The 71,168-nt window shown below is 48.4% G+C and overlaps 2 protein-coding genes across 2 annotated transcripts; one reads left to right on the top strand and one right to left on the bottom strand.

Annotated features, from left to right (window-relative positions):
* Positions 1-5,025: 5,025 nt before the first annotated feature.
* On the bottom strand, positions 5,026-7,216 carry NOG (noggin). The gene has a single exon (XM_048490593.1). The coding sequence runs from the start codon at positions 6,779-6,781 to the stop codon at positions 6,122-6,124; it is 660 nt and encodes a 219-aa protein (XP_048346550.1). The 5' UTR covers positions 6,782-7,216; the 3' UTR covers positions 5,026-6,121.
* Positions 7,217-30,774: 23,558 nt separating this feature from the next.
* Positions 30,775-49,708, top strand: LOC125427995 (zinc finger protein 239-like). The gene is made up of 9 exons (XM_048487569.1): positions 30,775-30,807; positions 37,268-37,350; positions 39,005-39,159; positions 41,217-41,309; positions 43,290-43,321; positions 43,671-43,893; positions 43,978-44,025; positions 44,086-44,463; positions 49,584-49,708. The coding sequence occupies exons 1-9, from the start codon at positions 30,775-30,777 to the stop codon at positions 49,706-49,708; spliced, it is 1,170 nt and encodes a 389-aa protein (XP_048343526.1).
* The last annotated feature ends 21,460 nt before the right edge of the window (positions 49,709-71,168 follow it).

Here is a 71,168-nt window from a genome sequence, read left to right as displayed (position 1 = left end):
AGCTGATAATGGCAAGTAGTGGCAAATATGCACACCTTGACCCAAGGCATCTATGTGGGATTCCCCACCCATCACCATCCAGCTCAGAGGCATTAGTGTCTTCCAGAGGTTGTTAAATCCTGTATCAATTTCTCAATGGATGCAACGTTAACAGCTCCACAGACAACAACGTGCTGCATCAACCGCTTATTTTATCAATTGCGCGAAGCCCACATTTAAAGTGCAATACATAAAGTGCAACCAGTGAAAAGTGCAAAAACATCAGAGCCTGGACTCTTACAATACTACACATATCACATCACCATACAACATAGTCAAGGTCGTTAAACGATGTCGTCTTCCCTCGGTCCTATATCTTCATCCGTATTGGTGACTGATTGTCTTCAAAGAAGAGGTCCCGTCCAAGTACCAATACGGACGAAGATATAGGACCGAGGGAAGACGACATCGTTTAGCCACCTTGACTATGTTGTATGGTGATGTGATATGTGTAGTATTGTAGAGTCCAGGCTCTGATGTTTTTGCACTTTTCACTGGTTGCACTTTATGTATTGCACTTTAAATGTGGGCTTCGCGCAATTGATAAAATAAACGGTTGATGCAGCGCGTTGTTGTCTGTAGAGTTGTTTAAATCCTGCCCTTCTTTATAAGGAGAGAACTTGGTGAATGACAGGGCTTGGGGGGGGCCTTCAGACCAAGCTAATGGCCAGACTGTAATCACGGTTGAGTGTCTGGGGTCAGGGGTGATGCCAGCTTAAAAGCCTTTTCACTGAACTCTTCTGGGTCCTCTTCCTTTGAAGTCCATCCCTTCCTAATCAGGTTGATACTCCCTTCTAGTCAAAGTGCTTTTAGGACCCTGGACGACAGACTGCAGTCCTAAGTAAACTTGATTTGCTCAGGGCCTGGAGATAGGCTTTGACTCCAGGCTTATCAGTTTACACCCACCACCTTTGCCAGCCAGGGCCGAGACACTCTGACTCTCTGAAGGGCCCGACTGGAGGGTTCAGAGGGCTGCGATCCCAAGGTCGTTGGGCGCGCCCTGTTCACATGGGAGTAAGTCCTCAGTGTTCAGTAGTACTTACTTCGAAGTAATTGAATACAGCAGCGATTCCCCAACGGGGATACTGTACCCTGCGGAGAATTCGGGGCATGCAAAAAAAAAAAGTGTAATGAGTTTGCTAATATGGCGGTACAATTTTAAAGAAATGGGTTGCCAAGGGGTACGGGAGTGAAGAAAAGTTGGCAACCACTGGAAATAGAGGATCTGCTTAATAAATGGAGGGGAGAGGCAATGCGCACATCTGCAGATAAGTGGGGTATTTGTGGCGCTTGTTCATGAACGCTTCTTTGCAGAGCTGCCCCAGAAAGAAAGCCCTGCCCACGATCTGGTGGTTTCCCCAGACTGTGTGGCCGTGGTCTGGTCGTTTTTGCTCCGAACGTTTCATCCGCTTTTGTCACCGTGAGATGCATTTCTCTCCCGGGCACCAAAACATCTGCTCCTCCCATGTCGCCCGCCTCTATGCCTGGCATCTCCAGAGGCACGTCACAGCAGGATGGGTTTCTCTCCCTGGCACCGACACAATCTCTTTACTTTGTAACTTGCTGATTCACTGAATGTTGAAGCTGTATGCTGCTTGACTTAGCTAAACACACAAGAAGAGAATTCAATCTCTATTTCTACTATATTTACCTGAACGCACTGAAGAAATTTCTGTCAAAAACGTGGACTAGCGCGCAACGCGTTCTGCGAACGTGGCTGCTGTCGCCGTGGTGTCTTCATCCACATGCTGGAGCTGCTGCTGTCTAGTACCACAATCCGTCTTAATATTTTTTACTCATTGAATATTGGTGATACTGACTCTTTCAATTTATTGGAACGCAATAGGAGTGTTGCAGGTTTCTTGCCTTTTGTACAATGTTTATTGTACAATAAACGCAGTGGCGTAGGAGGTTAAGAGCTCGTGTATCTCATCTGGAGAAACCGGGTTTGATTCCCAGCTCTGCTGCCTGAGCTGTGGAGGCTTATCTGGGGAATTCAGATTAGCCTGCACACTCCCACACACGCCAGCTGGGTGACCTTGGGCTAGTCACAGCTTCTCGGAGCTCTCTCAGCCCCACCTACCTCACAGGGTGTTTGTTGTGAGGGGGGAAGGGCAAGGAGATTGTCAGCCCCTTTGAGTCTCCTGCAGGAGAGAAAGGGGGGATATAAATCCAAACTCTTCTTATTATTATTATTATACAATGCTTTTGAGAATTTGTTACTAAGTACAGTCCCATTACGTTTCTTAGGTTGCCTAAGAGCCCTCATTGTATGTTTTGTTATTACCTTCATATCCAGTTGAATATTACTTAGAACATAATCACAATATATCTTTATGAGTAATCTTTATGAACGGTGTATGAATTATCTATTGACTTTATGCTCAAGCTAATTGCATATACCAATTAGTTCGTTGCCTTGTGTCACTATATATACAGTCCATGTTTCCTAGGCTGGGCTGGCCTCAGATTTTTTTAGTATTGGTTTGACTGTATATATTTGCTGATCTGTTTAATACCGACACAATCTCACCAGGGCAGGCCTCTGAACATACCAGCCATAGGGGCGGGTGAAAATGGGAGGAGCAGAAACTACCAGACCACAGCCACACAACCCAGAAAACCCACAACAGCCGGTTGACTCTGGCCTTGGACAAGACACCCCATGTTCCCTTCGTATGTCAGCATGTCCCATCTTTTTCTGTCCGGGCTCCAGTACCTCCAAAACTCCTGGCAAACCTTCAACATCCAAGGCTCCCAGAGACTGAGACAGGAAGTCCCTAGATCTCATGTGACCTCCAGACGGCTTCAGCCTCATGTCCCAGCAATTGGAGTATGATAGCACTGTCCTACTCTGCAAGGTTGTAGAAAGGAAGGGGGGAAATGGAGCACTTCCCTCCCAATCATTCAAAGTCACACGGGGCATTTCTGTTTTCATGGATGGGGTGCACCAATGCAAAGCGTGGAACAGATGCAAACCCCAAGTTACTCAACACTGGGGAGAGAAAGGCATGGGGTTTTTCCTCACAATCTGGCATGATTCCTCTTGCAAAGTGCGGCTGGGGGGGGGGGTGCCTTTTGCAACTTACTTGCAACAACCCCTCCCCCCCCCCCCACACACACAGCCAAGCCAAGGCAATTTATTCAGAGGAAGACCTTCCGGGCCTGCCTCTGTGGTTACAACCTGGGAAGGCCAGTCACAAAAAACTGTGGGGCAACTAATCCAGATTGTCGGGCAGCAACTCCAGATCGAAGGGCACTTCCGCCCATGTGGAACACTTTCAATCCACTTTCAATGCACTTTGCAGCTAGATTTTACTGTGCGGCACAGCAAAATCCACTTGCGAACAATTGTGACAGTGGATTGGAAAATGCATTATTCTGCCCGTGCGGAAGGGCCCTCAAAGAGCCTTTCTTTGTTGCAGGGTCCCGGTGGCAGGATTCCCCTGCAAGGCAGCTTGGAGGAGCCAGACAGAAGGGCTTCTCACGAGGGGGTAGGGGTGGGGGGGAGACCTCCCTTCCCCGTCGCTTGGCATGCCCAGAGGTCTAGTGACCAGTGGTTCTCAACTTGGGGGTCGGGACCCCTTTGGGGGGTCGAACGACCCTTTCACAGGGGTCACCTAAGACTCTCTGCATCGGTGTCCTCCATCTGTAAAATGGATAAATGTTCGGGTTGGGGGTCACCACAACATGAGGAACTGTATTAAAGGGTGGCGGCATTAGGAAGGTTGAGAACCACTAGTCCAGTGGTGGCGAACCGCACTCAGAGCCCTCTCTGTGGGCACACGTGCACAGAGTTTGTCATGTGATAATAGTGTAATTATTTCAGGGAGATTATTAGCATTAAACCTAAGACCTAGTTTTGGGGAAGCAGTGTAGGCAACCCTGTTAAGCGCTGTTAAACCCCACTGATTTTCATGTGTAGAACAAAAGCATGATCCTTTACCTAGGAGTAAGCTCGGTTGCTGGCAATAGGGTTTGCTTCTGAGTAAACCCTCCTAGGGTGGTGATTCACCCGTTGGAAGAGTTGCACGGTTGCTTCAAAGCAAAGCCACCGACTACCACCAAGCTTACTCCCGAGTAACGCACGCCTTGAGCCAACCGTTTTTTCTGTACTAAAACCTCAGTATTCAGGTTAAATTGCCGTGTTGGCACTTTGTGATAAATAAGTGGGTTTTGGGTTGCAGTTTGGGCACTCGGTCTCGAAAAGGTTCGCCATCACTGCACTAGTCTCATGCCACTGGCTTCTGCAGCATGCCAAGGGTTAAACCCCAAAGAAGGCGGACTGGCGGAGGGGGAGCGGACTGGCTCCTGGCCCGGATAGGTGGCCGTCTGGAGCTGCCGAGTGGCCGGCTCCGGTTTCAGCTCGGCTGGCCCTGCAGGGGAGGTGTCGCCGACACGTGGCTCCTCGTAAAGGAGATGTCAAAGCGGCCGCTGCTTCGCACCTTCCCCAACGGGTGACTGACAGCCAAATGCTGGGGGGGGGGGGAGGAGGAGGAGGAGGAGGGGGCAGACAGGGGAGGGGTTGCAAGAAAGGCCAGAGGAATGATTTTCAGTCTCTTGGGAGGTAGCCCCGTGGGAGTCAGTGGGGGGGGGGAATCAAGACCTGGTTTCATATGGGTTGGCCTTGCCATATCTCCAGGGGAGGGCGGGATGTCGTGGCCCCCTCAGGTGAGATCTGGCAAGGCCAACCGATGTTCTACGTTCAGATGCCGCCCCCTCCCGCCCTCCCCTGGATTTCTGGCAAGGCCAAGCAATGTTTCCCATGCAGGTGCCAACACCTCCCGCCCTCCCCTGGAGACATGGCAACTCCGATCATTATGAAACCAGGTCTTTGTAAGGCGGTGAGTTTGCCTCCCCAGATCAGTCCAAGAAACGGGGAGAAAAGCGATCGACTGAGACAAATGTTCCTTGGACGCCCCCTTCAACGAGCTGAAGCCCACCCACCCCCCAAAAAAAACTCCAAAGAGAAGAAGCCACCGGGGGTTGGCGTTTTAGTGGTTGATTTTAATTCTCGGGCTCGACTTTTTTTCCCGACTACAAAGGAAACAGATATAAAGAATAAATAGCGGACTCTTCCATTTACAGAGGGTCGAAGGCAATTTTTTTCCCCTTTAAAAAAACAACAGCTTTGTTCACTATATACAATAACACGCCGTCCTAAGCTTTTATTAGAATATCTTGGAAGTCCATTTAAAAAAACAACACCCCACACGGGACGCAGAGACACGTTTTCCGAAGAATGGAAAAAAAATCTTGTCCGTCGAGAAAACGTTTTCTTTCCCCTCCCCCCTCTTGCCAAAAGTTCGCGTTTTCGTTTGAACGAGAAAAATTCCGACTTCGCCCCCCAAAAATAAAAAAGGCAAAGAGAAGCGAAGCGACCCCCAGGCCCCCAGAACGCTTTTCTCCGCATTATAAATTAAAAGGGTGGGGGTGGGGGTGGGGGGCAAGGAAGGTTCCAGGCGAAGCCCCCTCGCCAATACAGTAGACCAGAAAGGAGTTCACCGTTGCGACACTGACCTTCGGACCCTGAGAGCCCAGATTGTCTCCTACACGTGACAGCGCAGCGCAACGTCTGAATAGGACGACCCGGGTCGTCGGGAATGGATCACAGTCTAGCCGAGGCAGGGTGGGCGGACCCAATTTGGGTTCCCGGACCCAATTTGGGTCAGATTAAACGGGAAGGGGGGAGTTTTCTTCGGGGAGGGGGGGGGCGGGCGATCAAGTGCACGCGTCTCCCTTTGCGGCGGAAACATGTGAATGGGTTACGTCGGGGTTTTGGATCTCCAGACGGGTCAAAGTCTCTTGGGCGCTGGTCAGCTGGGAAGGGTCCGGAGAAATCTGGGGGAAATTTCTCTGGGGTGTGTATTTAGAGGGGGCAGGGGGCTAGCCCTCCAGCGCAGGCGCCCTGCTCCGATTCCCCGCCGCCCTTTCCTAGCAGGAGCGTTGACACTCGGCGATGCTGGGCTCCTGGATCTCCGGACGCCTCGACGTGTCTTGGGTGCTGGCTGGCCTCTGGGAAGGGTCTGGGAACATGTCTCTGGGGGTGGGGGAGCCGCCCCCCCTTCCCCGCCGCCTTGCCCTAGCAGGAGCACTTGCACTCGGCGATGATGGGGTACTGGATGGGGATCCAGGCGCAGCGCTGCCCGCCCCGTCGCTGGCACCTCCAGCGCAGGATGGTCAGGTGGACGGAGCGGGCCGGCTTGCAGAGCATGCCCTCGGGCACGGAGCACGAGCGCTTGCCCGAGCAGCTGCCCACCTTGACGTAGCGGGGCCAGAAGCGACTGCCCAGGTCGTTCCAGGCGTACAGCACCGGGCAGAACGTCTGCGCCCACAGCCACAGCTGCAGCCGCCGGCGCAGCTTCCGGCTGAGCCGCGCCTTTTTGCCGTCGGGGAAGTCCAGCGCGCGGATCTCGCCGGGCATGGGCCCCGACGGCCTCTGGCGCAGCAGCGCCTCCAGCTCGGCCGACTCCTCGGGGTGCTCCGGGGGGGCGCTGACGGCCATGAAGCCGGCGTCGAAGTGGGCGCCCAGCAGGCCGCGCAGGAGGGTGTCGTTCAGGTCCTTCTCCTTGGGGTCGAAGAGCGGGTCCGGCGGCTCGATGAGGTCCACCAGCGGCAGGGTGTCGCTGGGCGCCGGGCGGATGTGCAGGTAGTGCTGGCCGGCCCCGGGGGCCAGGCGGAGGCCCAGCAGCAGCAGCAGCACCCACGGGTAGAGGGTGCCCACCCCCGGGGAGGGCTCCATCCCGGCCGGGCAGGCGCCGGCTTCACCGAGGCATCCGCGACGACTTGCACGGGCGGCTGCGCACCCTGGCGCGCCTTCAAACTCCCATCGCCGCGCCGGACCGGCCGCTCGCGGGTTGCTGCGCCGACGGGGCGGGAGGGAGCAGGCGATCGCGCCCCCTCCCCGGGCAAAATCCGGCTGCCCCGCTGGCCCAGGGGGTCGATCGGAGGTCTCACCGGGTCTTAGAGGGCTGCCCGGCGGCTCAGCATGGCCACCCCCTCCGCTTCCGACAGCTCCCGGCGTACAGGCTGGGCGGGAGGCGGCTCTTTAGGGCTCGGAGCGCGCCGGCGGGTCTGGGGCACCTCGCGAGCAAGCGACCGGCTCCATGTGCGCCCGGGCTGGCCTTCCCTTCGCCTGGACCCCCGCCTCCTCGCCCTGCCAACGCGCTCCCCTCCGGCTGGCTCCCCCCGGATTGCGCCGCGACCTGGCGGCGGCCGCATTTATTCGCGCGGCTCCGCGCGGCGGCAACCCCCGTGATGCAGCTGCCAGCCGGAGCCGAGTTCGCGGCCAGGCGCCTCCTCTCCCCGCGGCGCGGAATTGACGGCGGGGCTCGCCGGCCAGCTGCCCCACAGCGCCCTCTGCTGGAGGCAGCGCGACCACCCGCACCCTGCCCTCCTCAGGTGACTGGGGAATAGGAGAAGGGGCATCGGGCGCACAGGTCTAAACGCAGGCCTCCAGGGCTGCTGCTGAGTGCCGAGGCTCTCTTCCCTTCCCTTCCCTTTTCACTTTCTACCTTCACCAATACTGGTTCAGTAGCCTGGCAGGATGCCTGCTGTGCTGCTGCTGCAGCCTAGTGCAGCCTTCCAGGGAAGCGACAGCCACCAGCTTCTCCCCAGGTGGCCCATCTCCAGGTGGTGAGCCTCCAAAGGCCCGTGCTGGGAAGCAGCATCAGGCTAAGAAGAGGAGAGAAGAGTGTGGATTTTTTAATCTATCTATCTATCTATCTATCTATCTATCTATCTATCTATCTATCTATCTATCTATCTATCTATCTATCTATCTATCTATCTATCTATCTATCTATCTATCTATCTATCTATCTATCTATCTATCTATCTATCTATCTGCCTGCCTGCCTGCCTGCCTGCCTGCCTGCCTGCCTGCCTGCCTGCCTGCCTGCCTGCCTGCCTGCCTGCCTGCCTGCCTGCCTGTCCGTCACCACCTACCTACCTAGCTGCCTGCCTGCCTGCCTGCCTGCCTGTCCGTCACCACCTACCTACCTAGCTGCCTGCCTGCCTGCCTGCCTGCCTGTTCGTCACCACCTACCTGCCTGCCTGCCTGCCTGTCTGTCTGTCTGTCACCACCTACCTGCCTGCCTGCCTGCCTGCCTGTCCGTCACCACCTACCTACCTACCTACCTACCTACCTACCTACCTACCTACCTACCTACCTACCTACCTACCTACCTACCTACCTATCTACCTATCTATCTATCTATCTATCTATCTATCTATCTATCTATCTATCTATCTATCTATCTATCTATCTATCTATCTATCTATCTATCTATCTATCTATCTATCTATCTATCTATCTATCTATCTATCTAAATTGATTTTGTATACCGCCCCTCCCCCGAAGGGCTCTGGGTGGTGAACAACACAATAAAACAACAATCACATTAGAACCCCATTAAAACAGCAGATTAACAAAATTACATTGGCGTCCAGCATAAAACTTCATAAACCCACCCTGGGAAGAAACAAAATAAGGGAGCAGAGGGCCCCCATAAGTATTAAGTGGCCCAGAGTGTAAGGGGAGGGGAAAGGGGAAAGGGGCGCACATCAGCTGCCGGCCCCCCCAAAAGCCCGGTGTAACAATTCAGTCTTACAGGCCCTGCAGAACTCTCCAAGATCCTGCAGGGCCCGGATAGTTGGTGGTAAGGTGTTCCACCAGGCAGGGGCCAGGGCTGTAAAGGCTCTGGACCCTCCTTTTCTCAACGTAAGGGGTCTCAAAGGCTGCTTACAAAGTCCTTTCCCCTTCCTCTCCTCCCCACAGCACCCACCTGGCGAGGTAGGTGGGGCTGACAGATTTTGGAGAGAACTGGGACTGGCCCAGGGTCACCCACCAAGTGGAATGGGGAAACAAATCTGGTTTGCCAGATAAGAGTCTGCCAGCTGTAATAGGAGAAGAGTCTGGATTTGTACTCTGCTTTTCCCAAACGTAAATGTCTCAAAGCAATTTATGAGCCCCATTTCTCTCCACAACAAACACCTGGCGAGGTAGGTGGGGCTGAGAGAGTTCTGAGAGAACTGTGACGGCCCAAAGTCGCCCAGAAGGCTTCATGTGGAGGAAGAAAAGTTAGTTTTAGTTCCACCTTAAGGAGTCTCAAAGCGGCTAAAAAACTCCTTCCCTTCCTCTCTCCACAACATGACACCTGGTGAGACAGTGGAGCTGTGAGAATTCGGAGATAATAACTTGTAACAATTGGACCGGAAAAAACGTGACGCACGTATGCTGCTCAGTGGCTTCTGTATATTACACAATCCAATTAATTATACAAACATCTATAACCTACAATACTAAAAGACATTTTTTCTCATTTGCATTACAGGTACCCCCGCCGGGAGAGTGACAACGATATCCGTTCATTCCGTTTGATGCATTCCATTCATAAACATAAGGATACAGTCTCCGTTGTTATCTTCTGTTCTTTCCATATACTTCCTCCTCTTTTTTATTCCACAAATGTAGATATGTCTCTGGAATATTGTTTTCACTACTTGAACTGATTCATCACTTCTGTGACTCCCGAACATTTGTAATCTCCCTTCGGAGTTCCCTTATAACTGCCGATAAAGGAGCCTTGTCCTCACTTGGAGTATTCGTCAAAGCACGAAGCCTTGTTCTACTTGGGAGTATTCTTTAAAGCAGAAGCTATACGCGCTAGTTTCGCTTTTCGAATGCCTTCCTCAGTGCTCCATCCTCTAAAACATTCCAACATCATTAAGAATTAGTATTTGTAATATAAATTATTGATACATAATAAATACATAAATATATATATATGTGTTTCATCCATTTATAACTTATTTTCTTAAGAACATTCATCATACATTAGAATTCGGAGATGACTCAGTGGCAGAGCCGTAGCGAGGGGGAACTGTGCCCGGGTCATGTGTGTACCCTGCGCCCCTGCCATGCTCCTGGCTGCCCCCGCCCCACCTCATAACACCCCGCCCCTGCACCAGTGTGCACCTGGTGCAAGACCCCCTCCATCCCCCTGGGCGCTACGCCACTGGTGACTGGCCCAAGGTCACCCAGCAGGCTTCATGGAAAGGGGGGGGGGGGAAGCAAATCCATGAACATTTGTGTGTGTGTGTGTGGGGGGGGGTTTAATCCTCTCCTTCCCTAGCCAACACACCCAGTCTATGTTTGGGCTTGAATTGTCTCAGGCAAATCACCAGATGAAAGTCCACTGCTCATGTGGAGGAAGTAGGGAATCAATCCTGGTTCTCCAGATTAGAGTCTACTGTTCTTAATTGCTATAGGAGCAGCAGTGGCATAGGAGGTTAAGAGCTCGTGTATCTAATCTGGAGGAACCGGGTTTGATTCCCAGCTCTGCCGCCTGAGCTGTGGAGGCTTATCTGGGGAATTCAGATTAGCCTGGGCACTCCCACACATGCCAGCTGGGTGACCTTGGGCTAGTCACAGCTTCTCAGAGCTCTCTCAGCCCCACCTACCTCACAGGGTGTTTGTTGTGAGGGGGGAAGAGCAAGGAGATTGTCAGCCCCTTTGAGTCTCCTGCAGGGGATATAAATCCAAACTCCTCCTCCTCCTCCTCCTCCTCCTCCTCCTCCTCCTCCTCCTCTTCTTCTTCTTCTCTTCTCTTCTTCTTCTTCTTCTTCTTCTTCTTCTTCTTCTTCTTCTTCTTCTTCTTCTTCTTCTTCTTCTTCTTCTTCTTCTTCTTCTTCTTCTTCTTCTTCTTCTTCTTCTTCTTCTTCTATCCACCATGCCCAAGATCTCCACCAGTTCAGAGCCAGTCAGTATATAAGTAAAGGTAAAATGTTTTGCTCCAGGGTGTATCATTTCATTCTTTCTTACACTGGATCACATTTCCCATATTGATTCCCACTTGCCCAATGTGGTGAAATCTTTTTGGGATGCTTCACAATCCCCTTTTGTTTTCACTATCCTGAATAGTTTGGTGTGTCAAATGCAAATGTGATCCCTTCAGCTACCATCTTGAAAAATATGCATTAATTTTTTCAAACATCTCAAAACATGACGCAACATGTTGCAATGGCTAAGAATGGTGGACTCTAATCTGGAAAACCAGTTTGATTTCCTACTCCGCATAAGTGGCAGACTAATCTGGTGAACTGGGTTGGCTTCCCCACTCTTCTACGTGAGCAGCAGACTCTTATCTGGTGAACTGGATTTGTTTCCTCACTCCTGTACATGAAGCCTTCTGGGTGACCTTGGGCCAGTCTCAGTTCTATCAGAACTCTCTCAGTTCCATCCACAATGTGCCTGTGGAGGGGGAGGGGAAGTGATTGTAAGCTGCTTTGAGCTTCCTTAAAGGTAGAAAAAAGCAGCATATAAAACCCAACTCATCTTCCTCAGGTCATAGAATACATTCCCAACTACCTGGTGTCCTTTTACCGCTGTGCTATAGAGAGTGTCTTAACCTACTGCATCTGTGTATGGTTCTCCAGTTGCACAGTGGCAGATAGGAAGGCGCTCCAAAGGGTGATCACTACTGCGCAGAGGATTATCGACTGCCCTCTCCCCTCCTTGGAAGAACTCTATAATTCCCGAAGCCTAAAAAAAGCCCAAAATATTCTGAGAGACCCGTCTCATCCAGCACACTCTCTTTTTGAACTGTTACCATCCGGCAGACGATACAGGTCTATCAAAACTAGGACAAAGAGGCTTAGAGACAGCTTCTACTCTAGAGCTGTGGCTATGCTGAACCCCGCGGCTTCGTGTTGATGTGTTTGGGGCTGTGTAGGGATGGGTGGAGGAAGGGGAAAGTGAGGATGGGGTATGAGTCTGAAATTGTGTGCATCGAGGAATGCTGCTGTAAATTTCGTTGTGCGTGCACAATGACAATAAAATGCTTATGCTTATGCTTAAAGAAGAAGAGTTGGTTTTTATACCCCATTTTTCCCTCCCTTTAAGGAGTCTCACAGTGGCATCTTTCTAAACCTTCAGTGGACTTAGAAGAATGTCACTCTTTTTAGGATTGCCCCATAGGTTTCCTGGTTGACCCACTCTGATTTTGTTTAAAAATACACCCCACCTCCCCCGATTGTCCTTTCTATCTACCAGGCTTAAAATTAGTGGGGAGAAGATATGCAGCCGATTTTACATGAATGTAACGATGGGACAAGATCTCACAGATCCGCCCCATGTCTCATGTAGAAAGAGCATTCATGTTTCCTTATCCCATAACTCTGCATCTCATCAGATGGGGCGAACAAGCAAAAAGGTCCCACTGCTATAGTAGAGTTGAAAAGCCTTCCCTGGACGATTGAGACAGAGCAGTGATTGGTGGAAACTGGAAAGACTGAAGTCGTAGAAATGCCAATCAGGATTATCCTGTTTGGCAGCAACGTTGGCTACCTCTTTCGGTTGGAATTCACCCTTGCTATTTTAATTGTCTGAGTTTCTCTTTTCCCTCATATACCTTTTCCAGGATTAAGGTGACATCAGATTTGAGGATTCATCTGCTATTTCCTGGACTGTCTTTGTTCTAGAATGTTCCATTTGGGTCTGAGTGCTTTGGGTACAGAACTAGGTAGCACCAGGAACCAAACAGAGCATTTTAGAACAAAGACCGTTCAGGAAATGGCAGATGAATTCTCAAATCTGGTGTCATCTTTATCCTGAAAAAGGTATAGTCCCTTCCACTCCTCTTACCGCACGCAAGTGTGAAAAACAGGCAGTAAGGTAGCAGAAGAACAATGCTTTCTGACAATTTCTGCAGATTATTGATTATCATTAATTTCAGCAATCAGATTCATCACAAGCAATATATTAAAGAAATAAGATTTACTTCAGATTTTCATTCGTTAACCTCCATATGCACACTCCTATTGTTCATGCCCTTTTCAAAATCCCAAATAACATCTTGGCTTAGAGAAAGGAAGAGAGAGCTTGGGTGCTGTGTGGTTTCCGGGCTGTATGGCCGTGTTCTAGCAGCATTCTCTCCTGACGTTTCGCCTGCATCTGTGGCTGGCATCTTCAGAGGATCTGATGTTGGGAAAGCAAGTGGAGTATATATCTGTTGGAGTGTCCAGGGTGGGTGGGGAAACCTTGTCTGTGAGTAACAAAGGCGGCAACCAGGTCAATAGTTGAGGGCATCTGAATAGAAGTATGAGTAACAATGAAGACTATAGCCTGGGAGTAACCCTGTAGATAGCAAGGTCACTGGTGGGAGCATCTGAATAGAAGTATCCTGGCCTTTGTTTCTTTTGTCTATGGTCATCCTGTGTTTGTGTGGAGCTGGTTTGACACAGTCTTGACCCTAGTATTTTTCAACACTGGCAGCCAAGTTCTGTTCATTTTCATAGTTTCTTCCTTCCTGTTAAAATTGAAGAGAGAGCTTGCTGACAACTTGGTGGATAAGCTAGGCATGTCACCCTGGAAGTCATAGAATATTTTTCATATAAGAATTGTATCTTAACATGTAGACACAGATGGCTCGAACTGGCAGGAAATCTGCTGCAGCAGTGAGAAATGGGCTAATAAATAACATCTTTTGCTCTCCAACTCCAAGACGAATGCTTTGGAGCTGTGTAAATCCTGAGAGGACCAATGTACTGATGTAATGAAAAGGAACGGCAGATGGAAGTTGCTTCCAAGGGCAATTTGCAGTGAAGTTTTGGAAGCAGACCCTAGCAGTCAGACTGCAGAGTGACACATGTTGCAATAGATCTAGCAATTCAGTTATTGGTGCCAGAGCAAGGGATGGAAAATGGCTAGACCAAGAAGTTCGATTCAGAACTCTGCCCCTTGTGCTCTGGAGCCAACAATTCAATCATGGCGTCAAACAGGAGGCACAATACGGAATTTAGCTTCTAGAATTTTCCACCACTGCCAACTGTAAATATTTATGCACCAGAAGCAAAAAGAAAGAAAGAAAAAGAACGAAAAAAAGAAGCAATGAAAAAGAAAAGAAAAACAAGAAAGCAAGAAAAAGAAAAACAAGAACAAGAAAACAGAAAAGCTTTTTTTACCAAACCAGCTCTCACTCCCATCAGTCCTTTGACTGTAGCTTTTTAAAACATGGTACAGAGAGACAGAAGTTGGAGTCAAGAAAACAGCCCTCTCTCTGGAGTTGGCTTTCTTGTGCTGTATGTTATGTTCATAGTATGGCCCAAATACTTTCATGGCTTTGGAGATGCATTGAAGACGCTTGTCACATTATGGCTGCTACCGTGCTGTAGGCCTGGGGCTCAGTGTCGTTTCTCTTGACCTCTCCTTAAAATAGACTCAGGTTTGAACAAAGAATTTTTTGTTTTGTCAAAGAATCGGAAGAGATGCACCCTGGGAAAGCTTCATTATCCTGCAGTGGTTCTTCTCAGGCGCAGCTATGCATAGCTGTGCACCTTCACAGCTGTGCAAGCTATGCTCAGCTGCACAGCTATGCACCTCCCACAAGTCCAGATCATGCTCTCAGAAGTTCTCATTTCTTAACAAGCACACTGAGCCAAAGCAGCACCGGTAAGAAACTGAAAGTCAGCAGACTAAGTACAGACAGATCAGCCTCGGATGCCACTCCCACCTGGACACTCGTGCCAAGACTGGCCATGTCAGAGTATAGCAATACCTCACTGAGCATACTGTGTGCTGGAGCAGATCAGTGTGATCTAACTGACAGCTCACCTAGCTGATGTAAGAGGCAGGGAGCTGGACCAAACCAGATCAAACCGGATTCTACAGGACGATGTGACCTTTACACTGATTGGTCTATGCTTGTATATATATACTGAACAGATGTGACTGTGTGCTGCTGGTTAGGGTATTCTATGTCTGGCGTAGCATGCTGTCTGTTTGTTCCGTAGCAGTGGCGTAGGAGGTTAAGAGCTCGTGTATCTAATCTGGAGGAACAGGGTTTGATTCCCCGCTCTGCCGCCTGAGCTGTGGAGGCTTATCTGGGGAATTCAGATTAGCCTGTACACTCACACACACGCCAGCTGGGTGACCTTGGGCTAGTCACAGTTCTTCGGAGCTCTCTCAGCTCCACCTACCTCACAGGGTGTTTGTTGTGAGGGGGGAAGGGCGAGGAGATTGTCAGCCCCTTTGAGTCTCCTACAGGAGAGAAAGGGGGGATATAAATCCAAACTCCTCCTCCTCCTCCTCCTCCTCCTCCTCCTCCTCCTCCTCCTCCTCTTCTTCTTCTTCTTCTTCTTCTTCTTCTTCTTCTTCTTCTTCTTCTTCTTCTTCTTCTTCTTCTTCTTCTTCTATATAGCTCCACTATACATAAACTGCACTTCACTGAAGAATAACTGCTTCTTGTGGTGTTTTGCTATCATGGTGTTGCAGCTGAGCGCCAAGGCTGCTTACTCCTGCTCTCAGTAACAGGCCTTCCGCTGTGCCATGGGTCTACTCGCTAACAGGCCAATTGGGTCTTGACATTCAGTCACAGTGGACCTGTGACCTATCCTGCCCATTGGTCCCACCAGTTTTTATTAATAATCACCCACATCTCTCAACATGGTGACTGTTAGAGGCAGCTGCAGTGTGTGATGCATGAACATGCGCACTTTCGAGGCCTGTCACCCTCAGAAATAGTACATGCCTCTTTCCCTACATTTCCAGTTTCCATTTGCATGTGTAGGAGTCATGCATAAATTAGAGTCTGCATAAATTCCTTTTGCAAATGGCAATACAGTGGAACCTCGGTTTTCATTGCCTTCGGTTTTCATCGGTTTCGGTTTTCATCAATTTTTTCAGTGAAAAATGTGTCTCAGTTTTCATCGATTTGCCTCGGTTTTCATCGATTTGCAGTACGGTGCAGGGGTTTGTGGAGAAAAATCACCCAGACAAAGCTGTTGCGGGCCGTGTCTGCAACTTGTTTAATGACAAAGCCTTGCCCCATTTCAGACAAATCTTAAAGAGGAGTCAAAAACAGACCTCTTGGTACAGCTTTCTGGTGTGATATTGGTCCACTGGCTCTGAAGCTGGTCCTAGTGTTGTTGTTTGTTACTGTTTTCAGCATTAAACTATGTTTAGTCACCAAAAATGTGTTTTTGGTATGATTTTTGGAGTGCCTAGAACGGATTAATTGGATTTACATTGATTCCTATGGAAAAGTTTGCCTCGGTTTTCATCGGTTTCGGTTTTCATCGATTCTTTTCGGACGGATTACCAATGAAAACCGAGGTTCCCCTGTATAAGGACATTGTTTTTCCCACTGATCATTAAGAGACTTACTGTAATGTAGTGGTTAGTCCTAGAATGGGAGCTAGGATACCGGGGTTTCAGTTCTCATTCAGCCAAGACTTCACTGGTTGACCTTGGGCTAGATTATCTAACCTACCTCTCAAGATGGTTGTGAGGAAAAAATGTTAGTGGTGGGATTCAAACATTTTAACAACAGGTTCCGATGGTGGTGGGATCCAAATAATGACTGTTAAAAAGTATTTTAAAAATATTTTAATATCACTTTTTTAATTTTAAGTATTAAAAAATATTAATACTTAATAAAAATATTTAAAGTATTTTAAAAGTGATATTTTAATGGGTTCTGTCTTTATTTGGTAATTAAATTATGTTTTAATGTATGTTTTAACCTGTTGTGAACCGCCCTGAGCCCTCAGGGGGAGGGAGGTATATAAAACTAATAATAAATAAAAATAAATATTTTAAATTTTAACAACAGGTTCTACAGAACCTTCGGAACCCCCTGGACCCCACCTCTGTATACTGTCCTGTGCTCCTTGGGATGACAGGATAAAATGTGTCCGACATGGGAGAGGTCTTGGCTTGGCTTGGGACCCAATTTCATTGCTAGACGTCCATTTAACAGTCAATTATTTATCTCTGTTCATCACACTGTTAAAAGCTAGATCTTAAGAATGCATTGTACACTAGTGTCATATCCAGAAACAGAAAAGGAAAGCTGACTATGCTACCACTGAATTCTGTGGGATTAAGTAAATGAGCTAGGACAAATGTTACCTGTAAACCATGGGGATCCACACTGAATTGGTGCCATGCAGATTGGGTGGCTGCCCAGCAGGGGGAGCTCTTGCAGGTGGCTCAGTTCTGCACAGAGGCAGGGAATGTCTGTACAGAGGTACGGAGCGGTTAGAGCATAGGTGTCAAACTCGCGGCCCTCCATATGTTATGGACTACAGTTCCCATCATCCCTGCCAGCATGATGCTGGCAGGGGATGATGGAAACTGTAGTCCATAACATCTGGAAGGCGCAAGTTTGACACCTATGGGTTAGAGGGACTATTGGCTAGGACAGTTGAGAAGTAGGATTGCCAGCCCCGAGAAGAGAAATACCTGGATATTTTGGTAGTGTAGCCTGGGAAGGATGGAATTTGGGAGGGGAAGTACTTCAACAAGGAACATTGCCGTAGAGTCCACCCCCAAAGTAGCCATTTTCTCCAGGAGACAGATCTTGGTTGTCTGAGGATCAATAATAATAGCAGGAGCTCTCCAGGTGCCATTTGGATGTTGGCAACCCTATTGAAAATATGGCCTATTATGCAAACAGAAATGACCCTGTGGCTCTTTTCTTTGCAGTGGGTTTTTTCTGTGAGTTTTAGTGCCAACCAGGGATGATCTGGCTGGAAAGCCTTTCCTGGCAGCCATCCCCCACAGCTGTGCCCAATCCCCTGGCAACTGCATCTCAACCTTGAACTCCCCATGGAGAGGTGGAGTGGGGAAGCAGCCCTGCAACATACCCCCATGTGACCATAAGGAAGGGTGCCCAGGGCTCTAGCCCCCCACGCCCCCTAGCTACTCCATTGCAGCCACTACTTCTCTTTCCAACTCTTTGTCTTGCTATCTGCTGCTTCTCTCTCTCTCTCTCTTAAAAAACTCTCTTGGCTGCTGTTCTGGCTTAGTGTGGGGAGATCGTCACTTTTTCCATTGAAGAGCATGGAAAAATCACACTTAAAAAGGCTTTGGAAGCCATGTGTAGCCCCCATCTCCTATTAGCTCCCATTGGAAACAATGGGGGATGGGGCACCCCCTTGGGAGTCCATAACTTTGGACCCCTTGGAATAAACTTCACCAAACCTGGGTGGTATCAGTAAGAGACTCTCCTGATGATACTACCCAGGTTTGGTGAAGTTTGGTTTAGGGGGTCCAAAGTTATGGACCCTCAAATGTGTAGCCCCCATGTTCTATTAGCTCTCATTGGAAACAATGGGGATGGGGCACCCCATTTTGGAGTACATAACTTTGGAACCCCTGAACCAAACCTTACCAAACCTGGATAGTAACATCAGGCACGTCTTCCAACAAATAATATAATATAATATAATATAATATAATATAATATAATATAATATAATATAATATAATATAATATAATATAATATAATATAATATAATATAATATAATATAATATAATATAATATAATAACAATAAAACCAAGAATAATAAAAATGAATAAAATACAACAAAATCATACCACGCCATTTAAAACATCACCAAAATACACCTAAGAAACCTAAAATGCTGCTGGATAAAATCTAGACGTTAAAAGCTATTCGAAATTTTAAAAAAATGCCTTCACCTGAAGACAGAAGGAGAACAAGAAAGGAGCGCACTGGGCTTCCATAGGAAGAGCGTTCCAAGTCTGTGTGCCACCATCAAAAAGGTTCTTTCCCAGGTCCCTACCAGATGTACAGATGGGATGGAGAGATAGCCAACCCTGGATGATCTGAGTAACTGAGCAGGTTTATATGGAAATAGGTGGTCCTTTGGGTAACCTGCCCCAATGTGGTGGAGGGCTTTATAGGAAATAAGCAGGATTTTGAACTGGGCTTGGTAGTATTGTGGTATCTAGTGTAGTTCCTGCGGTAAAGGAGACACACGGTCCCTTTACCTGGCTCCTGTCAGCAGTCAAGCTGCAGCCTTTTGTACTTCCAAACACTCTTCAGAGCAGTCCCATGTAGAGTGTGTAGGGGTGAGCCAGCGAACCCAGCAGAGCCTCAGACAGAGCACAGGAATGCCTGCACCATCTGTTGCCTTGTGGGCGCACACACTCACCTGTCACAAGACCCCCATGACTCACGGGTCACAAGATGCCCCAAACAAAGGGACAAAGGGTACAGTACCCCCAGGTATGGATTAGGCCCAGACAGGAACGTTTCCTCCTGCACGTACGCAGCCCCTATGAGTCATGTATTGTGCAACATTCTCCCACTTTCCCGCCTTCCCCAAACCCTTAATAAAAGGTGCCAGGGACCCCAGCTCAGCAGATTAGCCAGACCCACGGATCAGCCAGATCCACGGATCACGCTAGATCACCACTGGCTTCTCTCCACCGGATCCTGATATCGCTGTGTCTCGTCTCTTCATTGCGTCGTACGTAACGACTTCAGAGTGCATTACTATAATCGAAATGAGACACGGCTAAGGTGTGTGTAACTGATGCCCTCTTACTGCTGCCTTTGTTAAAGAGTATCTGCCATTAGCTCCTATGGGAGAAAACAGTGGTGTGTGTGGAGAACAACGGCCTTCTCTGAACAGGATACTTGAAATGTTTTCAGGCTGGAAATAAAATGTTTCCTCTGTGAAGTTCCTCCCCCTTTTCTCTGTTGTTTCTGAAAACCCTTTCACAACTATTCTTTTCCAAGCTGGCTTCCCTCATGTGTGATCATTTTTAAAACTTTCTATCTTTCCTGCTGCCGTTTTCCATGCTACTGTGCCATTGCTCAGCTTCCACCCCGGCGCCATTTCCCCACATCTTTGACCTCGCTCCTTTTCCCCTTGCCTCTTTGGTTTCATCATTTCGTGGTGGTGGTTCTTGTTTTGGCTGTTTGGTTGAATCAACGAAGCATCCATGAAACGGAGCTACAGAGCATCAAAGCAATGAATCCACGAAGCATCGTTTCAATGAATAAGCAAAACAAAAAAATTTTCTGAGGACATCAGTCATTTGGAAGATGTGGGTGCAAACATCACAGCAGCAAGTAAATAGAAAGTAGGAATCTGAAAGATAGCCCAACTCCTGGAGATTGGCTGAACAAGCTACTGGAATATGCCACAGTAGATAAATGATCGACATTCATCAAATATAAACATTTAGAAAAATTTCTCAAGGACTGGAACCCTCTTGTGAGTTATACTAAATATAGAAAATCTCTCATGCATTTGTCAACATATTTACAACATTAAGATAAAGAGTGGTTATAGGAATTCATTTTATTTATTTATTTATTTATTTATTTATTTATTTATTTATTTATTTATTTATTTATTTATTTATTTATTTATTTTTCAACTTATATACCGCCCAACCCCCAAAGGGCTCTGGGCGGTGAACAACATAACATTCAAATACAGATAAACATAAAATCAAATATAAGTTAATCTCTAAATAATATAAATTAAAATGCAACAATTAATACATAACATAACTAAATAAGTGAAATACAATGGTACGGTAGTGGTAACTTAATATATAGGTGTTAGAAATAGTTTATATATTAACTTCGAAGACTGTAAGAATCCCAAATCACTAGGAATTCTTTTAAGACGAAAATGAAGGTCAGGAGGAAGTGTATTAAATATATATATATTTGTGTGGTTTTTTTTTAGTGTTGCAGTGTTGTTTAGATGGTGCATAGTTGTTTTGTGTGCGGATATAAGTAATTTGGTATATCAAAACTGATTTGTGTTAAAATTTAATTAAAATTATATTATTGTTATACACACACACAAGCATTGTTGCAAAGGGGGGAGGATTGAAAATGTTCTGGAAATGTTCTAGGTGCCTTATGTGGCAAAGGTGACGTTCTAGGTGACTTGTGTGGAAAATTGTGATGGGAACGAAGTGCCTCAGGGAAGGGAGGAAACCCCTTTTCATAACCTCATCTGTCAATATTGTTAGATGCTTTATTAGTAAGGCATCAAAGGAACATAGTACCTTTGAGCATGTGCTGAACACCTTTCTCATGCCAGCGAGAAGCGGGCTCCACATATCCAAAATCAGGAGTCCGGCTTCCAGGCCAGGATCCCTACACTTCTGTAGTGAACATTTGCAACTTATTGGTAGCCACTGGACTGTAGAACATTATACAGTGGCAAAAACCTTGCCTATTCTATGTAATCTAATCAAGAGGGGAAGGTACACACCAAAGTGAAAATGAAGAAAACTTGTACCAACAGGCTACAATAATGACTTCAAAAAGGACATTTCGAGAGGCATAAGAACAAACCAATTGCAGAGCGTTGTCCTCCCTGATTGTAACCATTATTGTATTTTGGAAAACCCTGACCTGCCTTTAACAGCCGTGAAGTTTAACGTGGCCAGGTGGTTAATTATCTAGAATCTGGCTAGCTGTTATATTTATATTATAGATTACATTGCCGTGCCGTTCTAACTTATGTTTATATATATTACTCCAATGGGAGAATGTAAACAATTTTTCCAAAACATTTGGTTACTGTTTGTAAAATTATAAAATTATTTTGGTTACTTAAAAGTAAATTACTACTCCAGGGGGAGAACTAATTTTTTGAAGTCATTATTGTAGCCTGTTGGCACAAGTTTTCTTCATTTTCACTATTCTATGTAATCTAGCATTGTACTCAATCACTGAATTCATGTGAGTGATTCAGGAGATGGGATGGTTCCTTTAATGGGTTCCTTTAACGGGATGGTTCCTTTAAGACGTGCTGTGTTCCCTACCCCCATTTGCCTGAATGGTTCTGTGTAATCTGAAGTCAAGTGTGCCCCCCCCCCTTAGGTGGAGACTTTTGTCTTGGTGCCTTCATTCCCTGATAAACTGTTTAGTTTACATTTTATGAGGGCGCGATACAGCAATCCAGCCAAAAACAAGACTCTGAGTGTTTGTCTTTTTCGGAAAGAGATGTCGAGGATGACAAGGTATTTATGCCTCTTCTTTTGACTGTATATATCATAGAAAGTGGATCAAACCCACTCTGTCTGCCCGTCTGTCTCTTGCAGCAATGGCGTAGGAGGTTAAGAGCTCGTGTATCTAATCTGGAGGGACCGGGTTTGATTCCCAGCTCTGCCGCCTGAGCTGTGGAGGCTTATCTGGGGAATTCAGATTAGCCTGTGCACTCCCACACATGCCAGCTGGGTGACCTTGGGCTAGTCACAGCTTTTTGGAGCTCTCTCAGCCCCACCCACCTCACAGGGTGTTTGTTGTGAGGGGGGAAGGGCAAGGAGATTGTCAGCCCCTTTGAGTCTCCTGCAGGAGAGAAAGGGGGGATATAAATCCAAACTCTTCTTCTTCTTCTTCTAAATTCAGAGTCAAGGTCTTTCAGGCTTTCCCTGGACATATAATCCTACCTGGCAAGCAGAAAAAAAGGAAAAGATTTTTTTTACATTTCTCTCCTAGTGTTCAGAATGTCAGCACCAAACAAAATTTAATAAATAAATAATTAATCCGATGACCAGTATTACATCCAGGCCATGACTGAGCAAGTGGGGAAGAGAAATTTCTCAGCATACATATAGTGAAGATCTCAATTAATGTGCTTGCGTCTTTGTCGTATGTGGAGTGTGGCTTCATCGGCTGCTTTGCCATCTGGCTTGTGTTACAGTAGACCGCAAACAGCTGGCACGGTCTGTGTTTGAGCACGCGATTTCCCAAGTAATGATCAATATTTCATATATGCGTGTGTGTGAGAGTGAGTGAGTGAGACTCGGGGTAGGAGGGCAGGTGAGGATAGGGGGAAGGGTGGAGAGGAGTGGCTTGGGGTGAGGGGAGGGTGGCAAGGTGTGGGGGGAAAATTGGTAGGTGAGTATTAGGGTGGGGAGTGTTGGAAGGTAAGTCGTGGGGTGGGAAAGAGTTTGAAGGTGTGGCTGGGGGGAGGGTTGAAAAATGAGGATTGGGGTGGGGAGTGTTGGAAGATTAATATTGGGGTGGGGGAGGGTGGTAAGGTGAGGCGTGGGATGGGAAGAGGGTTGGAAGGTGTGGCTAGGGGTGGAGGGGAGAGTTGGAAGGTGAGGCTAGAGGTAGGGGAGGGTCAGTAGCTGAATATTGAGTTGTGGGAGGGTTGGAAAGTGAAACTTGGGGTGGGGGATGGTTGGTAGGTAGGTGTGACTAGGGGGAGAGGGTTGGAAGGGGTGGTTAGGGGTGGGAGAGGGTGGAAAGGTGAGTATTTTTGTGGGGGAGTGTGGCAAGGTGGGTATTGGGGTCACTGGAGTAATGCCCATTGGGCAAGGTGGGCTGCTGCCCAGGGCATCACCGTGGTGGAAGGGTGGAAAAGTGAACCTTGGGTTAGGAACTATGGATGATTGAGGTGGGTGGGGGAGGCTGGAGGGCTCGCCCTGTAGCGGAGCACTTTGTGGGTCCTGCTTCCCCATTGGTGGAGGGTTCGTATTGTTGACATTCAATGGCTTAGCATTTTATTGTTTAGGATATGTACACACACACACACACACACACACACACACACACACACACATATAGTAAGGCAGGAACATAGCCTTTGGGCATTTCCACACAGGTTATTTGCTCTGGGTTCAAATTGGTGGGAAGCTCCCTTGCAGCCTCATGGTGCATTTGTGTTTTACTTTTTTAAAAGTAAAATCAATGGGGCTCAAATCTGGAGAACTGGGTTTGATTCCTCACCCCTCATATGGGCTGAGAAATGAACTGAGAAAATGAACTGAGAAAATCAGTGGCACTCTTGTCTGGTGAACTGGATATGTTTTCCCACTCCTACATTCCTGCTCGGTGTCCTTAGACCAGTCACAAGTTCTCTCAGACCTCTCACAGCCCCACCCACCTCACAAGGTGTCTGTTGTGGGAGATGATGGGAAAGTAGTTTGTAGGCCACTTTGAGACTCCTTCCAGGAGAGAAAAGCAGAGTACAAATCCAAACTCTTCTATTCGTCATCTTCTACATTTGGTTCTGGAGCTCCAGCTCACAATCCTCCCGATTCACGCATGTGTGTTATTTTCCAGGTTTGGAACACATGAGCATGTGCCCTGTAACAAGGCGGACTGTCCAATCATATCGACCAAAGCACATATTGCAGCTTCTCTAAACTTATCACTGTAGCTTTGCAGACATCTCCCTCAAAACAAAAGCTAAAAAGGAAAAAAAAAAACGACCCGTGCACGGTATTGCGACGCAAAGCAAACTTTATTTATCGACTTTTTAGAGTGAGATAGCTAATAGATGAGCTGCAAGCAAAGGACACCTCCATGGAGAATGTTTATGGAGAATTATTATGGAGAATTATTATGGAGAATCTGTTGCAGGACACAAAATGGCAGGTGCCACAGTGAAACTGTCAAGAGCTCCCTGCAACAGGAGGGGGAAAAGATCCATTTTGGCTGACAACATTTGTGGTTCCCTGTGCTGTGGGAACACAAAATGCCAAAATGGATCTTTTTATAATGTCCTAAAGACATTATATTTATACTGTTCAGAATCCACCATAGACTCCCCAAAAGACCAATCAAGTGGGTTCTAGATCAAATCAAGACTGAGCTCAACTTGAAGCTAAAATGACTCAAGCACGCCTTTATTGGCATAGACAACAGTACAACAATAATAAAAACGGATTAAAAGCATATACAAAACAGGAAATAAATGTTAGGTCGAAGGAAATCTACTGCCGTTTGGTAATTTCCAGGAGAAAGTCTGCCACTATCATACAGAGAGAAGGATCAGGGTTATCCAACAAGTAGTGTAATCTAATTAAATCGGGGAGATGGGGTAAATGTAGAGGAGTAAGATTCACATACTTGGATCTGATTTCCTTGAATCTGAGACAGTACAGTAATTGGTGGGCCAGAGATTCAACTGAGCCGTTGTTACATGGGCACAATCTTTTAGCCTTTTCTTGCTTATTAAATCGGCCATGCAACAAGGCAGAAGGCATAACATTAAACCTGGCGAGCATTATGGCTCTCCTTTGAACGGGGTTTATTTGTAAGGAATTCCATAGAAGCAGAAATAAAAGGCTCTTTGGTGTAAAAGACCGTTTATTCAGACATCTTAGAAAGCTCAAGTACACGCAGTGGCAGGAATAAGATCTCCCGCCAGAAACACAGGTTATAACTCTGTCCATCCCATCCCCCCTCCCGGATTCTCATGGGAACGAAGGTCTCATCTCCCTCGCAGAGATAAGGTCTCTGCCGGAGAAGCTGGCCCATCGCCCAGGCTGTGGAAAGTAGTCAAGGCCAGGCGGCTGCCCCTCTCATCAACACCATTGAATCCTTTACTCTCTGCCTCCCTTAAAGAACGCCCCTCCCCCCCAGGTTTATGCTTGGAGAGTGTGATTGAAGCAGAAATAAGAGGCGTCGATATTCCGGAATAAACCCATTGATTATACCCAGAGGAATACCCCACTTAGAGACTAAATATTGTAAGCGTTTGCGATTAAAGCGAGAGTCCAGGATGAAGCGTCAATTTAAATGCTTGCTTGGCCATCAATAATAGTCGGTGGGGCCTCTCCGGCGGAGTCGATGCCAGGCATGGGAAAGCGAGGCCTCCTTGATAAACTGGAATGGAAGACAGGATGGAATGTTTACTAAGAGAGTTAGAGCCAAATCCAATCAGGCAGTGACATCATTAATCACTTTAAGTAATCTGAAAAGGTCCCACAGTCTTTTGCCTAGTTTAGAAAATTTGTACGCGTCTCCCAGAGTTTTGGTGGAACAAATACACCCGAAGCCCAACCCCACACGCAGAGGAAATCCAGCCCCGGTGCTTATCCGCTTGCAGCTTTTGGGAGTCTTTAGCCTGTTGTAAAGGCAGTCTGGACCGATTTCCACCCTCGGCCAGAGATAGGAAATCCATTGTTAAGAACTCTGGAGGATCAATGCTTCCTTGGTGGTTGCAACCTTGATTGGAAAGGAGGCGACCAGACACAATTTCAAAGGGGTTTTGTACTGCTATGAACGCATTGTTATAGTACTCCATAAGCGGAATGAGCTCGCACCAATTGTCTTGGTAGTAGTTGGTGTAACTCGCGTAAATACTACTCTAGGGTTCTGTTTAGATTTCTCTCCGACTCCGTCACTTTGAAGGCGTGGTAGAGGCGGCAACCACTTCAGAAGTGACCCCTAACAACCCTAGAAAGCACCAGAACTTTGGGAAATGAATTGGGGGGCCAGCGGTGGAGACCACTATACTTGAAGGGGCAGTGTAGGCGGTGGCTTATGCTGAATGAACAAGGCAGAGCTAACTTAGGAGGAGGGATGGAAGCACATGGAATGGAAATGGGCTTGTTTGGAAAATAAGTCCACCACCACCACCCTGAAGACCCGTGTTACCCATGACTTTCTAGCAAATCTGAAAATACAAAATCCATGGAGATGACTTCCCAGAGTGGGAGGAGGCCACGGGAGAGGAGTTTCAACAGACCATGGGGCTTTCCCGGAGCGGTCTTGGCTTCTACTGAAGCAAGAGCAACCTTGCTGTATCACGATCTCAATGTCCTTGCACATCGCGTGCCACCCAAGGGTGTGGCCAGGGCCAAGAGTACAGGGGGATTTTTTAAGAAGCCAAGATGTCCAGCCCGAGGCGGGCATCATGGCAAGCTTAGAGAACCTGCTGCGGAGGCGAGCCATTACCAACAATCCCCGCCGTAAGCGCCATTCTCCAAAGCGTAGCTGGGAGTAGCGCTTCCCTCCGGCGAGGAGGCTTCGTCGCCCGCCTCCTCAAGTTCCCACGTAGGAAAGGAGAAACCAACGGAGCTGGGAATGGGAGGCGGAGAAGGAGGAGTGGATGTCTGAGATCGAGATTGACAACCAGTACCCTGGTGGGAGGAGAGGGCAGTGCTTGGGGGGTGTCCCATTAAAGCTGGCTGACCACCTCCCGGGTAATGGCGTAGCGAGGCGCTCCAATGGTTATTGGTTTCGGGAAAAGAATGGACCCGTGAAGAGAAGCGAGAAAGAAATCGGCCATTGTAAAGAGTTGCAGCGGACATCTTGGGGGGGGGGGGTGGAAGGCGTGAGGATTCTTGTTGATCCGACCAAGAGCTTGAAAGAGGGTGTTCAGCCCCTCAGCCAGTGATGGTAAGTGGGAGAGATGCTACTTTGTGGCATGGATCTCATTATCCCCACACAGTCCAGTTGGGTTCAATACCCGGAGAATTTCTTTGATAAATAAGCTACCGCGGAACCAACCTATCATCTTTATTTCTCTGCAACAGGGCTGCCCAAAGCATTGTCCGAGAGGCATCCACGTGTGAACCACAAGCGGGAGATCTAGGTCCAGGGTGGTGCTTTAGGATAGGACCGGTTGGTAAAAGCAGATTTTAAAGAAGCTGAAGGCTGTCTGACATTCTTCAGACCAGGAAAGGGGCCCGGGCTTGGCCGGACAGTGGGATCTTACCCTTAGATGCGTAAGAGGTCTGTGAGAGGGAGAGTCAGTTCAATGGTGGGAATTTATAAAGTCCGCGATAGAAATTAGCAAAACCTAGAAAGATTAGGAGTTCTTTTTTACGGTTGGTGGGAAGCCCGACCATTGGAGGACCCATCAAATCTTAGCAGGGATCCATTTTTTAGGCCCACTCGGAAACGAGACCGTTAAATTAACCCAAATAGTCAATAGAAGTTTGGTGGAAACAGCACTTGGAAAGTTTGGCAAGAGGGAGTTGTTGAGGCAAAGCGTTTCCAATACTTCGAACCAATGCTAATGCTCTTCCATGGTTTGTGAATAAATTAAAGCGTCATCTAAATTACACCCTTTCTCCCTTGTACAATAAATCCTTGGAACTTAGTTGATAGGGACCATACAAAGCTCAAGGGACCCACTTAACCGAATGGCATTATTAAGTATTCAAACTATCCAAACTTTGTGTTAAATGCAGTCAAAGTGTTCATTAGCCTTCAAGCAATTTCAGACCCTATAGTAAGCTTCTCTCAAGTCCAACTTAGTAAAGATCATCGTCCTTTGCCCAATCGTCCTAAAGTCCCTCATGATCAAAATTAGAGGTATTTATTGGACAGAGGAGACTGCATTGGAACCTAAGTAATCTGTGCAGAGCTACATTAGAGACCCATCTTTCTTTTTTACAAACAATACAGAACCCGGCATGTGTGTGTTTAGTAGCCAGCCCGTATGAACCATGGTGACGAGGTTCTGTATCTAAGAAAGCCGCGAAGTTCCGCTTCTCCTCATTTAGGACTCATCGCGGTAGATTCTCAGCAGGAAAGTTCGCCCTAGTTTGTAATGCGATTTTGCAGTCCAGTGTCTCTCTATGGGGGTGGCAACTGATGCATTCTCTTGCTCATAGAAATACTCTGGCTAGATCTTGAGTACGCCCGGTGGGATGCCCGGTAGAGTCCCGAGAACTGATCACTGATGAGTAGAGCCAGAGGGGGGGTGTGTGTCCAGAGGAGGAAGTCGAGTTTCCCCAATTCATGTATTCCCCTACATGAGGGAGGGTCAGTTGAATTCCAAGATCCTTTCTTTCCAAAGGAATTTTTTGGTTCATGTAACCTTGACAAAACATGGCATACCCAGAACTATGGAGTGTTTGGCCGCACTGGCCAGAGATAAAACTAATTTTCTCCCAATGAATGTAGAAATTTTAGTGACAGTTCACGTTTTTTGAACTGGGCGGTCCTTAGCTCAGAGAGGGACTACCCGTCCATTTTAGGTGTTAGAAGGTATGGAAGGCTTAGCCAGAGGGGATTTGGTCTAGATTTCAGCTCCTCCAGCCACCTGGGGCCACGATGAAACAATGGGAGCAGCCCAGAATCCCACAGGGAGCTGAAAGGGCTATAATCTGAGGTATGCTTAATGCGGGGTTGGCCAGAAAGCGCTTGGATTGCCAATGGGAATGCCTTCACTCACCCAGCGTCTGGAGTCGAACCCATCCATTAGGGGGGCTGAAGAGGAGCAAACCGCTGCTTCCCCCCCCCTCCTCCAGATTGCGCCGATGGCTACTTTAGGCAAGGCTTCCGTTAGAGTAGCCCCTGAGGGCTAACGTGAGTGGCTTGGCAGATGGGAGTCTGCCTTGTAGCGGCGGAGTGGTTAGCTTCTATTTTGGGAACCAGTTGGTGGCTAGATGGCCAGGACCTCCATGAAGTAAAGACACAATCCCAGCCGGCGGCCCAGGAAGTGAGATACCGGTAGAGGCTAGGCTGGAAGCTTGGCAGTGGGCCGCGCCCAGTGGCCGGCTTGCGTAGAAGTGACCTCCGACGCAGCGTACTCAAGCCGAGGCATCGCCACTGGGATCCCAATCTACAATCCAATCCAGCAATAGATGCAGGGGGACCCAGATTAAAGCTTACCGTCTCCGCGCAGCTTACCCGTCGACAGCATCCGAGAAGTATTCACATTTCATGGCTCAGGCCGCTCAGGAGAATTCGAACTGGCGCCGCTTTTAAGAAATTCAAGGCAAATTCTGCAAGCGGCTGGTTGCCTTGCTGAATAGTTTTGATAGATGCGGATAGCTTCATTTCGCGCACTGGATCTTGGAAGGCGAAACCCCTCAAGGCTTTGGAGGGAATCACGGAGCACCCGTCACGAGGTATCTTCATCTTACCTGCAGGTTCAAAGTGTCACAAACCAGTCGGCTGCTGCCCCATCAGGACTGAGCCGATGTCCACGTATTTTTTTTGGCTCAGACCCGAGGTATAAATCATCACTTAGTCCTCCATGTGGGCATGCGAGTTGCAAGATGGAAGTAGGGAAGTTTAGGCGGTCCCATCCGAAGCGGGCAGGTATTGGAGGTCTGCCAGTAACCCCTCTCCACGTACCAAGCCCGCTTGGCCGGTTCGCATGAGTTAGTGGGTTGAGGCAGCGATTTGCAGTTGTGGAATGGGTGGAAGTGCATCAGCGCCCGGTGCCGCAGGTGTTCCAGTGGTAGAGCCGGTCCGTGGAAGGTGGCTGGACCCAGCAGCGTCGCCCCTCTGGCGCCCGGCTGTACCCTTGACAGCGTAGACTCCAACTTAGGCTGTCCTGGTCTGCTGCTTCTTCCAGTTCCCTCTCCGGGCAGCCAGGCTCTCTCTCTCTTGCGAGTCAATGTACATCCCTGAGTGCGCATGCAAAGCTGCTTTCTCTTCGTTCAGATTTAGCCAGATTCGTCCCGTTGAACGAAGCTGCAGTAAGTTCACTTTATTATGCATGAGCCCTGAACGCACTTTGATGTTGGCGCTGTAAGTTCAGTTTGGAGGTGTTCCAGGACTTTATCATGGACCTTTGATAGATTCTGCGCATATTGCCCGTTGGAAGCCTCTTTAGCCGCGGTCCAGTCAGGTTGGACTGCTGCGCTGCTGCCCGGTCTCTCTGCAGGTTTTCCCGTTTCTTACTGCAGCTGTTCCCGGTTCCCTCTTCCCATAGCTGGCGTTCCACGGGCCCAGCCAGCTTGGGCATCGCGAGTGGCCCACTCGACCTCATCCCAGCTTCAACTCTCTTCCCGATGGAGAGCAACAGATCCGGCTGGGAGTGCAGAGCTTTCTCCGGACTCCTAAATTACGTCTGGGCGCTTGAGGAGCATCTGGTACCACAGGTGGCTCCACGGGGCATCTCAGGTGCAGCGCTGGTCGGGATCCAGGGGAGGTCGATGTCGAAGGCGAATGCAGTTACCCCTCCCAATCCTGGCAGGTATAGTCCCAGTGTCACGGTGGTCTTTGGGCGGGCCCCAGTGCCAATGTACCCGCGGTGGTTCTTTAGAACATCCACCGAAAATCTGGAAGTCCAGGAATGCGTTACAATGGACTCCTAGGTTGCAGTATGAAAGGTGGTCAGGCCCGTCTCCTCCCGTGACAGGTTGCATCTGAGGTTTGTAATCATACAGCTTGGGTAGATATCAGATCCCACAGGCTTCGATCCATAGATGGCGCTAAGCGGCTCATGTAAGTCGTCCCCATGAGTGCGTCTTCCGTCCCTCGTTCCAATGAGGTAAAAAGGAAGACTTCGTGCTGTCACGAGGGGCCGGAAAGAAGTCCTGTGAGACCAGTTCTCCCGCCCGGTTCCTCCAGATCCAGAAGGGAAGGTCAGACCCCTCTTTAGGGGCTTCTACCGCACCTTCCCAGAACATCAACCTCTCCATGCGAGGCACCAGAGGTCCACTGCACTAGAATATAGGCAGATTGGGATTCCCTGCCACAGTAAGGAATTCCATAGAAACTGAAATAGTACTGGTGTAAAAGACCGTTCTATTCAGACATCTTAAGCTCAAGTACCGCAGTGCTTGGGAATAAGATCTCCCATAGAGAAACACAGGTTATAACTCTGTCATCCCATCCCCCCCCTCCCAGTTCTCTAGGGCAGAGGTCTCATCTCCCTGCGCCAGAGATAGGGTCTCGCCGAGGAGGCTGGCCCACCGCCCGGGCCTGTGGAGATATGAGTCAAGAGGCCAGGCTGCTACTCTCATCAACACCCATTGAGATCCTTTGCATTTATTACAACAATACACGGGTAGCCGGGTGTGCCAAGTGGCCCCGTTCAAATGGAATCTAAGAAAAAAACCACAAGGGGGAACCACGTTTTCTTGGCTCGCACAGTGAATTAGGGTAGAGAACTCTCTATCAATAGTTGACCTTTTAATTTCCTATAGAAAGCTTCTGAATAGGACAAAGGGACAAAAGAATGAATCCACTGACCAGTCCAATACAAAGGCCATTTTCCAACTTCAATTATGGAAAACCAGGGTTGGAATGGGTGTCAGAAACGAGCAGGCAGTGAGACCAGGGAGTTACAGTCCAAGAGAGAAATAGATTAGCAATAACAGAATCTAAAGGTCCTCAGCCAAGCGGCTGATTCCAAGGAGTTTTGACCTAACTCCAGACAAAGGGCTGCATAGGGCACACTATTTGGGAGTCCAGTTATCTTGTGAAAAAAATTGGATTGAAGAGAATTCAAGGAGTGGTTAATAGCTTCTAAAATGACTCAACTGAGGTTCTGGTACGTTGGTCACATAGGAGAAGGCAAGAGACTGGAAAAGACAATGATGCTAGGAAAAGTAGAAGGCTGCAGGAAAAGAGGAAGACCAACATGCAACGTGTTGACTCCATTAAGGGAGCCATGACCCACAGTTTGCAAGACCTGAGCACAGAGCCGTAGCTGGGCCAGAGTGCACCCGGTGCGCACTCTGTGTTTTCCACACACACATCCCACAGCGCCCTGCCCCTCCGCTTCCCCTCCCCCTACCTTAGTTCAGCCTGGAAAAGCGGCCTGTTCCCTTTAGGCTGAAAATGACCTGGTGGGAACTACACTTCCCATGAGACCTTGGGACTCGCAAAGTCTCCAGGGAAGTGTGGTTCCCACCAGGCCATTTTCAGCCTAAAGGGAACAGGCTGCTTCTCCAGCCTGCACTGTTTCACTAAGGTAAATGTGTGGGGGGGGGCGCAGCTCCCCAGGCACGCACCTCGTGCAACGTGCCCCCGCCTCCTGGTAGCTCCGCCTCTGCCTGAGCAAGGCTTTTAAACATAGGACATTTGGGAGGTCATTAGTTCTCAGGTTCATAAGTCGGAAGTGATTTGACGGTACTTAGTACACCCTCAAAGTTTCAATGAACTGAGAAAAGAACTAGCACCGATCTGCAAAGGATTAATTGATCAGGGCTTTTAATCCTGGTCAATAACACCTTACAACACTGATATTGACACGATTCTTTACATCACCACGACACCACTGACACAATTTCATGTTCTACTCTGTATTGTCTGATCCCCTGCAAATTGCAAACGCTTGCCATCAAACAGTCAATACGGCTTTTTAAAAAAAATACTCAGAACTACTTCATTTCTCATTATGCTGAAGATGCATGGCTTGCCATTCGTTCGAAGCAAAATCCTCCCGCTAAGAAAGCCCCAAAGAATAAAGCCCCAAAGAATAAAGTACCTTTGGTCTTTGAGAAGGGAAAATCAACCACAGAGATGTATCATTTGAGAGAGATCCAGTTTGTGGGAGACCTTTTAGCACAAAGCTCAGATGGCTGGGATCCAATAAGGGGTCCTTTTAAAAAGTAAAAGCATATTCGATCCACATCTCTACACCAGATCTCCAGGGAAAGGAAGACTCCACACCCGCAAAGTGCTACAGCCAGCTACTAACCGTGGCTTTCTGCTTCTCTCCACGTCCCTTCCAGCGTCACGACTATGCTTTCTTCCCACACAGGATCAAACTAGACATGGCAGCATCTTCATGGCCACTATCACAAAACTGCCACCATTTTAGAAGTGATTTTAAAATGTTGAGGTGTGGCAATCTAATGTGCTCTTGTTCCCCCTACCTTACTGAGCAGAGAAATTGCCACCCTCCCTTCCCCACACAGTTGTTTCAGAATTTAAGAGGTAGTGTGGTGAAGTGGTTTTAAGAGCAGGTGGACTTTAATCTGGAGAACTAGGTTTGATTCCCTACCCCTCCACATGAGCTCTAATTCGCTGGGTTTGATTCCTCACTCCTACACACGAAGCCTGATGGGTGACCTTGGGCCAGTCCAAGTTCTCTCAGAACTCTCTCAGCGCTGCCTACCTCACAAGATGTCTGTTGGGGGAGGGGAAGGAAAGGAATGTTGTAAGTTGTTTGCGACTCCTTACAGGAGAGAAAGGTAAGGTATAAATGCAAATTCTTCTTCTTCTTGAAAAGGCATGTGTGTATGAGGGAAGGGACGAGGTACCATACTGTAGGCCTGAATCAGGGTCATGCCCTTGTGGAATTTTTAAATCTCTTTAAAATAGAGGCAGCATCCCCATGACAGCCACGAGGGCACTGTCATGTCTAACTTGGTCCACAGACACACACTTCCCTTGCTTCAGCTAAGCAGAAGTTTACCTCTGAGGGACACTTGAACAAAACCAGTTCCCAGCACTCATAGGGCAATTCTGCACCACTTAAAAGTAGAAAATAGAGATTCGACTCCAGTTCTTGGAGAGAGGGGTACTCCAACCTAGGTCGAAGCCATTGTTGTTCCCCACTGCAACCAGCTTGATCCCAGCTCGGAGGGCGGAATCATCCTGTGCCTCTTCGCTGCTCCATTCCGATTCGCTACTGTTCTACGGCCATGTTCCGTCTATCCCCACACACGTTATACAAAAAACTGCCACAGGAATGGAGGGGACCGAAGGGTGGGGCGTTTTTTTTATTAGTCTGCTGCACGCATGTCCGGAACACTCCAGCTATTGATTGAGGCTGAATGGGGGGACTCCTGGCAACAGAGATTCCAGGTGACGCTTTGCACTGGGAATCGAGGCATGGAAGTTCGAGGCCGTGGTTCCCTGAAAAAGCAGTAATTCCCAACTGGAGTAGGAAATTTGGCCGTTACCAGGCCAGGTGAAGCTGGTACAAAACCACGCTCGATCCCAGTGGATTTAATAGCGGAGACTTACTTTGAGGAGTCGGTCATACAGCTCGAAGCTTAGGTCGATAACGGCACTTAAAGTGTCACGGGAGATCGCAAACCATAGTCCACGAAAGGGGTAGCATCTGTCATGTAGCTAGAGATACTTTTAAATGCAGCCTATGATCAGAGGGCCAGAGGAACTGCAGCAATATATTCTTTTCTCTGTGGTTGCTTCCTGAACTTTTAGTTGCTTAACAAAGAGTGAATTTGTGAGTAGGTGTGTGGGGGGGTGGTGGTGGTGGTGGTGGTGGTCTGAGGAACTTCTGGTAGGGACGTACCATTAGCGAAGTGGGAATCATGGATATTTGCAGCTTGCAGTCCGGAAAGTTCTTGAACCACAGATGGAAGCTGTTTCCAAGGAGTATTTGCAGTGAAGTTTCGAAAGTGGACTGTAGCCATCAGGCCACAGAGAGGCACATGCCGCAATAGCTCTAACCATTAGGCTACGCGTGCCATAACAGGGATGGAAAACGGCTGGGCCAAGATTTCGATTCGGAACTCTGTCCCCTGGGTTTGGAAACCCAACAATTCAGTCTTGATGTGAAAAAGAAGGCACGGGACAGAATTTAGCTTCTAGAATTTTCCACCATAGTCAACCGCTTTTGTGCACCAGAAGCAAGAAAAAGAATAAGAAAAGCAAAAAAAAAAAGAAAAGAAAAGAAAAGAAAAGCTTTTAAAAAACCAATGTTCACTCCCATCAGTGCTTTGATAGGAGCTTTTTAAAAACATGGTACAAAGAGACAGAGGTTGGAATCAGGAAAACAGCACTCTTTCTGGAGTTGGCTTTTTTGTGCTGTATGTTACATTCATGGTACGGTCCTTTTAGCTTTCTCTCGGGCAGAGATGGCAACCTGAGGGCTAATCTTTTCTGGCAAGCTGATCACAAAGAGGCTGAATGTCTCCCCTTCCTCCTTCCCCATAATGAAGCATGACTGTAGTAAACCAGATCTTTTGATCCAGCCTCTTCTCGCTCCTTTCAAGAGAAACAGTGTCTCCAAACCATCCCGCCCCTCACAACTGCTTTTATTTTTCTTATATCTAGAGTTACGCCCTGAGAGTGTTTATTCATCTACATTGAAAATCCACACACCCCTTCCCTGGAACCACAACATACGGATCGCAGAAGAGAGCTTTTCAGATCTTTTCTTCTCCCCCACCCCCATCTTGCCACACAAGCCAAACATTTGACTCCTTAACTTAGCTTTCATGAAAGCCATTATCAGGGAATTATATTGAGAATGCTGGAGAGGTACAGAAGCAGGGTTCCCCCCGCCCCCCCCGCCCCCCCGCCTGCTTCTAGGTTTTTAGAATGACTGTCCCCTAAGTTGGTCTAGGGCAGTGGTTCCAAACCTGGGGTATGCATACTGCCAGGATACATGCCAGAGCATTTAGGGGTACACAAAATTATGTAATAGGTTTGCTAACCTGGGGAGATGATTTTAGGGCAGGGGTAGGGAACCTGCGGCTCTTCTGCCCTTGCACTGCGGCTCCACGAGCCGAGCCGCCGGACCCATCCTTGCCCGCCCTGCAGGCAGCAGGGCTGGCGCACCAACTGCCCAAGCTTGGCTGGCTGGAGGCCCACGCCTTGCGGGCTTCCGCCTCGCCCGCCCGTTCGAGCTGGTGAGCGCTTTTCCAGCCCGGCCGGCGCAGGGACTGGAGCCAGCCCGGCTTTATCCTTGCCCCACCCTGCAGGTGGCAGCAGGGCAGAGGCCCCACCAATTGCCCGGGCGAGCCGTTTGAGCAGAGGCCGATTAGGCTTTCGGCGCCGGCCCGGCCGAGGTAGAGCTGCTATGCCCCATCCTTGCCTGCCCTGCGCTTCTCAGAATGAGTGGAGTAAAAGGTTAAAAAACCCAATATATACAGTGTTATCTTTATTTTAAATGTCAAAAATTATTTGCGGCTCCAAGTGTTTCTTTTCCCGTGGAAAACGGGTCCAAATGGCTCTTTGAGTGTTAAAGGTTCCCTACTCCTGTTTTAGGGAAATGGGCTGCCAAGGGGTATGGGAAAAATGGTTGGGAACCACTGCTTTAGGATAACTGGTGGTTAACTTCTTAAGAGTAATATGTCGAAAGCTCAATACATACATACATACATACATAAAACCTTTATTAGGCATAATACCAATATAACAACCAGCATTATCCAGACAAATGTTCCATACATAAAACCATCACAGGTATTATTCCAAAGTTCCTAAAAGGAACCTAGCTACAGAATTTAAAATCACAGAAGAAGAGTTGTTTAGTAGGAATGCAACCTTCCCAGCCACAGAGTATTCCTTAAACTTAGCAGGAAGAAAAGTCAAAAGCCTGGCTAAGCTTCCCTCGTTATTTGGGGCAGGTAGAAGCATTCATATGTTCCATGGGTTGCACCACTATAGTACAGAGGGGGCATTTCCGCTCTTACAGAGTCAATTTTAAGGAAACCTCCCTTGGGTCCCTTTGTTGTTGCAGATCTTCCAGGAGACATGGTTGTGGGGTAGGGAGCTTTTGGTGGAGCGATGAACCTTAGGCATTTTCTGGGAATCAAGAGTGCAGGGGGGGCAGGGCTGGAGGGTCAGGGGTCCCAGGGGGCAGCACCCGGGAGGAGGGAGGGAGTGCTGTCTGGGGAGAGGAGGGGTGTTGACCAAGGACCCAGGGGGGGGGTGGGGAGCGAGGGGTGGGGTGGGGATCAAGTGGGGAGGCGGGCTGTGGGGCGCTGGACCCTCGAAATGAAGAGACCCTCCTCCCTATCCCACCAGCCCCGCCCTGCCCTGCCGCCCCCGCCCCAGGCACAGTTCCAGGTTCTGGAGGGCTGGGGCCTACAGCACCATGCATTCACGGCTTCAGCCACCCACCCCCGCCATGCGCTTTTGGGGAACCAGAGAAGGGGCTGGAGACCCCTCTGCACAGGGAGTTTCCCCAAGAGGGGCAGCTACTGGGGAGGGGCTTGGGTGCATTTTTTCCTCCCCATCCCTGTGTTTCTAGTTCAAAGAACGAACCCCCCACCCCTTTTCTTTCTTGTTCCCCCTCCCAGGCAAGAGTGAAGACAAGTGCCAGTGCCTCCTCCGCCATCTCACCGGCTGGCGAAGGAGGAGCCGCCATGCAGCCAGCTCCCAGGTAAAGGGGGGGGAGTAGGGGAGTGGGAGCTACCTAGTCAGACATGCGCAAGAGGGCAGGGATGCCCTTGTTTCTGGTGCTGCTAGATTTCAAGACTGTCCCTGGTGAAACCCCCACCCCCTTCCCCTTGTCTAGACTGGCAGGAGAGGAGAAGGCCCAGCAGAACCTTAGAAACCAAACTGGGCCATGATTTCCCGTCAGTTTCCAAGTAGCCGGACATCTGTGGCCTCTTCCTCACAAGGCAGCTAGCCCCTGGCAGTGAGAGCCATCCTCTGGCTGGGTCCTCCAAGAGGGGGTGGGGGTGGGGGGCCAAATGTCCCCACAGGGCTCTGCTCTCCTCCTCTTTTGTGCAGCTGTTCACACCCTGTGAAGTGGGTGGGGCTGAGAGCTCAGCTGTAGCTAGCCAAGGTCCTTAGCTGGTGTGTGGGGTGCACAGGCTAATCTGAATTCCCCCCAGATAAGCCTCACAGCTCAGAAGCCCAGAGCGGGGAATCAAACCCGGTTCCTCCAGATTAGATACACGAGCTCTTAACCTCCTGCGCCACTGCTGCTCCTTTAGAATTTAGAATCCACGCCCTGTGAGGAGAGGCTTAGGAGGCTACGTATCTTTCGTCTGGAGAAGAAAAGGTTAGGGGGTGACATGATGGCCAAGCGTAAATACTTGAAGAGACGTCATGTTGGAACAAGCTTGTCTACTGTTGCTCCAGAGACTAGAACACAGAGTGACGGATACGAACTGTGAGAAAAGAGATCCACCTAAACAGTATGGAGAAGTTCCTGACTGTCAGGGCTGTTTGACAGTGGAATTCGCTGCCTTGGAAGGGGGTGGAGTCTCCTTCTTTGGAGGTTTTTAAAGAGAAGCTAAATGGCCATCTGTCAGGAGGGCTTTAATTGCGAGTTCCTGCATGGCAGAAAGGTGGACTGGATGGCCCAGACCTCTGCAGTGTGTTGCAAAGGAAAATGATCCCCTCCGAAATAATTGCCCACATCTTGTTCCACTGGAGGGAAAGCACCAGAAGGGGAGAGCAGACCAGCCTCTGCCTCATCTCCCTGACCAAGAGTATCCAGATCTGCAAGAGTTTTCATGGGCTGAAGAGCAGAGAACAGATGCTCATCAGTTGCGTAAAGGGCAGTGATTCCTTGACAGTATCAGAAAGGAGGGCAGGAGGGGGAGACGAGAGATGCCACATCGAACCTTCAGAAGATTGTGCAGGTCTCCCTGTATCATGTGTAGTTTTAGATGTACCTGGTTTCAAATATTGTTGAATGATGGAATTCGGAAGATCTTACAGATTCAACAGAATTAATAAAGTCGGAACAATGTGCAAGCATGTGTGTAGGGATGGGGGGTTAGAATAGAGGCAGCTCATAATGAAAGGACCAGGTGATTATTACGTTCGACCCCACTAAAAGGTCCAGTAGTAAATGGACTAGTTTGAAGAAAGCAAGCAAGATGTTTGCTGGCTGGGCCAGTTAATAAACCTTCCTGAATGAGGGAAAATACTTACAGACCTACAATTTGTCTCATAAATTAAATAACCAATCCACAGTTCCCTGTATCAGGAGCAGATTTGAATGTCCATTCAGCCGTCAGACCCGGCTGTCTCTGCTTTTGACTTTCCTGCCCACAGATCAGCTTTCCACTGATGTGAAGAAATGTTTCCTCCTCTTCCTCCTTGCAGGGCGGGGTGTCCTTTGAAGAGGTGGCCGTGCATTTCACCAAGGAGGAACGGGCCCTGCTGCGGCCCCCCCAAAGGGCGCTGCACAAGGAAGTGATGCTGGAGAACTTTCGGAACGTGTCTTCTCTGGGTGAGGATCCTTTTCTCCTGGGCTGATCCCAACAGCAGATCTCTGCTACCCTTCATGATGACATGATCCTTCCTGTGATTTGGGATGCCTTTGGGGGGTTACCTTGTGGAGAGGGAGTCTACCTGGCAGTCTTGTGTTGGACCACCTGAGAGGGCATCAGAAAAGGTTCCAGGGGAATGCTTATTTTATTTTATTTATTTATTTATTAGATTTTTATACCGCCCCATCCCCCGAGGGGCTCCGGGCGGTGTACAACCATAAACATAATATAACATAAAATGGCTAAATCTTTAAAAGCAGCGATAAAACAGTAAAAGCTAAATCTTATAAATACAATAAAATACAATAAAAATACAATAATGAATATAAATGGCGTCCAGCAGCTTGGTATTCAAACTCCTCTCCCCCAAGAGGAGGAATGCTTGGAGTCAGATGTAGAGGGCCATGAGGGCAGAGGAAGACCCATGAAGGGGCTCCATCAGCGGTTCCTCCAAAGGCCAGTGAACAGCTCCGTCTTACAGGCCCTGCAAAGACTCCACCAAGGTCCCATGAGAACCCGGACAATGAGATTGGAGGAAGCGTTCCACCAGGCGGAGGCCAGAGCCGTGAAGCCCTGGCCGATGTGGAGAATCCAACCCAGCATCACCCGAACCAGGACCACTAGTAGAGTTGGCCTCAACTGATGAAGAGCCCATTACAGGGACATATGGGGTGATCACGGTCCTCGAAGATCTGATAGTCCCAGGCAGCATGGAGCCATAAAGTCCCACCTGCTTGCAGAAGATGATCCGAACTCTACTGGGAGCCAATGCAGCTGGCCTTGCTGGGTGGATGTGTTCCCAGATGAAGCTACTGCCTGTGAGCAAAGCCTTGCATGCTGCACCAGTTTGAATCTCGGATCAGCGCAGAGAGAGCCAGCGTAGAAGCAGTTACAATAAGTGACCTCTGGGAGTGACCAGGGCATGGATGCTGTGGCTAGATCCTTGGGAAGGAGAGGAAGGAGCCAGCAGCAGACTGCTGAAAACCGGAAAAAAGAGCCTTGGGTTATATGGAGCCACCTGGGTCTCCATTGGGAAGGCAAGTGGTGGAACCCCAGGCTGCTGCCGCCGAGGAGGGTGGCCAGCCGCTAAGCCCCTCCCACACAGTGACTGAAAAAAGTCCGCCTCCCCTTAGCAGCCAAGCCAGAGGATCTCCGTCTTTGATGGATTCAGTTTTAACCTGCTCGCAGCCAACCAGCAGCCGCCTCCATACAATGCTGTAGAGGCACTTGGGGGCAGCGGCTGCTCCCCCCTCCATCAACAGAATGAGCTGAGTGTCATCTGCATATTGATGACAGATCAGCCCAAAACTCCGTACCAGCTGAGCAAGGGGTCGCATGTAGATGTTAAATAACAGCTTAGTCAAGAGAAGGTGGTAGGTAGAAGGTGCAGATTGAATCCAAAGGCACTAAACAGGTTCAAGAATAGGCAGGTGAGTTCTCCCCAATTCAAACAGTGGCGCCTTGCTTGCCGCACCTCCAGGTCCCTAGCCACTGAGCAGGGAGGTTGCTTTAGTCCACCCTTCTTGGCACTCAGGAACAAATTAGTAGCCACTTCCACAGAGTGACAGGGCTAGTTGAATCCCTCTGCCTTGATCCATCTACCGTTTCCATCTCTGTTTGACGAGGAGCATCTGCAAAACTGCTAGAGCCAGATGGACGATTCTTGGCTCTGTACTGTCCCTCATCCCATTCCTAATACCCGGTATTTTTACCCCCTGTGGAGCTAGTAGTAGTTGGGGGCGGGGCAATGTAGAGGAGGAAAATGACACAAGGGAGAGAGTTAAATGTCTCTTCCTTTAGTACCATTTCCACAAGTAGCCCCGCTCAGGTGCTTTGAAATACAAAAACTAAACAAACCATAGGAGGGGAGGGGAGGGTGGCATGCAAAGGGGAGGGAGGGGGAGAAATATTGTGTATTTCTGGATGGGCTGTCAACAGCATTTTGGGACTAGGGGCTCTTGCACTCCAGGAGAGTTATAATTTTGGTGGTGGTTGTTTTTTCTCCCCTGCTTACAAGGTCCTCTGATTGCTAAGCCCGAGCTCATATCCCAGCTTGAAGAGGAAGAGGAGGTGTTTCTTGGGATCTTTGATGAAGAGGAGGAACTGGCAGGTAACTACTATATGTCCCTCGGGATTGTACTTTGCCTGTGCTTCCTTTTCAGAGCAGGTGGAGTTCTGTGAGGATTATCGTCACTGTTTGACCGTCTCTTCCTTAGAAGAGATTGAGATAGAGGATATTGAATGTGGAAGCTTGGTGACTGTAAGATCTGGAGACCTATAGAAACCCGGCTTCCTTGTACTAAGTCAGATCACTTATTCCCTGTCCACCCTGAGCAGGTGGCGTGGCTCCTGTAGGCAGGGCTGTTCTCAAAACAAGAGCCCTTTTTGATGGAGATGCCAGGCGCTAAAATGAAGGACATTTTGAGAGGCATAAGAACAAACTAATTGCAGAGCATTGTCCTCCCTGATTGTAACCATTATTGTATTTTGAAAAAATCCTGACCTGCCTTTAACAGCGTGAAGTTTACTTGAGGCCAGTTAGTTGTCCATCTAGAGAATCCTGGCTAGTTATTTATATTTAGATTTTAGATTACATTGCCGTTACTTACGTTCCTAACTTATGTTGATATATATTACTCCAATGGGAGAATGTAAAACAATTTTCCAGAAACATTTAGTTCCCCTGTTTGTAAGTATGAAATTATTTATGGGTTACCCAAAAGTAAATTGCTACTCCAGTAGGAGAGCTAGGGCAAGTGTATGGACATTTGAGTGCCAGAAGCATTCTTGGCATGGAAAACATGCATTTTCCCAGAAGAAATGTAAGATACTATCCACCAGGTTGTCGGGAGCAACAGCCGCAGAAGGCCATTGCTTTCACCTCCTGCCTGTGAGCTCCCAAAGGCACCTGGTGGGCCACTGCGAGTGATCCAGCTGGCTTGTTCTTATGTTCTTACACTTAGGCAGAAAAAAGGAAATGCACAGATTTAGGATGGGAGACACCTGGCTTGACAACACTACATGCGAAAGGGATCTGGAGTGTAGTAGACCACAAACTCCATATAAGTCAACTTGGCGTGATCATGACCAAAGAAAGCCAATGAGACCGAGGGTATCAATGGGAGTACCTGGAATATGTGTCCAGTTCTGGGCACTGCAGTTCAGGAGGGATATTGACGGGCTGGACCAAGGTCCACAGGAGGGCAGCCAAAATGGTAAAAGGGTCACCAGGAGTCCATGCCCTCTGAAGAGAGGCTTAGGGAGCTAGGGATGTTTAGTCTGGAAATTAGGTGAGTTAGGTGCTTGACAGGATATGATCTTGTTTAAATATTTGAAGGGATGTCACGTCGAAGAGGGGAGCAAGCTTGTTTTCTGCTGCCTCAGACTAGGACACGGATTAATGGATTCAAGGTGCAGAAAAAGAGATTCTACCTAAACATTAGGAAGAATGTCAGGGCTGTTCGACAGTGGAATTCACTGCCTCGGAGAGTGGTCAAGTCTCCTTCTTTGGAGGTTTTTAAACAGAGGCTGGATGAGCATCTGTCGGGAGTGCTTTGACTGTATGTTCCTGCATGGCAGGAGTTGGACTTGATGGCCCTTGTGGTCTCTCCAAAACCTCTATGATTCTGTGATTCCAAGACTATGGCTTAAACAACTTCTGGCGTGCTGTTTTGCGGATAGGAGGGCAGCTTATTAATGTTTCAGCCAGGGGGACATTTGTGAATCAAACACCACAGAGGAAATTTCCGTGGCCTTAATCACAGAGCCCCAGTTCAATCATATCTCCCTAAGCTGGGAAGAGGAAGCAATGAACCAATCACAGACCTTCATTACTGACTAATAACAAAGCCACAGTCCTGTGGCTACAATTTTGGGGCTGGTGTTTTGATTTACATTTTAGGTCAATGAAGGAACTCTCTGCCAGTAACTCGCCTGATGAAATCATGTTCTCCATACTGTGTGGTATTTCACAGGACCAGGTTGTCCTTTGGGACTCTGGAAATGGTTTCCTGGCCTTTGAATTATTGCATTCTGTACAAGAGTTAATTTTGTTCAGTCTATAACACTCAAACTGTATTCTTTTTCATAGAGTTCACGCCGCAATTCTTTTCTCTTTCCACACGGGAAGTGTGATCCAGCATATGAAATGGAAGAGCATTGTGTGAATGGAAAAGGAGTGACATATTCTGATGGAAAAGACAGCACTGAATATTCTGGTGCCCTGAAAAAGAAAGAGGCAAAAGAGCCAGCTAAAGAGAGGAGTAATTCTGATCCTTTCCACGGGGACAATTTGCATAAAACGGCGGCATTCAATAAAATTAATGAAAAATACAATAGGAATGAGGACGCTGCAGCTGGAGAAGGACATTTTGAAAAATCAGATAAAAATGTTGATTACAGTGGCCGTAACAAGATGGCTCTTGCCCTGAAATGTGCAAAGAGTTTTGGGGAGAACAACAAGATAATTTGTCATAAAAGAATTCACACACGGGAGACCAACTATAAATGCTTGAATGGTGGGAAAAGCTACAACAACAGTGGAAGCCTTATTTCCCATGGAAGAATTCATACAGGGCAGAAACCATATAAATGCCTGGTCTGTGGAAAAAGCTTCAGTGAGAGTGGAAATCTTACTTCCCATCAACGAATTCACACAGGGGAGAAACGATACAAATGCCTGGAGTGTGGAAAAGGCTTCACTCGCAGCACAAGTCTTACTACACATCACAGACTTCACACAGAAGAGAAACCATACAAATGCCAGGAATGTGAAAAAGGCTTCAGTCAGAGGGTACATCTCACTTCCCATCAAAGAATTCACACAGGGGAGAAACCATACAGATGTCAGGAGTGTGGAAAAGCCTTCAGTCAGAATTCACACACAGGGGAGAAACCATACAAATGCCTGGAGTGTGTCAAAGCCTTCAGTCACAGCGCAAGTCTTACTGCACATCAGAGAATTCACACAGGGGAGAAACCGTATAAATGCCTGGTCTGTGGAAAAAGCTTCAGTGAGAGTGGAACTCTTAATTCCCATCAAAGAATTCACACAGCGGAGAAACCATACAAATGCCTGGAGTGTGGCAAAGCCTTCAGTCGCACCACAAGTCTTACTGCACATCAGAGAGTTCACACAGGGGAGAAACCTTACAAATGCCTAGAGTGTGGAAAAAGCTTCAGTGAGAGTGGAAAACTTACTTGCCATCAAAGAATTCACACAGGGGAGAAACCATATCAATGCCTGGAATGTGGAAAAGACTTCAGTCGGAGAGAAACTCTTAATTCCCATCAAAGAATTCACACAGCGGAGAAACCATACAAATGCCTGGAGTGTGGAAAAGCCTTCAGTCGCACCACAAGTCTTACTGCACATCAGAGAATTCACACAGGGCAGAAACCATACAAATGCCTGGAGTGTGGCAAAGCCTTCAGTCGCACCACAAGTCTTACTGCACATCAGGCCCATGCTGCCCTCCCGACCTCCAGGGGTCGGAGGACAGCGTGGGCAAGGCTTCGACGGCCAGCAGGCTGACGACGGGGACACGGTGAGTTGGACGGGGAAGGGAAACAGCGTGTTCCCGGCTGTGCTGTTCGCACCGCGCCGCCGGGAACACGCTGTTGCGGGAAAAACAACCCTTTAAAGGGTTGTTTTTCAGGGCGGCCTGACGTCGCCCTGGGGGAGGGGGAGCCACGCTTCTTTTCAGGGTCAGCTTGCTGCTTATCAGCATACCACAAAGCGAATGGCTCCCTGGGAAACAGCGCTTTTGCACGCATTCCTAGGGCGTGCGTTATAAAAGGCCAAAACGGCCTTAGTAATGTTTATGGAGTATTTCATTTCTAAAGGATTTCTTAACAAAGCCAACACCTCTCTAGTGAGCATTCTTTCCCTTGCAACTTTACAGTTTATTCTGAACACTTAATCTATTTCCCTATGAATTTCATTCTCTGGTTTCCCCCATAAATTCAGCAAGCAATTGGATTATTTTTAGCTTAATGTCCTCTCCCTCAGTTTCCTGCAAAGATCTATCATATTTTTTCTTTTTGTCTGAGTTCCATTAGCAATGTTTCATGTAAAGTAGAACCTTCTTCTTTCTTCAATTTCAAAATTTCATTTTCTAGAGAATCCATTCTGTTGTTCATTGTCTTTAAATCCTCCAATACTTCATTTACACCTTGTCCCAGGGCTGAGATTTTTCCCAATTCTTTTTGAATGTCACCAATTTTGTCCACTTTCTTATTAATTTCAATCATTGTTGCTGATAGCATATCTATCTTAGAGCATAATTCTTGGATTAGTTGTTTATCTGGTGTGTTCTTCCTTTTTGGTGTCATTATTACATACAGTATTCAATCACCTCCGGTTTACAACAGTCTGCTGAGTTTTAAGATAGGGAGCAAACAATAGTCAAGTGGAAGACAAGTTGTTAACACTACTGAAACTCCAGCTCCAACCAACTCCAAAACAGAACTCAAAGCTGTAGTCAGAATTCCCTGCTGCTTCCAACTCTGAGTAAATCCGGCAGGATGTTAACAAGCCGTTTACTCCCAGCCTTAAAAGAGCCAAGCCTTATCTTCTAGTTAGTATTTTGTTAGTAAGTGGTGCCACACAAATAAGAAAAACAAAATGAAATGATGACAACAACTCCGACAGTCTTATAGTAATTTCTCACCATTTACAAGGAAAAAGACATGTTGGAGTTTTGCATTTGAAATGTCTCCTCTGCAGCAAATGGGTCAGATGCTTCCTTGAGCACTGCATAGCCTCCTCGAGTTCGCTTACCACCACCAGGGCCGGCAGAGAAGAGAAACCTGCACTCCAGCTGGTGTCCTGCACTCCAAGAGAGCTGCTGCCAAAACTGAGGAAAAACTGCTGCAATTTACTTCAGCCAAAAAGAGTTAGGACGAGCCAATAATAAACAAAAGGCTTCAATTCAATTCAATTCAAAAACCTTTATTAGGCATCAAGAGAAAATACAGATAAAACTGTGCAGTAGTATGATCCAGAGTTTAACGGAGTAAAACAACTGCTCATAGTTCATACATTACAAACTTCAAGAAAATAAGTGAATAAAAGGAGAGCCGGAGACTTATTTCACAATATCGAGCAGGAACTTGGCCACCATTTTCAGCTGCCTGGGATCCTCATTGTCTCAAGAGGCGTGTCTAATCTTGGAATATGGAGGGGTATAAGTAAGTCGGTAAGTTGAAAAAAAACAAGCTAGGTCTGAGAGGATCTAAGGGAATTTTGGGCAGATTCCATTAGAACATGCTCCAATGATTCCTCAGAGGTTGAGCAATATGGACATGTACGCTTTTCCTTTGAGTATGCCGTGAATCTCTCTGGGGAAAAGGTAAGAGGGAATGTGTTTGCTCTTGCTCTGGTGAATAACCACCTAGACTTAGGGTTGAGCAAGATGTTTAAGTAAGCAGCTGTCCTGCAGGTCCCGGGCATGATATCAAAGTGAAGGGGGGAAAACAGGCTTGTTACTTCGCTGCCAGAGGCACTCTGCTATCAGCAGAAGTTAATCTGGAAGCCCCCAACCTGTGAATGTTTCAATGAACACACATGGCTCTCAATGGTCTTCTGTGTATTTGTGATTCACAGGGAGCATACATCCCCACCAGGTTGGATTCTCGATTTACACTTATTTTCAGAGGTGTATCGGGGGAAATGGTGCCCAGAGACCTTCTCCAGGAACCCACCCCCCATGTGCCCCTGCGCTCGGGGGTGAGGTTTGTGGGTGAGGCCCCGCCCCTGAACCCCACCACCGTGCAGGCCAGCTTACAAAAGCTTTCAAAAGCCAGCCTGCATGGAGGTCGGGAGGGGGGTGGCGGCTCGGGGGCAGGGCTCTGCCCCAAGTCCCACACTCCAAGCCCCGCCCCAGTCTCCGTGCAGGCCGGCTTTTGAAAGTTGGCCTGCACGGAGGTGGGGGGTGGGGCTTGGTGGCATACAGCTGGGGAGCACGCCATTTGATCACATGGGGGGTGTCCCACATGACCAAAAGGCATAGGTGTCCCCATGTCCCTAATGGGGTAAGCCCCTGCTTATTTTGCCCTCTTTGGAAGCCACCCTGCTTTATATTGGAGAAGCTCCTCAGCTCTGAAACAGGGCAATGGTAACTTTCCCTTCCCTTTGCAGGGAAGGCGAAGTTTTGCTCTTGATTTGGGCTTTCCAGTTCCTCCTTGCCTTCTCCCACCCACACAACAGCTCTTGTGGGCTGGTGTGTGTGTGTGTGTGTTTTTTTTGCTTTTTAATTTCACACTAAGAGTCCATCACTGGAGCAATAGACCTATGCAGTGGTCTATTGCTCCAGTGATAGGCTGAAGCTGGCAACCCCCCCCCCCCACACACAAAGCAGCAGACAACCTCCCCAAAGTCAGCGGTCCCAGGAGTGAAAAGGAAGCAGTTGGTGGGGAAATGGTGGATTGGCACAGCAAAAGACCTCTGCAAGGCAAACAGCCACACAGAAAGAAGTGGGTGCACAATAGTCTAATCCAATGCTTTAAAAGATAGGTAGGTTAGCAACACACCTACACAGCTGGTGGACAGATGTTGCAGTGTCTATTCCTCAGTCCTCAAGGCCCACCAATTGCTGAAGCTCTGGCTGTTGTTCCTCCTTCAAGGCTTTGGTAGCCATGGACAAAAAAGGCTGTCTAGCTTTACACTCAGGTGCCAGACATTGCTGGGTCTTGTTAGGATGGAGTCTAGTCCCGTGGAAGGGGTGCCTGACTTCAATGGCAACTGAAACAAGAATAAGAAGAAGAGAAGAGTTTGGATGTATATCCCCCTTTCTCTCCTGTAGGAGACTCAAAGGGGCTTACAATCTCCTTGCCCTTCCCCCCTCACAACAAACACCCTGTGAGGTGGGTGGGGCTGAGAGAGCTCCGAGAAGCTGTGACTAGCCCAAGGTCACCCAGCTGGCGTGTGTGGGAGTGTACAGGCTAATCTGAATTCCCCAGATAAGCCTCCACAACTCAAGCGGCAGAGCTGGGACCCTAGGAGGGTTTACTCAGAAGCAAGCCCCATTGCCAGCAACCAAACTTACTCCCAGGTAAAGGATCGCACTTTAGTTGTTCGCATGAAAATCAGTGGGGTTTAACAGCGCTTATCAGGGTTACCTACACTGCTTCCCCAAAACTAGGTCTTAGGTTTAATGCTAATAATCGAGCCCAGCGGCTCACGCCAGCCTAGATGTGTGTGGGGGGGGAGGCACTCTGTTTGTGCATGCCCACAGAGAGGGCTCTGAGTGCCACCTCTGGCACCCATGCAATAGGTTCGCCACCACTGTCCTAGAAATTAATCATGATGGTCCTAGAAAGGATTAGTGATGGTTTTACAACCTCAGCAGTGCTTTACTTGATGTCTTAATGTTAATGCCTTTGGATTTGCAGGTGTGTGCAAAACCCATCTACTCCACTGCACTTAGAGACCTTGGACAGAGGGCCGGGTGCTGGAAAAAGACAAGCAACTCTTGCTAAAGGAGGGTTTAAAAAGAAAGCATTAGGTTTGCCAGCAACCCGGAGAAAAATGTCCTACACCTAGTCCAGGTGCTCGGGAGCAACAGCCGCAGAAGGCCATTGCTTTCACATCCTGCAGGTGAGCTCCCAAAGGCACCTGGTGGGCCACTGCGAGTAGCAGAGTGCTGGACTAGATGGACTCTGGTCTGATCCAGCAGGCTAATTCTTATGTTCTTATGTTCTTAATAGAGGTTTTATTTATTTATTTATTTGATTTGATTCGATTCGTCTGTTGGCTCGAGACAGCTGACATCACAGCTTAAACATACATTTTAAAAACCAAGACAATAATCCAATTCTTATCACTTCAAAATTCAATTTGAACATCCAAAGGGCACTTGCAATTCCAATGGGGCTTTTATTGACCTCCCTGCTACAAAAAAGTTACAGCTGGTCATTTCCACACGTGGGGCTTACTTTGGAGTCAAAGAATGGGGCCATTTTTTAAAAATCCCCCCCCCCCCCAACATCTTGCTTGCTCCTGCTCACCCCAAGGCTTCTCAGGTTGTCCCACTGGAGAAAGGAGGGGAGAGATTGCAAAGTTTCCCTTCTGTCATTATTCCATTAGCTGCCTCTTTGATAGATCTGTCAGTAACTAATCTGGGACTTATTTGTACAAAATCCTAGACTATTTGCTCTGCTGAGTAAACCATGAGAAAGAAACGACGGGGAGGGGGTTCTTTCTAATTACAGTGCATCTCTCCCCTCCTGTTTTGCCTTTCAGACCCCACATCTCTTTTTCATCCACATTCCCTATGGTAAAGTTGGCGCCAGGATCACAGGCCTGACCCTGTGTTTATGTCACGGAGACCGAGGACAATCTTTCAGTGAATCCGCTCTATAAAATCCCCCTCTCTCCAAATAGACAGCCCGCCTCCTTTCCGTCCGCACCCCAGGGAATCGCCGGCACCCCCCAAAGACCTCGAGCGTGTCAAATCGGTAGAGTCGTCTCTCCTCCTCATCCCCATCGTAATGAAACGAGTCAATTAGCAAGCGGCATCGGTTGGGAGTTAAATTGCAAAGGGGAGGCCGTAATCTCTTCTGCCATCAATATGCTTTTGTCAGTGGGGTGTTTCTTCTGGGGATGCAATGCAAACAATTTGGGGGGGGGGGCATCAAACAGACTGTCCAGGCAACTGGGAATTTAGAAAGCTAATACATGCTCCCCCTGCTCGCCCATTAGAATAGAAGAGGCTGAGTTTGGATTTACACCCTGCCTTTCACTTCTGCACTGAGTCACAAAGTGGGTTACAAACTCCTTTCCCTTCCTTTCCCCCAAGGATGTAGGTAAGGGTGTTTCTCAGGTTCAACCCCCCCATTACATGTCCAAAGCTCTGCCCCCCTCCCCCGTTTGTGGGTTTTTTGGCATTTTTAAGTGTTTTTTTATTTTTGGCCTGCAGGGGGTGCCGTTTTTAGGCTAACAGCACCAAATATTCAGGGATTTTTTGGGAGACTCTCCTGATGATACTACCCAGGTTTGGTGAGGTCTGGTTTAGAGGTTCCAAAGTTATGGACTCCCAAAGGGGGTGACCCATCCCCCATTGTTTCCAATGGGAGCTAATAGAAGATGGGGATTACACCTTTGAGAGGTCATAACTTTGGACCCCCTGAACCAAACTTCACCAAACCTGGGTGGTATCATCAGGAGAGTCTCTTACTGATACCCCCAGGTTTTGTGAAGTTTTATCCAGGGGATCCAAAGTTATGGACTTCCAAAGGGGGTGCCCCATCCCCCATTGTTTCCAATGGGAGCTAATAGAAGATGGGGGCCACACCTTTGAGGGTCCATAACTTTGGACCCCCTGAACCAAACTTCACCCAACCTGGGTGGTATAATTAGGAGAGTCTCCTAAAGATACCCTGAAAGTTTGGTGATGCTAGCTTAACAATAGCACCCCTGACAGCAGACACCCCCCAAATTTCCCCAGATTCTCCTTTTAAATCCACCCCCTTTAGCATGGATTTAAAGGGAGAATGTGAGGTCCCCAGTTTAAACATAGAAGGTGATGCTGTTTCAGGGTGGGGGATAATCCACCCCAAAACAGCATCACTTTCAATGTTGCTTTAACTGGGGACCCCAGATTCCCCCTTTAAGGTGAATTTAAAAGGAGAATTTGGGCTCTCTAGTTTAAACACCATTGAAAGTAATGCTGTTTGGGGGTGGATTCCAGCATTACAGCGGCCATCCGTGGGGTGTGTGTGTGCAAAACTCAGATTTTATACTGGCCTCCATTTTCCCTAGCTACGCCTCTGCCCAGAGGGGAGGGCAGAAGGGGCTGCCGGCTGGGAGCCCAGCTGGTGGGGTGACAGGGCAGGGCGGGGCAGGGGAGTCTGCTTTTATAAGCACTGAGGATGGGGCGGGGCTTGGGGAGGCACGGTCATGCCTCTCAACCCCCCCATTAAAAATCTATACCTACTTCCCTGATCTCCCTACAATAGACACCTTGGCCCCTTCCACAAATGCAGAATAATGCACTTTAAATCCACTTTCACAATTATTTGCAAGTGGATTTTGCTATTTTGCACAGCCAAATCCAGCTGCAAAGTGTATTGAAAGTGCATTCTTCTGCACAAGCAGAAGGGGCCCTGCTGAGGCAGGCAGGGCTGAGAGAGTTCTGAGAGAACTTTGACTGGCCCAAGGTCACCCAGCAGGCTTCATGTGGAATAGCAGGGAAACAAACAGGATCCACCAGATTAGATCTGCCGTTCATGTGGAGGAGCAAGGCATCAAGCCCAGTTCCGCTCACGTGGAGAATCAAACTGGATTCTCCAGATTAGAGTCCACTGCTCATGTGGAAGAGTGGGGAATCAAACCCAGTTCCCTAGATTAGAATCCACCACTCTTAACAACTACCCCACAAAGGGAGGATCCTGATTTCCTTGGAGGAAGGGTGGGATAAAAAGAGACAGAGATGTGCCAACACATTTGGATGTCTCAATATTGTGGTAAAAATGTAACCTGCATCTCTCCTTATATTTAGATGGACACATAAACAAAGCTGCCTCATCTTGACTCAGAACACTGATCCATAAAAAATTAGTATGGTCTACTTTGAGCAGCAGCAGCTTTCCATAACCTCAGCTATAGCTTTAAAAGGGGCTTGGACAGATTTATGGAGGAGAAGTCGATCTGTGGCTACCAATCTTGATCCTCCTTGATCTGAGATTGCAAATGCCTGAGCAGACCAGGTGATCGGCAGCAGCAGCAGCAGCAGGCCATTGCTTTCACATCCTGCATGTGAGCTCCCAAAGGCACCTGGTGGGCCACTGCGAGTAGTAGCAGAGTGCTGGACTAGATGGACTCTGGTCTGATCCAGCAGGCTTGTTCTTATGTTATGTTCTCAGGCAAAAGCCTTTCACGTCACCTGACAAACTACTAGGGATGTTAGCAGAGACTGAACTGGGACTTTCTGCATTCAAGGCAAATACTACCATTGAGTCACAGCCCTTCTCTCAAGAAGTCAGTGAAATGGGGATATCAGCAAGTAAGATAATGATAATAAATTTATTACGGCCTGCCGCCCCAAACAAACAAAAATAACCATACAAATAGTGAAATACAAAACCATTCAAATAGCCGAACAGCAAATAAAATTTTATAAACTTGCACTAAAGACAAGCTATTAATACAAAAGTATTTATGTTAAGAATCAGCATCCAGGGTCCTCTGGTTTTTCGATCTAAATACCTCCGCCCAAAGTTTTGTTACCTCCAAAATAATCCTGCCATTTTTATCTTCTAGCAGAAAGTGGACTCAGGACTGAGCTGAGCTTGCTGTCAGGTTCGACAACAGGGGACAGGTGCTCATGATGATACAACTTATGCTCCTAAAGAATGTACTGGAGAGTTTCTGTGTTCTGAGAGTTACAAGGACACAGGGAATGTGAAAATGGAACACCTTTGAACCTATCCCACAGGTATTCAGAAGGGAATACATGTATTGTATTGTCGAAGGCTTTCAGGGCCAGATTCAACTGGTTGTTGTGGGTTTTCTGGGCTGTGTGGCCGTGGTTTGATAGGTCTTGTTCCTAACGTTTTGCCTGCATTTGTGGCTGGCATCTTCACAGGTGTATCATAGAGAGAAGTCTGCTGACTTCCCTCTGTGATACACCTCTGAAGATGCCAGCCACAGATGCAGGCGAAACGTTAGGAACAAGACCTATCAAACCACTGTACTGTCCCAGGAAAAAAACTCTACAACTCAGAATACATCCCATTTATCACTTGCTTTTGCTTAAAAAAAGCCTACATGGAGCGATAATGAAAAACAGACATGATCTTGAAATAATAGTGCAATGATGCAGTGCCATCAAGTTTATATGAAAGAAACCCGGGGAACAAACTGTGTGGGAATGGGACTAAAGATCCACTAATGTAATATTCTTTAGTCTCTGCTCTGGTGATTGAAGAAATAGTGAGGTAAGATAAAGGATTTCGCAGTGGATCCCTGCTATTTTTATTTTATGTTTATTCATTAAAACATTTCTATCCCCTCTTTCTTTATGGTTCAAGGTGTCTTACAAGGATTGTTAAAAACATTTGTACATGAAACCAAAAATTGAAGAGCAAATGCTAAACCTTCCTTTCCCCTGAGAAAAATGCCTGAAATTCCAACCTCATCAAAATCCCTGGCAAACAGGCACCCCACCCACCCACTCCCCACCTACCTACCTACCTACTCCACCACCTACTCCACCTCCACCCACCTGCACCTGCCACCTACCTGCCTGCCTACCTACCTGCCTACTCCCACTCCACCCACCTGCCTGCCTGCCTCCCTACCTGCCTGCCCTGCCTACCTGCCTGCCTACCTGCCTACCACCTGCCTGCCTACCTGCCTGCCTGCCACCACCTGCACCTGCCTGCCACCCTGCCTGCCTGCCTGCCTGCACTGCCTGCCTGCCACCTGCACTGCTACCTACATATAAGCCTTTATTGGCATATAGCTGTCCAGAAAGAGTTACATAAAATCAGGAACAATTGCATGAATACACTTGATAGGATAAAGAAGGCCCCAAGGGGGAGCACAACATAAAATCACGTTCTCTTACTGGGAACTCTCAGCACTATCTCATATGAAAGAGGTGGGCGACCTCTTCACAAAAGAGACCGGGGTCCGAGGTTGTTTTAACAACTAGGAGATAAATCCTAGTCCAGATCCTTCAGGCAAGCCCAGATTGGAAGAAAAAATGTAAGTTGGTATATTTAGATCTGATGTTATCGAATCTGGTGCAGTGCAAGAGTTGGTGAGTCAGGGTTTCAACCACTTTAAGTTTGCAACTGCATAACCTTGCGGATTTATCTAAATTGCTGAACCTACCCTTTAATAGGGCAGAGGGCATAACGTTAAAACATGCAGTGGTAGCAAACAGGCACCTCCTGAAGACGTAGAAGGAGGGGGCCTCCGCTCATCTCTTCAGGGAGCCCATTACACAGAACTGGAGCCATGATGGAAAGGCGCCATGCAGAAAATATGTGTGTATTTAAGCTTTTTCACTTTTCTGCCCAGTTCAGAGTAGCTTATGTAGTAGTTAGGAGTGGTGGATTCCAATCTGAAGAACCAGGTTTAATCCTTCACTCCTCCACATGAGCAGGAGGCTCTAATCTGATGAAGGAAGTTTGATTCCTCCATTTGAGTGGTGGACTCTAATCTCGAGAACCGGGTTTGATTCCCCACTCCTCCATTTGAGCTGTGAACTCCAATCTGGAGAGCCAGGCTTAATTCCCCACTCATCCACTTCTGCGAAAAACCAAGACATCTAAAAAAGGCAGTTTTCCTTCTTTTTCAGTTTCCGTGGTGAATTGGATGTTTGGGTGGATGCTGTTAAGGTTGTCCAGAAAATTATTTCGCAGACCCAACCATCAACTGGGCCACACTGTATACAGAAAACCAACACACACAGACCGGTATCTACATAAAAACTCCAACCACCACCCACAACAGAAAAGGGGTATAATCAAAACTCTGACAGATCGTGCAAAACGAATCTGTGAACCTCACCTCCTCCCTGATGAAATCAATCATCTAGACTAGGTTCTGCAGGCTAATGGCTACTCCACAACAGAAATCAGCCTTAAGACCAAGAGAAACCCAGAGGACTGAGGAGAAACAGCCTACCACAGGAAAAATATTTCTACTCTATAAGCATCAAAGGGAACTCACAGATCAAATAGAGGGAAACTTAATTGAAAACATAACTCTACAAAACCATCTTCAAAAACCTACCAAGGAAAATACAGCAGATGCTAAGCACTCCAGCAATAGGGACAAGAAAAGATCCCTCATTTCTGCAGGAGTCTATCCGCATACCCACTACAGCTGTGGAGGAGAGGGTCTACCCTAAGTACCACAAAAGACACATAGCATTCAGACTTGTGACATTAAGAGGAGCATAGAAAGACACTGTCAGCTTAATAGCCATCCTGAAAAAAAATCTGCGAGTAGCAGAACATAACTCCCTAAACAAAACTGGACGTAACATTTTATTTGAAAACACTGAAATTCTGGACAATTCAGAAGATTACCATGTCAGACTGCACAGGGAGGCCATTGAAATTCACAAACACCAAGACAACTTCAACAAGAAAGAAGAGACTCTGAAAATTAACAAAGCTTGGCTACCAGTACTTAAAAACACCAGAATAAAAGGCCAAGGGCATGCTAAGTTCATGGACAATGGACTCCACCCAGATACAGGATTTGCATTCACCAATACTGCTCTGTTGCTGCTGTAGGGAATGCAAATGCGACTACAAATGTAAATGGACTGATAACCCCACCCGCAATACAACGCACTCAACCACACCTTTGCATAGCAAGTTCCACCCAAACACTTACTGATTGGTTCCCCAATCTGGAACATGGACAATATATACCCCACTAAAACATTCCCTTCTCACTAGACACAGTGTGTAACAGACTTCCCTCTGTGATACACCTCTGAAGATGCCAGCCACAGATGCAGGCAAAATTACTAATTTCCAGTATAAAATTTGCAACAGTTTCACAAAAGAGTACATCAGAGCTGTTCAGGAGATTGGGAGCCACCACAACCAGTTGAATCTGGCCATGATAGCCTTCGACAATACATTGATCATGAAAAGTTTCAATTTCCCACTCCTGCATATAAATCTTCTATTAAAAGTGCAAGCCATGCCTGCTAATTTGGGCATATACAAAGTCATACTCGCTCGTTGTTTTCAATCTACTTTAACCATTTTTGTATGCATTTCTTCTACCCAGTGGCTTCACAAGAGAATTGTGGCTCCCCCCCCCTCTTTCTGCTCTTTCTTGTCTTCCTTTCTATAACCGTGAGCTGTTTTTCTCTCCTGTTAAAAAGACTGTATTCAGCTAGATGCTACGAAATCAGCCAAGATAAAACTTTAAGGTCAATGACTGTTTAGGAGGTTCCTTTGGTCATATCTGCGGAAACCCTTCAGGAGGCTTTACACTTGCTGTCTAAAGTAGGAAGCTCCATTGGTTAAGTCCTTCCAAGCTGGATGTTGTTAACCCAGTTTAATGGGTGTTTGAAGTTGCAGGATTTGCCATGGTTCCTTATCACAGCTGGGAGGGGGGTTAATAGCAGGGAAGGGAGAAAATTCCTCTTCCCTCAGGGATGTTCTTTAAGAGGTTGTAATATTAATATGGTTTGATTGCCTCGGCAAATGGCTGAACTGCCAATTCTGTCCCTTGTTTGACACGTTTAAAGGCCTTTGAGAGGATATTGTCCCCCGCAGTGGTACGATTCAAATAATTTAACAACCGGTTCCGAAAGGACTCAGTGGTGGAATTACAACCATTCTCTGAACTAGACAAAAAATTAGCTACCGGTTCTACTGAATAGGTGCGAATAGGCTGGATCCCACCGCTGGTCCCCCGTCCTCTCAAAGTTCTGATATTTAAGGTGCACCTTTGAATTGAAATTGGAACCATTTTCAGTTTCCAGAGCCCAAAATAGTTTTCATGTGTATCTGGATGACTTTGCTTTAATGGAGCCCATTTTAGATTGCAAATGAGTTTGGAGAAACATCTATCGCTTTAATGGAGGTTTGTCATGTGGAAATGAGCCATTGAAGCTCTTTGTGGAATCAAGGTAAATAATATCCTGTTAGGTCTTTATTAAAGGGATGGGATATTTTTCCCTTGCCCTGTTGGCAAGCATGATTGACGAATGTTTTGGTATGTCTTAAGCACATCATACAACATTTCTCTCCGTGGCATCAACACATCTCACCGTGGCCTGCCTCTGAAGATGCCAGCGACAAATGCAGACAAAATGTTAGGTGCAAAAACTACCAAACCATGGCCTTGCAGCCCGGAAAAACCACGCCAGTTAATTTCAGCCGAGAAATTCAACAATACATGATTATCATTATAACTATGAAGAGGAAGAGTTTGAATTGATACCCTGCCTTGCTCCCTTGTAAGGAGATTCAAGGTCTCCTCACAAACTTCTTCCCTTTCTTTAACCCACAACAGACACCTTGTGAGCAGTGGTAGGATTCAAATAATTTAACAACTGGTTGTTTACAATCACCATTTTAACAACTGGTTCAGCCGAAGTGGTGCGGACCGGCTGAATCCCACCACTGCTTGTGAGGTAAGTGGGACTGAGAGAGTTTCGAAAAAACTGTGACTAGCCCAGTTCATCAGACAAGAGTGTGCCACTCATGTGGAGGAGTGAGGAATCAAACTCAGTTCTCCAGATTAGAGTCCATCGCTCTTAACCACTACAGCATGCTGGCTCTAGTTATCATTATTATTATTTAAGATACACAAATAGAAGTTCCAGTAAGCTCGGTTGTCATTTCCCGCCCCCCCCCTTCCAATTGTGTCCCAATTTTCCCTAACATCCCATGTAATCTTTCCCTAACATCCCATGTAATCTTTCCCTAACATCCCATGTAATCTACGCAGTGGCGTAGGAGGTTAAGAGCTTGTGTATCTAATCTGGAGGAACCGGGTTTGATTCCCCGCTCTGCCACCTGAGCTGTGGAGGCTTATCTGGGGAATTCAGATTAGCCTGTACATTCCCACATACACCAGCTGGGTGACCTTGGGCTAGTCACAGCTTCTCGGAGCTCTCTTAGCCCCACCTACCTCACAGGGTGTTTGTTGTGAGGGGGGAAGGGCAAGGAGATTGTAAACCCCTTTGAGTCTCCTGCAGGAGAGAAAGGGGGGATATAAATCCAAACTACTACTCCTCCTACATAATTTGAATTATCACTATTTCTGCTTGTCTTAATATTAGCAATCTGCTCTGTTTGCAATCTGCTTCAGATCTTGATCAGCCTCTTCATTGCTGAAGGGGGACGTGGCTGGTATTATTTCTATATGGGGGTAATTCTGTTCCATCTCCTCAATATAGATCGAAAGGCAATCCTAATACCCAAGCAAGGCTGCGTTGTCCAAACCAGATGGCAAATAAACATTTACAATCGCCAACGCGACGTTATCAATAGAAAGCATAATAGCTTGAGCAATGGAACCGCAGTCCGGGAGCTTAGCTGCAGCTAAGGCTAGAGCAGTGTTTCCCAATCTTTTCAACATCACGGTACCCTTGACCTCTTCATATCTCACGGTACCCCTGCCATCCCCCCACCTTCCCCTCCCAGTGCCCCTGCTTGCCACCCCCCCGACCTTCCCCTCCCAGGGTGAAGGGAAGCACTGGGGGGGGGGTGCGGGAATTGGCTGCTGACCTTGCAGAAGGCCCTGCCTCCTGGGCCAGCTCCATGTCCTTGCTGGCACCGGTGGGAGACACCACAGAAGTGAGGGGGGCTGGTAGTGTTGCTGCGGTACCCCAGGGAAATGCTCACGGAACCCCAGGGTACCACGGAACCCTGGTTGGGAATCGCTGGTCTAGAGTAGCAGTGGCGTAGGAGGTTAAGAGCTCATGTATATAATCTGGAGGAACCGGGTTTGATTCCCAGCTGTAAGGAATTCCATAGAAGCAGAAATAAAAGGCTTTTTGGGTGTAAAAGTCCGTTTATTAAGACATCTTAGAAAGCTCACGTACACGTAGTGGCAGGAATGACACTTCCCGCCAGAAGCACAGGTTATAACACCATTCACCCCATCCCCCCTCCTGCTTCCCATGGGAACGGAGTCTTCATCTCCCGCGCAAAGATAAAGTCTCCGCCGATGAGGCTGGCCCATCGCCCGGGCTGTGGAATGCACTCAAGGTTACTTCACCATCAACACTATTGAATCCTTTACACTCTGTCTCCCTTAAAGAAGACCCCTCCCCCCCAGGTTTATCTTGGAGGAAAGGCGTGATTGGAAAGCAGAAATAAGGGTGGGGGCGTCAATATTTTCGGAATAAACCCATTGATTATACCCAGAGGAATATCCCACCCAAGAGACTAAATATTGCAAGCGTTTGCGATTAAAGCGAGAGTCCAGGATAAGCGTCAATTTAAGTAGTGCTTGTGGCCATCAATAATAGTCGGTGGGGGCCTCGCCGGCGGGTCGTGCCAGGCATCGGAAGCGGGAGCCTCCTTGAGCAAGCTGGAATGGAAGACAGGATGAATGTTACTAAGAGAGTTAGGCAAATCTAAGCGGGCAGTGACATCATTAATCACTTTAGTAATCTGAAAAGGTCCCACGAATCTTTTGCCAAGTTTGGAAAATTTATGCGATCTCTAAGATTTTTGTAGATAAATACACCCAAGTGCCCACACGCATAGGGAAATCTGAGCGGTGTGTATCCGCTTGCAGCTTTTGGGAGTCCTTAGCTTGTTGTAAGGCGGTCTGGACCGTTTTCCATCCCTCTGCTAGGGATGAAATCCATTGTTGAAACTCTGGAGGGTCCAGCTGCGGCGGGTGGTTGTAACCTTGGCGGGAAGGAGCGACCAGACACAATTTCAAAGGGGGTTTTCTGTGTACTGCTATGGACCGCATTGTTATAGGCATTCTCCGCCAACGGAATAAGCTCGCACCAATTGTCTTGGTGGTAGTTGGTGTAACAACGTAAATACTGCTCTTAGGGTTCTGTTCGTTCTCTCCGTCTACGCCGTCACTTTGAGCGTGGTAGGGGGCGGCGGCGGCGAAGCGACCCCAACAACCCCAAAAACGCCTTCCAGGACTTTGAAATGAAATAGGGGCGGCGGTCGGAGACCACCTTAACGTGGGGGCGGAATGGAGGCGGTAAACAGGTTGAAGGAACAGTCGTGCCAACTTAGGAGCGGAGGGGATGGAAGCACATGGAATAAAATGGGCTTGTTTAGAAAATAAGTCCACCACCACCCACAAAACCGTGTTGCCATGACTTTCGGGCAAATCCGTAATAAAATCCCATGGAGATGACTTCCCAAGGGCGGAGGCCACCGGGAGAGGTTTCAACAGTCCATGGGGCTTTCCCGGGATGGTTTTGGCTTCTGCACAAACCGAGCAGCCCTTAATGTATGCCTCAATGTCCTTGCGCATTCGCGCCACCAGAACTGTCGGCCGGGCCAAATGCAGAGTTTTCAGAAAGCCAAAATGTCCAGCCGAGCGGGCATCGTGGCAAGCTTCAGAACCTGCTTGCGGAGGCGCGCGTACCAACATTCCCCCCTCCGCCAAACTCCATTCTCCAAACGCAATTGGGAGTCACCTTCTTCCGCTGGAGGCCCGTGCCGCGCCGCCTCCTCGCGGTCCCGCAGGGCAGGAGAGACGAGACTAGGAATGGGGGGGGAAGGAGGAGTGGGCCTTTCAGATCGGGTGACAGCCAGCCCCAACTGGGAGGGGTAGAGAACCGTGCGTGGAATGTCTCGTGGGCAGCTCCACCCCCCTCGGGTAGGCGAGAGCGTCAGCCAGTTTATTGGTTTTCCGGGGAAAAAATGGACTGTAAAGAGAAGCGAGAAAAGAAATCGGCCCAACGAAGTTGTTTTGCGGACATCTTGAGGGGGGGTGGAAAGAGCTGCAGGTTTTGTGATCCGACCAAACCTGAAAGGGGTGTTTAGCCCCTCCAGCCAGTGGCTAAGTGGAGAGTGCTACTTTAATGGCCACAGTCTCTTTATCCCCTACAGTCCAGTTGAGTTCAGCACCAGAGAATTTCTTAGACAAATAAGCACCGCGGAACCAGCCTACCATCTTTATTTTTTTCTGCAACAGGGCTGCGCCAAGTGAATTGTCCGAGGCAGCCACGTGAACCACAATCGGGAGACCTGGGTCAGGCTGCTTTAGGATCGGTTCGGTGGCAAACGCAGAACTTAAGAGTTGAAAGGCTGTTTGACACTCCTCGGACCAGGAAGGGGGGGCCCCGGGCTTGGCGGACAGTGGATCTTTACCCTTAGTGCGTAAGGGGTCTGTGAGAGGAGAGTCAGTTCAGCGAGTTGGGGTATAAAGTCCGCGATAGAAATTAGCAAAACAAAGAAAAGATTGGAACACTTTGCGGTTGGTGGGAGCAGGCCATTAGAGGGACTGCGTCAATCTTAGCAGGATCCATTTTCAAGCCCTCGGGCGAGATCCGGTAACCCAAATAGACAATGGAGGTCTGGTGAAAACAGCATTTGGAGAGTTTGGCAAAGAGAGAATTGTCGAGCAAGCGTTTCCAATACCTCTCGAACCAATGTTTCATGCTCTTCTATGGTTTGTGAGTAAATCAAAAGCGTCATCTAAGTATACCACAACTCCCTTGTACAATAAATCATGGAGAACTTCGTTGATAAGGGCCATAAAAGCCCCGGGGGCCCCACTTAACCCGAATGGCATTATCAAGTATTCAAACTGTCCAAACTTTGTGTTAAACGCAGTCAAGTGTTCATAGCCTTCAGCAATTCTGACCCTGTAGTAAGCTTCTCTTAAGTCCAATTTAGTAAAAATGCGCCCTTTGCCGAGTGCATCTAAAGGTCCTTGATCAAAGGCAAAGGATATTTATTGGACAGAGAGACCGCGTTGAGACCTCGATAATCTGTGCAAAGCCGTGAAGACCCATCTTTCTTTTTTACAAAACAAAGCGGGAGCAGCGTGTGTGTGTTTGGTAGCCATACGTATGAACCAGCGGCGAGGTTCTTGTCCAAGAAGGCATGGAGTTCCTTCTCCTCATTGGGACTCATGCGGTAGATTCTACCTTTGGGCAGTTCGCCCTGGTTGTATAACGATTTTGCAGTCAGTGTCTCTGTGGGGTGGCAACTGATCGCATTCTTGCTCCTGAAAAACTCTGGCTAAATCATGATACGCAGGTGGGATGCCAATAGAATCGGGAGCAATGGCTGAAGAAGCCAGGGAGGGTGTGTCAGGAGAAGTTGGGTTTCCCCAATTCATGTGTTCACCGCAGGGAGGGTCAGTGAATTCTAAGATCCGTTCTTTCCAAATGAACTTTTGGTTCATGTAACAATAACCATGGCATGCCCAAAACTATGGAGTGTTTGGCCACTGGCGCCAAAATAAAACTAATTTTCTCCCAATGGTCGGCTTAGCGGAGGAGAACCAGCTGTGTTTTGAACTGGGCGGTCCTTACGTTCCGAGGGGCTGCCGTCCATTTGGGTGAATGGTATGGAAGCTTAGCCAGAATTTGGTCCAGACCTAGCTCCTCTGCCACCTGGGGCCGCATTAAACAGTGGGAGCAGCCAGAATCCCACAAGGGGCGAGGCTATAATGCGAGTGTGTTTAGCGGGGTTGGCCAGAAGCGGCTTGGACAGTAATGGGGCTGCCTTCACTCACCGCGTCAGAAGTCGGGCCCATGTCCATGGGGGGGGCTGAAGAAAGGCAAACAGCTGCTTCCCCCTCCTCTGGGTCGCCGATGACCGCTTTAGGCGAGCCCGTCGGAGGCGGCCCCGATCTGCGTGGTGGCTTGGCAGATGGAGTGCTTGGCGTAGCTGGAGCGGTTGGTTTTGTTTCTTAGGACAGTTGGCGGCTAGATGACCTGGCCCTCCGCAGTAAAGACACAACCCCAGTCGGCGTGGCGTTCAGAGGTGGTTTCGGTAGGGGCGGCTGGGCTTGGCTTGGTGGGCACAGTGGCGGGCTTTAGGTGTAGGCGGCCTCCGGCACGAGCGTATTCCAAGCGAGGCGCCACCTGGGACCCCAACTGGATCCAATCTGCAATAGATCACGAGGAACCCGAATTAAAAACACCGTTTCACGCAGCTTGCCGTCCACAGCATCCGAGAAGTATTCGCATTTCATGCGTTCAGGCCACTCAGGAGGAAGTCGAGCAACCGCCCGCCTTGCAAATTCCGCGGGCAAATTCTCTGCAAACGGGCGGTTGCCTTGCTGGATAGTTTTGATGGTGCGGATAGCTTCATTCTCGGCGCCTGGATCTTGGAAGCGCGCTCTTAAGGCTTGGAGGAATCACGGGCACCCGTCACGAGAGTCTTCGTCTTGCAAATCCAAAGAGTCCACGAACCAATCGGCTGCTCCCCCATCCAGGACTGAGCCGATGTCCCGTATTTTTTCAGCTCAGACCGGTATAAATCATCATAGTCTTCCAAGTGGGCATTGAGTTGCAAAATGAAGTAGGGAAGTTTGGAAGCGGTCCCATCAAAAGCGGGCTGGTATCGGGGGCCGATAGTAGCCCGTTCCACGGCTCTTGGCGCCTGCTGGGCGGTGGTTGCGCTGGTTGAGCAGGTTGGGCAGGCAGCTGTTATGCGGGGGGGGGGCGAATCCGGGCGCTGGCCCGGTGCGCTGGCGTTTGGGTGGCAGGACCCAGGTACGTGGCCCCCCGGGCGCCGGCGTGGTCAGTAACAGCATAAACTCCAACTTGGGGCTTCCTGATCTGCTGCCTCCTTGGCTCCCTCTCCAAGCGCAGCCAGCTCCCTTTCCTTGCGGGTCCAATGCATCCTGGTGCGCATGCAAGAGCAGCTTTTCGTTCCAATTTAGCCAGTTCGTCCCGTTTAAGAGCTTCAGTGAGCTCGCTTTGCGTCTTGCGCAGAGCCTGAAGCAGCTTTCAGCGTTACCGTTGTAAATCCAGTCTGGAGTGTTCCAGGACTTTATCATGGACCGACAGATTCTGGAGCATATTGTCGTTGGAGCGCATCTTTGCTTACGGTCCAACTTCGAGTTGGAACTTCTTTGCGTTGCCGTTCCGGTCCCTCTGCAGGTTTTCGCTCTTGCTGCAACTGTGCCCGTTCCTCCTCCCATAGCTAGCGTTCCACGGGTCCATGCTTCTTGGGCATCTACGCGAGTCGCCCCACTTCTTCATCCCAGGTCTCCTTCGATGGGAGAGGAACAGATCCGGCTGGGGAGTGCAGGCTTTCGGACTCTTCGTCATCTGGAAGCGAGACGCCGGAGACACCGTAGCCACCGGTGGCTCCCGGGGGCACCTCAGGTGCGGTCGCTGGCCGGGATCAGGGGTCCGATTGGAAGGCAGTACGGATACCCCTCCCAATCCCAGGTTTAGTCCCAGTATCCTTGGACGGGCCCCAGTGCTTGTGCCACGGTGGTTCTTTGGGAGCATCACGCAAAATCTGAGAGTCCAGGAATGCGTTCAATGGATTCCTGGGTTGCCGCATGAAAGGTGGTCAGGCCCGTCTCCTCCATGACAGGTTGCATCTGAGGTTTTGTAATCCACACCTGCAGCGGGTAGAGATCCTATCCACAGGCGCTCGATCCATAGACAGCGCCCCAAGCGGCTCATGGAAGTCCCCATGGTGCGTCGTCCGTCCCTCGTTCCAGCGGAGTAAAGGAAGACTTCGTGCTGATCACGAGGGCGGGAAAGAGCCACCAGCGAGGCCCGTTCTCCTGCGGTTCCTCCAGATCCAGAAGGGAAAGGTCGGAGCCCTCTTTGGGGGCTACCGCACCTTCCGCAATAACATTCCAACCTCTCCATGTCAAGACACCAGAGGTCCACTGCACTAGGAATATAGATGAATTAAGGATTCCTGCCACAATGTAAGGAATTCCATAGAAGCAGAAATAAAAGGCTTTTTGGGTGTAAAAGTCCGTTTATTAAGACATCTTAGAAAGCTCACGTACACGTAGTGGCAGGAATGACACTTCCCGCCAGAAGCACAGGTTATAACACCATTCACCCCATCCCCCCTCCTGCTTCCCATGGGAACGGAGTCTTCATCTCCCGCGCAAAGATAAAGTCTCCGCCGATGAGGCTGGCCCATCGCCCGGGCTGTGGAATGCACTCAAGGTTACTTCACCATCAACACTATTGAATCCTTTACACCAGCTCTGCCGCCTGAACTGTGGAGGCTTATTTGGGGAATTCAGATTAGCCTGTGCACTCCCACACACGCCAGCTGGGTGACCTTGGGCTAGTCACAGCTTCTCGGAGCTCTCTCAGGCCCACCCACCTCACAGGGTGTTTGTTGTGAGGGGGGAAGGGCAAAGAGATTGTCAGCCCCTTTGAGTCTCCTGCAGGAGAGAAAGGGGGGATATAAATCCAAACTCCTCCTCCGCTTCTTCTTCTTCTTCTTCTTCTTCTTCTTCTTCTTCTTCTTCTTCTTCTTCTTCTTCTTCTTCTTCTTCTTCTTCTTCTTCTTCTTCTTCTTCTTCTTCTTCCTCTTCCTCTTCTTCTTCTTCCTCTTCATCATCTTCTTCTTCTTCTTCTTCTTCTTCTTCTTCTTCTTCTTCTTCTTCGAGAGAGAGAGAGAGAGAGAGAGAGAGAGAGAGAGAGAGAGAGAGAGACGAGGAAAGGCTGACCACCAAGTGACTGTCCCTGTTGATATGGTTTAGGATCTGGGAGGGCGTATGATCTAAATCCTTCAACTAGAATTGGTGCCAAAGCCCAGGTCTCCTGAAAAAGAATGATATCAGATCGATTAAGATAACAACGAGAAGCATAATTCTTGGCCTGCATTCTGGGTCATTGTCGGCGATTCCCTCGTCGGGATTATATCTGCGGGACTGCCTTGAAAGCGTGCATTGAAGGGTACTCTTCCAAAACAGCTCCTTTGCCGTCTCCCTGCTTTCGAGCCAAACAGGAGCACACACAGAGCTCCCTCTCTTTTCTTTGGCACTCGGACAGCCCCACCACTGTCACTGCCCTGCAGTCCTCAGGCGGCTGAGGAATTCCAAAATAAATGAGCATGTTGTAATCAGGAGGGAAAATATTGTGTCCTTGTGGGGCTGATGTTGATTGGAGCTCAGCCCCTTCAGCGACGGCCACGAGCAGAGCTGCATATTTCTTCGCGAAAATATGTCTGTGCCGGGAAACTTGGCAAGCCTCGCGCTGAATAGATACTCCAGCGGCTTACACGTTACACTGCGGCTTCACAAAGTGCTGTTGATGAGCTGGGCTCAGCTGGGCGAGTCGCCCTGACAATCGGCACACAGTTTACATCCAAGCCTCGGTGGGCTGCAAACAGGGCTGCCGGCCGGGAGGCTCTCCTGAGCTTTTGTGGAAGCCAAAGTCTGACAAGGTTTTGGCAGGAGGAGGCCTTTGAAAGAGGCCCAGTTATTGAGCAAAGATCTTCCAGGCCCAGACATATTTCAGAAACCACACAAGCAAAACGAACCAAGTAGGTCATTTGCAAATATGCTTGTGCGATCGGTGAAGAGAACGTTTGGAGATGAACAAGCTGACATTCAGAAGCAGGCCAGATAAAGATACTCAAAGTCCTGTGCTGCTGATCCGCACACCCATTCAACTTTTTTTTCCTCTGCATCACCCACGTGCATAGGAGTGCATGAAAAGACTAGAACACCATGGATACAATGGCCATTTGGCATGAGTCTTACGGTTATGTTCACGTAATACCAGTGTGGTGTAGTGGGTAAGAGCAATGGACTCTAATCTGGAGAACCGGGTTTAATTCTCCACTCCTCCACTTGAGCGGTGGACTCTGATCTGGAGAACCAGGCTTAATTCGCCTCTCTTGCACTTGAGCGGTGGACTCTGATCTGGAGAACCATGCTTAATTCGCCTCTCTTGCACTTGAGCGGTGGACTCTGATCTGGAGAACCAGGTTTAATTCACTTCTCTTCCACTTGAGAGGTGGACTCTAATCTGGAGAACCAGGTTTAATTCGCCTCTCTTCCACTTGAGTGGTGGACTCTAATCTGGAGAACCAGGTTTAATTGGCCTCTCTTCCACTTGAGAGGTGGACTCTAATCTGGCGAACCTGGTTTCATTCTCCACTCCTCCACATGAACGGCAGAGTCTAATCCGATGAACCAGATTTGCTTCCGTACTCCTTCATTCCTGCTGGGTGACCTTGGGCTCACAGTTCTCGCAGAACTCTCTCAGCACCACCTACCTCACAAGATGTCGGCTGTGGGAATAGGAAGGGAAAGGAATTTGTAAGCAGCCTTGAGTCTCCTCACAGGAGAGAAAAGTGGAGTAAAAATCCAAACACTTCTTCTTGTTTTTGTTCTTTCGTTCCATGACTGAAATTCTGCCTTCCCTTAGAAATGCAAATCTAGTGTAACCTCTGAATCCACTGGTCATGGAAATTGCCCGTGGTATCTCCCCTGATCGTTAAGTCTAGAGACGTTTTGGTGGAATGAAGTGTTTAGTGTGCCAGACAGAGATGTCATTTCATTTCACTTTTCACATTTAATTTATATCCCGCCCTCCCTCGGAGGGCTCAGGGCGGCAAACAACAGTAGTGAACAAACAACAGAGCATCGCATAAACAGCAACAACAATAAATCATAATACAACAATATCAACAGCATAAAAATGCATCACAATGTTATACTATAAGCAATAACCAATTATATCAGCTAACCCCCAATCACAGTTCCCACAACTACAAAAACTAAAATACAGTGAACTAGCATAGGGCGTTTCCCCACTCAGCATGAATCTCCTATGCCGCGCGCTGCTCTCAGTGTGCGGCATCCCTGGCGCACGCCCGGGCGTCCCCACGACCCCGCGCAGGGTCATCAAAAGGGGCGTGACAGCGGCAGCGTTGGGGCGGCTGTGCTGTCGCCGCCCCTCTCTTGGGGAGTGCCGGGGACCCCACGCTACTCTCCTCAAGTAGCGCGGGGCTTAAAGGTAAGTGGGGAAAGGCCCATAGAGTCTGCTCCATCAACCCTCCCCAAACAGTCCCTGAACAAGTGGTGCCCTTTGGCAGCTGCTCAAGTCAGCTGCCTTGGGCTGCTGGTGGAACTCCTGTTGTAGCTGCCAGACCCCACCCCCTGCAGGTGTTTCCAATGGACCAGAACACTCTCCCTCCAGCTATGCGGGCCCTGCGGGATCTTGGTGAATTCCGCAGGGCCTGTAAGGCAGAGTTTTTCCACCGGGCCTTTGGAGAGACCAGCCGCTGAGGAAGTGCCCCCTCCTGTTCTCATTACACCAGGGGTCCCTTAACATCAATGGGACCCACCGTTCCTCCTCTTTGGGTGGGGTTGTTTAATTAAGAATTTCACTGGATGCCGTTTTATTGTACTGTTGTTTTAATGGATTTTTAGTTTTTATAGTTTCTAGTAGATGGAGCTTGTGCATAATTATCTGTAAATTATTTATTGTATGTAGCTATCTGCTCCACCTGTGTTTTTTTTTTTTTTTGGAGTTTGGGTTTTGTTTGTATTTTGTGGGGAAACTTTGTGCTGCACACCACCCTGAGCCCTCTTGAGATAGGTATATAAAAGTAAATAAATAAATGAATAAATGAATGAATGAATGGATGAATAAATGAATGAATAAATGAATAAATGAATGAATGAATAAATGAATGCATGAATGAATGAATGAATGAATGAATAAATGAATGAATGAATGAATGAATGAATGAATGAATGAATGAATGAATGAATACATACATACATACATACATACATACATACATACATACATACATACATACATACATACATACAGGCTTCATCCCCAGATCTCCAGGAGTTTCCTAACATGAATCTGGCAACCCTATTTCCCCCCTCCCATGGAGTTCGGGGCAGGGGCTCAGAGATCTGCCGACCAGCGGGGCTCATCCCACCTCTGGACTCCGCATGGAGTTTGGGAGCAGTGCGGGCTCCTTTGATGCTGGCTTCAGTTTGCCCACATCCAGCTTTACACTCTAGGCTTTGTGCCTGCAGTTTAAAACTGTGATGGTGGGGGATGTGGTGTCCAGGGTGTGGCCCAGGTTCATCAGATTAAAGATTGCCACTCTGAACCACCATATCAAGGTGGCTTTCCAACCACACTGGGACAACATCTATATTGAGTATATGCAGTCGTGTAGCTACCACAGGTGGGGGTGTGCCCTGCCCTGGGCACGCACCATTGATGTCACAGTGGGGGGTGGAAAATCACCACACCTCCTCCCCTTCCCCCTTCCCCCCAGGCCCAGCAGAAGCCGAGAGCAGCCTGGCAGGCCCAGCCAGGCTGCTTTTTCAGCCAGCTGCTCTTTGCAGCTGGCTGAACTAAGTGAGGGGGTGGGGGCCACATGGTGGGTGGGACTCAGGCGCCTTTTTGCCCCAGGGACCATCTGCCCGCCCCATGCCACTGAGTATATGAATGTACATCTAATTGAAATTAAGAATCTAATTGAACTTAAGAATCAGTTGCTAATGTGTACAAGTGAATGCCTGTTGAGGAAATTGTCCACTACCTGTATGCTGAAAAGCAGGGTTGGTATACCTGGTGGGAAGGTAGACAAATAAACCCTCACTCCTCACCAGTCATAGGGGCTTTCCCCACTTACCTTCTGCTGCGCGCTACTCTGGGAAAGTAGCGCGGGGTCCAGCGGCGCTCCCCACTTGCAAGGGCGGCAACCACGCAGCCGCCCCGACGCTGCCACTCTTGCACCACCTCAGCGCGCGTCATTCCTGGCACTGAAGAAACGGCACCTTTTGATGACCCCGCGCTCTGCGAGAGCGCGCCAGGAATGACGCGCGCTGAGGGGGCGCGAGAGCGGCGCGCAGCAGAAGGTGAGTGGGGAAAGCCCCATAGAATATCAGTTGTCAGATATGGTCCAATCTGCTCAAATCAGCAACTTGTGATCTGAAAAGCATTCTTTTTGAGGTGATGTGAAAGTTTTCTGTGGCTCCTCTCATCTTTGCAAATTTTTAGCGGATGCTGTGTTTTTCCAGAGAAGAGTGTGCTTTTTTTTTTTGAAAAAAATGGGATAAAATTTAAACGTAACCAAATGGGCTCACCTCATACGCAGGGTGTGCGTGATAACACAACAGTTAATATGATTACTATATCTTCTAAGTGGCATGAAGCTGTTTGTGCAAGTTTTCCAAGGGCCATGGTTTCGATGAGACTCGGTATTGCTTTTCACAGTTTAAATTTGGCATTCATGCTGGAGGGCTCTGATGGAGGCATACCAGGTTTATACCGCCTTCAAACAAAGCAGAGCCTCTTGTTGCTGTGTGGCCGCCCCCTCCGCTAAATTGCTCCCTCCAACAAATCTAACGGGACATGATGTTCCCTTCTCCACATGTGGCCTCACAAAAGGATGGCTCTCATGTTTAGTTGTGGCTGGCCCTGAAAGGGGAGCGGGGCTGTTTGTTTTCTTTCTTACAGGCCTTTGAAGATCTATGATGGAGGCCATTTTTATAGTTGATTCATTAGCTGGCGGGCTTGCTCCAGCCTTCATCTTCAGAAATGCTGGATAATAATTCCCTAAGCTCATTGTCAGACTTGCAAGGTGGGGGAGGGGGCGGAGTAAAAATAAATTGAGCAAACGCTCAGGCTTCCTCCTTAAAAAAAAAAAAAGTGTTCCAGCCCACTCAGGAGTGTTTTCAAAGTGATTGATCTCTTAATGCTTAAAAAAAAAGACTCCAGCTTTTTGAAACAAAAAATGTTTTTTTTTCCAGAAAGCGGACCTCAGAATCAATTCTTTCTTCTTCCATGTTTAAATTCCTTGTCGAGAATATGAAAAACAGGCTGTGGCATTTCATGCAGGATTTTGATGTTAGTGCCTCTGAAAAATAAGCTGAGGTGGAAGTGACAATTTGCAAATGAGGAAAAAACAGGAGCAGTGTACCTGCCGGGTAGCCCCTGGGTTATGCCTAGGGCCCCAGAGTGTGGGGGTTCCAGGGACACCCCAACCCCATTACTGCTGCCAGGGATTCAGGGAACACTCTAGTCCAGTGATGGCAAACCTTTTTGAGACCGAGTGCCCAAATTGCAACCCAAACCCCGCTTATTTATCGCAAAGTTGAACCTGAATGCTGAGGTTTTAGTTTAGAAAAAAACGGTTGGCTCCCTCTTCCTCCACCCCACCCGCTTGAGCCTGCTGTAGCCTCCAGCAAGTCCCGTGCGCACTGCTCTGTGCCTCTCTAGCATCTCTGTCCCCTCTGCGCTGTCCCCCCCTCAGGCAGCAGCCACCCAGAGCACAGGCACCAGGCCTGCCAGCCGAGTCCTCCCTGCTCACTGCGGTGTGTGCACAGAGGCCCAGCCAGCCTAGATGTGTGGGGTATGTGTGTGTGATTTTCCGCCGCCCACATGACGAACTCTGTGTGTGTGTGCCCACAGAGAGGGCTCCGAGTGCCACCTCTGGCACCCGTGCCATAGGTTTGCCATCACTGCTCTAGTCCAAACATCCAACCAGCTCCCAACTCACACCAATCAATCAGGTAGGAGAAAATGTGCACATGGGAGCTATATTTTAAATATTATTTGAT

Source organism: Sphaerodactylus townsendi, linkage group LG03 (assembly GCF_021028975.2).
Source record: "Sphaerodactylus townsendi isolate TG3544 linkage group LG03, MPM_Stown_v2.3, whole genome shotgun sequence".
NCBI lineage: Eukaryota > Metazoa > Chordata > Lepidosauria > Squamata > Sphaerodactylidae > Sphaerodactylus > Sphaerodactylus townsendi.
This window is presented reverse-complemented; position numbering and strand designations above follow the sequence as displayed.

Coding starts and splice junctions, on each gene's coding strand:
- NOG (XM_048490593.1), bottom strand. CDS start 6,781: ATGGAGCCCTCCCCGGGGGTGGGCACCCTCTACCCGTGGGTGCTGCTG.
- LOC125427995 (XM_048487569.1), top strand. CDS start 30,775: ATGAGTGCGTCTTCCGTCCCTCGTTCCAATGAG. Junction 30,808..37,267: donor CCGTCCCTCGTTCCAATGAG/GTAAAAAGGAAG, acceptor TCCCCCTCCCAG/GCAAGAGTGAAGACAAGTGC. Junction 37,351..39,004: donor GCCATGCAGCCAGCTCCCAG/GTAAAGGGGGGG, acceptor ACTGATGTGAAG/AAATGTTTCCTCCTCTTCCT.